The sequence below is a fragment of the Nomascus leucogenys genome, chromosome 5 (assembly GCF_006542625.1).
Source record: "Nomascus leucogenys isolate Asia chromosome 5, Asia_NLE_v1, whole genome shotgun sequence".
NCBI lineage: Eukaryota > Metazoa > Chordata > Mammalia > Primates > Hylobatidae > Nomascus > Nomascus leucogenys.
The window spans coordinates 139244985-139305932 of NC_044385.1; the positions used below are offsets into that span (position 1 = coordinate 139244985).

Here is a 60948-nt window from a genome sequence, read left to right on the forward strand (position 1 = left end):
TTTGCAGGCTGGTGACTTAGAGCAAGTGGCCCCAGAAGGCAGATGTCACTTTCCCCATAGAGCCCCACATCAGGTCAGCTGATTCATCTTTTGCCCGTCTTTATGTCCACCCAGCACTCATTCTCAGGTTTGTTTTTTTTTTTTAAGAGTTGATTTATTGCAGCAATTTTTGGTTTGTGAGATAATTGAGTGTAAATCAGAGGCCCTGAGGCTTCCCCTAGTGTTGACATCTAGCATGGGTGCCGCACCTGCCACACGTGGTGAACCAGCGCTGATGCTGATTAGTGACTGAGGGCTGTTCCCCTCGGGGCTCACTCTGGGTGCTGTGCCTGCTGCGGTTTGGACAGGCGTGTTAACGTCCTGCATCCAGCGCTAGAGCATCACACAGAGCAGCTTCACTGTCCTAGAAGCCCACGTGCCCCACCAGTCCATCCCTCCTTCCCCAGCCCCTGGCACCCACTGACCTGTCACAGTCTCCACGAGCTTACCTTTCCTGGGACACCCTGCAGCTGGAATCCCACCATGGGTGGGCTTTGCAGAGTGGCTGCTTTCACTCAGCGATGCGTGTCCATGGTCCCAGTCCTGTCCGTTCTGAACACACCCCTGCTGTTGTGCATTTAGGGGAATCTCGGCGACCTGGGCAAGCTGCTGATGCAGGGCTCGTTCAGCGTCTGGACCGACCACAAGAGGGGCCACACCAAGGTGAAGGAGCTGGCCAGGTTCAAACCCATGCAGCGGCACCTGTTCCTGCACGAGAAGGCGGTGCTCTTCTGCAAGAAGCGGGAGGAGAACGGGGAGGGGTATGAGAAAGCTCCCTCCTACAGCTACAAGCAGTCCTTAAACGTAAGTGAGCCCGGGTCCGCAGCAGCACGCTCCTGGCCACAGACTCCGAGGGGGGGAAATCTGTAACTGGGTCCCTGTTGCCACAAACCTGGGTCTGAGGTGGCCATGCTGACACCCAGCTCTCAGCCTTAAGTGTGGGGGTGGGGTATTCTGCCATTCTTAGCCCTCACCCCCAAAGCATTTCCATCATTTCATGCCTGCACCAACACCTTTTTAAAACAAGGCAGTGGGTTCACTGTGCATGCGAACCCCGTCTCCACTCTCTGCTCGCAGATGGCTGCCGTCGGCATTACGGAGAACGTGAAGGGAGACGCTAAGAAGTTTGAGATCTGGTACAACGCGCGCGAGGAGGTGTACATCGTCCAGGTGGGCCACCCACCCTGCCCCTGGCCTCTTACACATTGCCGTGAACGGTTTCTCATGGGAACCGGTGCTAGAATCTGCCATGAAGTTGCATCGAGGCCAGGAGCAGCCGCTGTGCACTTCAGGGCGCTGCCCTGGGCTGTCTTCACCCTGAGCTGGACCCAGGATGAAATGTGGGGAAAAGTACACATCAGAGGGGGTGCTGCGAGGAAATGGGCTCGCCCTCCCCAGGGGAGCCCGTGCATCCCTGGACGGCACAAGTGTGCGTCTGGCATGCAGGGCCGATTCTCACGGTGGGGAGGGTGCCGTGCCCTGGGTGCCGGGCACAGCTCTTCTTCAGTCAGTCTCGTGTATGGGGCACAGAGGGTCCGGCAACCCGGGGCCAGCCCACAGTGCTTCCCTCCTCTCCCCTCACACGCAGCCATCTGACCTTTGACTCCTAAGATTATCCTTGGATGTTCCCAGAGTGAAACTGAAGCGTGTTTCCTCGGGGGCCTGAGTACTCACCTCCTGGCGTTTCTTTTGGGGAAACAGGCGCCAACTCCTGAGATTAAAGCCGCATGGGTGAATGAAATTCGGAAAGTGCTGACCAGCCAGCTGCAGGCTTGTCGAGGTGAGGCTGTCTTCAAGCGATCGTTTTCCCGTAGCTTCCGCTTCAGGTGCATTTTTACATATGTTCAAAGCAACCACACAGTCCCCGCATGTGCAAGGTGCCTTGGCGTTGAAGTAAAGACGCTCGTTCATGTGGTTTGTCTGCTCCCTCCTCGCAGAAGCCAGCCAGCACCGGGCACTGGAGCAGTCGCAGAGCCTGCCCCTGCCGGCCCCGACCAGCACCAGGTGAGAATGGACACGCCGCCGCAGGCCTGCATTTCTGGAGCACTCCCAAGTGGGGCATTTGCACGCCAGGGTCCTCAGCCTCTGTCAGTGGGACCCGGTGGTTATTGGGGTTTTCCTTGAGGCCCCTGGTGTTGATGTGCTGATGGGTCAGTCCCAGATGGTGCACTTCACAGATGTGTGCCTCCGGCAATGCCCAGTCCCTCTCCAGCTCTTCCCGGGGTGGGCTGTTTCACAGCACGGCAGCGCACACACAGCCTGTCCAGATCACAGCCACGCCCCAGCCTTCCTGAGACAGTCGGTGCTTAGCTGGGAGCCGGCACTGATGGCCCAGCACACGCGTGGGCACATTTCAGACTCCGACCCTGACCGTGGCTTCGTCGTGTCTCTTCTGCCTTGTTTTTTCTTTATTTTATTAATTCACTTATTTTTTTCACTTTATCCTGTTTCTTATATAAGCTACCTTTAATCATTCATGGAACAGGATATGGCCTAAATAAATAATCCGTAGAACAGTAGTTTTAAAAAAGAAACACTCCTCTGCCCCAACCCCCCCCAAAAAAAACCTGTTACTTCAGAGCGAGTAGCATGGGCGTCTGCTCTCATCCAGCCTGTCCAGGTTTAACTTAGAAACATGTGCAGGAGATGCTGCTTTAGGATCAGGCCAGGAGCTCAGAGATATCTGAATGCCTTAGGTCCTCAGAGTGTTCTGAAAAACTAACCAGGCAACATACTATTTCCTTTTTGATTTGTCTGATGTCAACAGTCCCTCCAGAGGAAACTCAAGGAACATCAAGAAGCTGGAAGAAAGGAAAACAGACCCCCTGAGCCTGGAGGGATACGTCAGCTCAGCGCCACTGACAAAGCCCCCCGAAAAGGGCAGAGGTGGGTGTGTGCAGGGACCGGGCCTCACAGGGAGGCCTCACATGGAGCTGCTCACTGAGTGCTCACTGCGTCCGAGAAACGTGCGCTTCCTGCAGTGTGAAGAAGGTTTGCAGAGCGTGCAGGGCCCCGTGCTCCCCCCTTAACAGAGTCCTAGGACCCCACAGAAGAGCCCCTCCCTCTCGTTGCTCTGCACCCCTGCGTCAGCTAGGCCAGCCCCAGAAGGAGCCTTGGCCGAGACCCAGCGTGCAACCCGGAGCCGCCCTGGGCCCTCCCCACCACAGCCGGACCCGCCTCCGCGCCGGGTTGTGATGCCCTCTGCATGGTTTCTTTCTCTTCCTTCATAGATGACACGGTCACTAGCTCTGCCTCAGAAAGCTCTGTGCTTTCCAGAAAGCGCTTTACCCTGCAGGGCTTTGCTAACCTCAAAGGTCAGAAAGGTAAAAGGAGCGCCTGCCTGAAACCCACCCTCACCGTGGTGGCGTCTGTCATGCATCGTGTGTGACCATTCGTGCCTCCTTCATCACAAGGGCGGCCACGCAAAAGCGTTTCTTTCCACCCAATCACGTGTTCGCTGATGCTGTGTCTCACACACAGACCCCAGAGTTATCCTTTAGGGGTGGCTTTCCTTTGGGAAATGAAGGCGAGCTTTTCAAATGGAGGCTTGCTCAGAAATGGAGCTGTCCTTGCTTTCCAGGCCCCCTCCTTCCTCTCCCTGCCCCTCACCCCCGCCTTCTCAGGTGAGTTCCCTGCAGGGTGCTGACCTTTCCGGCTGCGTGTCTCTGCTCCGCCCGGTGGCAGAGGCCGCTCAGCCATCTTCTGGGGCATCCGCTAGTGAACAGGGCTGACGGGACCCTTGAGATGGAGACGTCTAATGCCCTGCTCATCTGCGAGAGCTCCACGATGGGAAATCCGTGGCGGGGGAATGGGCCCAGGAGGCCCTGGAAGCCGGCCCTGGCGTGCAGCCAGCTCTTCTGGAAAGCCCTGAAGGCCAGTGTGGACAAGGGCTCTTCCCAGAGAATTAGGAGTGTTTTCCAATTTATAAAATGCTTTTAAGTTGGCCTGAAACTTGAAACAAACAAACAACAGATTCTGATGCTGCAAACTCTGCTAGCGCAGAACTAAGAAAACGTCCCTAGAGACGGGCCCCGAAAGGACGCCTCTGAGTGCCGCAGCCCCCACTCGCACACCCTCCTGGCCCCTCCTTCACCGCGCGGCCCCTCGGCTCCCTGCGTTTTGCTCACAGAAGCTCCTTTTTCTTCAGTGGAAAGGGGCCACAATGTGGGTGTCCCCTCCCGGCACGAGCGCGGGTCAGCCTCCTCGCCGCCTCCCTCCGTCCTTCACGCTCTCTCTCCGGTTGTATTTCTGCCTCCTCCTCCTCTCTGCCGTTCCTCACGCTCTCTCTCCGGTTGTATTTCTGCCTCCTCCTCCTCTTGCAGCTTCTCCTACCAGTCCTGACAAAAAAGCCAAGCGGCATGAAGTAAAGAGCGACCCGACTCCCTTTGGTGTGCGAGGTAGAGTGGCACCCTTGGGCACAGCACCCACTCTGCGTCAGCAGGAAGCACGGCCCAGCTGGCTGTCTGGTGGCCATCAAGGCCACCTAAGGGGGACGCTCGCGTGGGTCTTTATGCTGCAGAGGCAGACACGCGGTTGTGTTCAATGTGTGATGCTCTGGCGACAGGTCCTCGAGGACAGCACGCCTCTCAGCCGACTCCTCACAGCAGGTCTATCCGGAGCCTGCAGAACTGCCCACCCCGTCGGTGGCTGCTGGCCACGGCTGCTGCGCTGGTCACCTGGCCGTGCTGGGTGGAGCTGGGTGGGGTCTCACTGCCCAGTGGCTGCTGTTGGCTATAGGGCATCCCGTTCCCTGCCCTTCCCTGTGGCACAGTTTGCCCCGACACTTCCTGCTGGGAACACAGAACATAGCAACTGGCAGGGCCGACCCAGACCCTCCTTTCCTGGGGCCGACGAGGCCGAGCTCCCTGTGGAACCTGGCCCTTCTCGTTTCCTGCCTCCCTTATATTCTGAGGGTGAAAACTGCCCCGCGAAGCCTAGAGACCTCCCCTGTCCTGTTGAGGACCCTCAAGTGCAGGGAGGGGGCTCATGTTTGCAATCTCGAGTTTTCAAAAATTTGCAAAGGTTCCTGGGGGTGTAAGCAGAAACAGCCTCCCCATCCCGCCCGCCTCCGCAGCCTCTTCACATGATGCTGCAAGCCTCATGGATCCAGGCAGAAGCTGTGGCCACCCTGGGCGTGAGTTCAGAGGCAGGGAGCTGGCCCGGCGTTACTGACCGTCCTGCCTGCAAGTGGGTGGGCGCCTGGCTTGCTGCTTCGAGGCCCCAGGGGCTTGGGACAAGGGAGTCATTTCCCTGTTGACAGTCTCCCGGGAGAGGCTACTCTTGTCTGTCAAACCCTCTCCGCTTGTGAGCTGGAGTCGGCAGAGCCGGTCCCTGGTGGAGAAGGTGGGCCGGGCGGGCCCTGTGGGCCAAACGCCGCTTCTGCTGCACTTTGGCCAAGCTCAGCCTCTGCTTCCGTCTTGTCATCCGTGAATGAAGACAGTGCAGCCTTGCAGGGTCTCGAGGAAGCCAGTGTGGTGTTGAAGCCGGGCCACTGCCTGTGGGTCATTTCCCCTGTGGTCGGTGGTAGTGTGCCCAGGTGGTCCTGGGTGGCCTGGGCGCTGCCCAGCGCCCGCTCCCCAAGCCCTGCAAGTGGTGACTCCATTGAGCAAAGGCCAATGAGCTATTTTACAGAAAACAGAGGGCACCTTCCTGGCCATCACCCGGCCTCCTGCCTTCACACAGAATCCCCCAGCTCCTGGTGCAGCGGTGCTGGCCTGGCCTGTGGCTGCCCGCTCCCAGGCGCTGCCGCTCCCATCACGGTCAGACCTCTGCGTTTCGCTGCTGGCCTCCCCCGCGCCCTATTCCAGCACGGCGCTCTTGACGGCCCGCAGAGAGGTTCTGGGGAGCACTGAGCAGCCACGGCCAGGGCAGCTCAAGAATCCTTTTGTGTCTCTGGTGGTGCCGGGGCAGAGCCGCTTGGGTTTCACCCCGCACAGGCCGGCCTCGCTGTGGAGAGGTTCGCGTGTAAGGTCCTACCCGCGCCACGCCGGCTCCTCTGCACACACAGCAGCCACCCTTTTTTTGTTCCTACGGTCCTCAATCAGATTTTTGGTTCTGTCTGGCCAGAGGCCCCGCGTGCGGTGCCTCAGAGCGACTGGGGGCCTGGACGGGGAGGGCATGCTGGCAGCCAGGCCCCACAGGCCAGTTCCTGCTGCTGTAGAGGAGGCACCTGGGCCCCCACCCTGTGCTGTGTCTCAGCCTCCCTTGCTGGGGGCAGCTGCAAGTGCACTCAGGAGGCCAAGCTGCAGGTCTGCAACCAGAAAATCACAGTCCTCAATTCTCACACAGATGTGCCTGGTGTGGTGCCTGGAAGGCTGAGCTGCCTCCAGCTGTGACCCCAAGAAGGCAAAGCACCCAGGTGGGGTGGAAGGAGCGGCCCCGTGCTCTGCTGGCTGACGGTGGTGACGAGGCCCAGCTCCCTTCTCTACACAGACAGCAGAGTTCCGCTTATCACAGGCTTTTCCTCGCCAGCGCAGACACTGTCAGCCATTGGAACTGGCCTGCAAGACAGCTTGCCGTGGTGGCTTTGCAGGCACAGGGCACACAGGCATTCGTGCACGCAGCTCCTCTGTCCTCCCCATGCCCTGCACCCTCCGTCGCAAGGAAACACTTGCTTCCAGTGGCACCAAATAGGATTTGGAACCAGTTTGTGCCCAAGCTCAAATCCCATTAGCATCTGCCTATTTCCCTGGTATGCATGTGTCCTGCCTTGATGCATTTGGCACCAGGTGGGATGCGCTGGGCCTGCTGCCCGGTTGCTGCCTTTGCATGTTTATTTCGCCCCGATGTCATCTCCCATCTCCCCTGCATGGGGAAGGCAGGTGCTGCCCTCTGGGAATCTGGGAGGAGGAACATTGGGTTGTGGAGGGGAGCATGTGTGGTCCCAAGTCTGGAAGAAGCTCCTTCCTCTTCTCCCACTTGGAGCTGCATGGCCAATGGGAGCCCATCTCCACCGTGGCGCCTGCATGGCCTCAGCCTTCTGGTTCGGTGCCACTGTGCCGGGAGCTACTCTCTTGCCAGTGGGGACCACAGCCCTCGGTATCCCATAGGTCAAGGGCGTCGGGCCCTCTCAGTGAGCCTCAGTCATTCCTTTTAGAAACCGCCTCCCGGCTCGGTCTGCTAGGTGTTGAACATGACCGTGGCACTCACTGAAAACACCTGCCTGGGGGGGGCGTCTGCGGCAGGAAGGCTGCTTCCCTCCTGGCTGAGGGGCACTGCCCTGCCTGATAAGGGCGTGGCTTCCCAGGGCCTGGGGATTGAGGTCTCCCACAGGGTGGCCCGGCAATTGGAAGCAGATGGTCTCAAACCCTGACACGTGCCAGGCATTCTGGAAGTCTGCAGGGGTGTCCTGCTCAGCTCTTTATGAACCCGGGAAGATGACAGGCTCTGTGGGGGCCCACGGCGCACATTTCAGGGGGGTCTGTGGGACAGCTGACCCCACCTCAGATGGAGGCAGACAGCGGCTCATCCCGGGGGGGTCCTTCACGGGTGTCTGTCTCTCTTAGGTTGGAGCAAAACGTCCCACTCACTGGAGGCACCTGAGGACGACGGGGGCTGGTCAAGTGCAGAGGAGCAGATTAACTCATCCGACGCAGAGGAGGACGGCGGGTTGGGCCCCAAGAAGCTGGTAACCGCAGCCTCCCTGTGGGCACTTGGGGTGGGGGCTGCCCTGCGGGGATTAGGGGTGCTTCTGGCAGGTCCACCCGAGCCTGGGTCTTAGGACACAGCCCCAGCTCCTCCTAACCCTGGAAGGTCCACCTGGGCCTGGGTTTTAGGACACAGCCCCAGCTCCTCCTAACTCTCTCTGGAAGGTCCACCTCGGCCTGGGTCTTGGGGCACAGCCCCAGCTCCTCCTAACTCCAGAAGGTCCACCCGGGCCTGGGTCTTAGAGGCAGCCCCAGCAGCTCCTAGCTCCTCTGTCTCAGCAGCACTTTGTGTTTCTGGTTTAATTTCCAGGTGCCCACCCAGCCTCCTGTAGAGCCCACTCATGGGTGCACCTTCCTCAGAGGAGACAGTCCCCACCCCCCCCACCCTTTATGTCATAGAATGCTGTCACTGAGCCCTCCTAACTATACACACAAGTCTCTCATTTTGTAAGAAAATGAAACTGCTAAGCATGGATTTGCATTTGAAACAACATTCATTGTTAATGTCAGAAGCAAGAAAAAGCTGCCATGTGTTAATCATTCCAGTGAGGGTTACACCAACAAGTATCTGCTGCACCTTCTGTGCTGTGCCTGGTCCACGCACCAAGGCTGGAGGTACAAAGGGGACAGGTCCCAGAGGCTCTGGAACGACAGAGAAGCCAGGCATGGAAGGGTAGGGAGAGCCCTCGGGGCCTCTGGCCTCTCCCACAGAGACAGCACGAAGGAAGGCCTGGGCGTGACAACAGATGTGGGGGACACAGAGGCAGAGGCCACATGGCAGGAAGGGAACAGGCTGGTGGACCAGGGTGCACAGGGCCTGGAGAGGGAGTTGGATCTCATTCTTTGTGGGGTGTGGGGAGTGATCCTGGCTACTCTGGGCACTACAGAGGCAAGAGCCAGTACAGGCCATCGCGTGAGGGCAGGCATTCCGGTCACCGTCCTGCTGCTCCAGGCCATCGCGTGAGGGCAGGCATTCCGGTCACCGTCCTCCTGCTCCAGGCCATCACGTGAGGGCAGGCATTCGGGTCACCGTCCTCCTGCTCCAGGCCCTGCAGCCGGCAGCTCCCCTCCGCAGCCTAACGCACGCAGCACCAGGAGGCTGTGAATCTCCCCACTCTGTAGGAAGAGCTGCCGCTTCCCGGGTCCCCATTCCCCAACGGAACGTGTTCCATGATATCTGTGCAGCATCCGCTGTGTGCCAGGCACAGTTCTAGGCCCTGGAGACAAAGCGGGAACAGCACAGACAGGAACCTCCACTCTTACAGCGAGGAGAGGAGTGAGGCCTGGGGACGTTGGGCAGGACAGCTGCAGGGAGAGGGAGGGCAGAGGAGGGGAGAGTCGGGGAGTACCAAGGAAGGCCTCAGCAAAGCAGCATGGAAATAAGACCCGAAAGCACGGAAGGGCTCTCCGGGAGCCGGGTATGCAGGCGCAGAGGCCCCGGGGCGGAGAGCTCTGTGTGGAGACCAGCGTGAGGGGCTGAGGCAGCTGGGCCCAAGGAGAGATTCACAGACGCCTTCCATCGCCTCTGACGTGGTCATGACCTGCGGCGTAGCCGCCTCCTGAGGCTGGAGCCCTTCCCCTGAGCCGGCCGTGGCCAGGAGCTCCCACCGGGGCAGGGCGCTAAGGCCCCGCACTCCGCCTGGCTGCTGTGGGGCTGCTGCCGGGGCAGGTGCTGACGCTGCCTGTGCCCCCGCCTGTCTCCCACCAGGTTCCGGGTAAATACACGGTCGTGGCGGACCACGAGAAGGGAGGCCCCGATGCGCTGCTCGTGAGGAGCGGGGACGTGGTGGAGCTGGTGCAGGAGGGCGACGAGGGCCTTTGGTAAGACCCCGCGCTCACGCCCGGACTGCCCCGCACGGGCCGCCGCTGACCCTCGCCCCTTGCAGGTACGTCAGGGACCCGACCACTGGCAAGGAGGGCTGGGTGCCGGCCAGCAGCCTGTCCGTCCAGCTCGGCCCGTCCGGCTCGGCCCAGTGCCTGAGCAGCTCAGGTAAGGCCCACGTGCCCCGAGCCCACCCGTGACGCTGCCAAGGGCCCGTGCGAGGAAGCTGCTCCGTGTGTGCCCAGGAGAGCAGACGCCGAAGCCTGTCCCCGCCTGATCTCCCCGCAGAGTCGAGCCCGGGGTCGGCCGTGCTGAGCAACTCGTCCAGCTGCAGCGAGGGCGGCCAGGCCCCCTTCTCCGACCTGCAGGGGTAGCGCCGCGCAGTCTCGGCGCAGGAGACCCGCGCGCTGTCTGGGGCTGCCACTGCGAGGGCTGGCGTGGCGTGGGGAGGGCGCAGTGCCCCCGGACGTCCCGAGGAAGGGGCACCTCAGCGCCCCGACCCAGAGCGCCTGGCCGTGCGGGCTGCAGAGGACCCCTCCAGGGCAGAGGCAGGTTCCACGGAAGACCCCGGCCCGCCGGGGCTTCCTCGGAGACTCCAGAGCCCACGGAGGAGGGGCCGCAGGGAACAGCCCCGGGCAGGAGGCGCCGGGCAGCGGCATCTCCTCCTGGCTCCACCGTGCTGCTTCTGCCTCTGGACGGTGCTTTCAGGGGACGCGCAGACCGTGGTGGAGCTGCTTCCGGAGAAGTGGATGATTCTCTGACCGACGGCCTGAGGAGAGCGGGGCTCGGGGACTCTTTATCTTTTACAAGTTATAGGATTTTTTTTAAGCAGGGATCAATCCCGTGGCCATTTTTTGTGGTACTTTGGCCTCAATTCTTTACCAGGAATCACTGTGTTTACATGAAATGACAATTTGATACTGTATTTGATAGAAAACTATTTTTTTGTTACCGGGGTTTACATAGAAGCACGTTGTTTATGCCACTAAATGACTTTGGGGGACTCTCCCATGGAAACGGATGGCACTGCCTGAAGCTCCCTGGTCACAGGTGGATGAAAACGTGTCCCTGGGTGACATCAGGTGGTGTCTCCACCACCAAAAGCAGTTAGAAGCCAAGGAGATTCCTTTATCTACCTAGGGTTCATTTTCAAAAGAAAATTTAAACTATAATTTAAACAACCTTCTTTTCTACAAAAAAAAAAAAATGAAGGGACTTGATTTTTTTAAAGAGCTTCAGTGAATTAGGATATTTTTATTGCTTTTAAAGAAAATACAAAGATGCAGTTTCTGCAGGGTGTGGTGTGGACCAGCGCTGCCGACCATAGCTCAGAGAGGCCTGCCCCTGCTTCACTGCACCACAGCCTCCTCGGAGGCCACACCTCCACTCCCCTCCCCACGCGACCCCTGCCTCCCACCCAGGTCCACCTGCCACCTGGTGACCACCTTGAGTGCAGAAGTGAAAGTGGGGAGAGTATTTTATTGAAGTCACAGCAGAACTGGAAAAAAACTCTTCTGTTTTACCCTTCTTGTGTTTCAGAAACATATTCTGTTCCTTTGAAGCCCTTTCAGTGTCTAGTCTGCAGATGTTTTTGTATGTGTGCACCTCTGACCATGTGTGTACATATGTGTCTTGCTGGAAAGGGCATATTCGCTGTCCCCATGCTGCTGGGCATGCCACCTCACAGCCTCATGGTTCCCAGCCCCAGCACAGTGGAGGCGGGCATGGCTGCATTCCCCTCACACTACCCTCCCAGCGGCTTGCAGCCGTCACTGGCCAGACCTCCAGGGTGCGGAATCAAATAGGAAGCATGCAGAGACTCGGCAGCTTTTCCTCTGATGTGTAAGTTATTTGGAACGCGTGCTGTGTCCTGCGATGTCCCTGATGTACTGTGCAGGCGCGGTGCCTCCATCTCGTCGCGCAGCTGCGCGCCCTTGTGTGACCCTCCCCATAAAGGCACTTTACAGCTTCATGTTTCATCCACTGTCACTTTTTTTTAACTGCTGATGTAAATGGAATTTTAAAAGCAGAGTTCTTTATTGTATGGATGACGTTTGAATAAATATCAGCAATTCCTGCCATCTGCCTTTGTCCGTCAAGACACAGAACGTCTCAGCGGTTGGGGTTTCCAGGGCTGCAGTGCACTGTGCTTGCACATGGCAAGTCATTGTTGAGACGGAAAAGAAGCCGGCAGTGAGCAGGGCCCAGCGTGCGGCTCAGGCACCGAGCAGCCCCTTTGCTTTCTTCTGTCAGACAGCGATGATGACAAAATAGCAACAAGGTTGTGCGTGTCAGAAACGCAAAGGCAGCAGAGAAAGCGTAGAGGAACCATTACAGAATCACAACGCAGCCAACACGCTCCAGACCAGAAAAGGGAGCATAAAGAAAGGGTATTGATCCAATAGAAGAAGGGAAGGGTGGAGAAAGGGGAAAGCATGGTTAACAGGAAACAACATGTGACGGAAGAGACAGCCCAGATGTGTCTGACTCACAGCAGATGTGATCATGTTACGCTGGCCTCCTGGGAGAGCATCGGATCGGACGTGACAAGTCACTGCTTAGAGACCATCAAGCAAAATTATATATAGATTGAAGATTTAAAATAAAAGAAGATAGAACAGACAAACACTAACCATAAGAAAGCTGGTGTCGCAGTATCGATGACCTGAAATGGAATTTAGGACAGTTCGTAGAGTAAAGCGGGCTGCGTGGCAATCAGGAACTCACAAGCCACTGACTGTAAAGCTCAAAACACAGCAAAGTTGGCAGTCGGCAGACAGCAGTGTTGACTGTCACGAAAAGTGATCCCTGTTTGTCCCTAAACATAGAGAAATCTGCATTATTTTCCAACACACATGGAGCACAAACAAAATATTTACAAAACAATGGGAAGATCATGGAAACAGTGTTTGGCAATTTAAAAGCTTGTTTCTAACTCATGGGATGCAGGGAGTCTGCTCTCTAGAACTGGACAGAGTGCACAGAGCCACAAGAGGGAACAGCCATGGCCAGCTCAGATTGGCGTCGACAGCTCAGTGGTGTCTGATTTTATACATGACAAAATAAACGAGTTAACCATTTAAGCCAAAAAATAAGACCAGCGTAACCCAAAGAAAGTATTTAAATACTTCTGTCAATTAGGACAATTCAGAAAAGAGAATAACAAAATCAAAAGCAAAACTCAAACTTTGTACCTGAAAAATCTAATAAAACTGACTAATTTATAGAAAACCTAAGAAACTCCATATCAAATAAAAAATTTTAAGTATGAGAGAACCATTATGAACAACTTTCTGCCAATATATCTGAAAACAGATAAATAGGATTTAATTGTTAGAATTGGTCAAGAAGAAATAAAATACTTGGGTTGATGAATAACAATTACAGAAATTGCATTGTAGTTAAAAAAAAAAAATTACCCCAAACAGATACCAGATCTAGGTGATTTTATAAGCATACAAAAATATTTATTAAAAAACTATTTAAAAGAATATAACAAGAGAAAGCAACTCAATAAAGTTATGAGTCAAATTTAACCTTGGCACCCAAACCTGACAAAGATTATGCAAGAAAAAAATCAGCTGGGCCAGGTGGCTCACACCTGTACTTCCAGTACTTTGGGAGGCTGAGGTGGGAGAATTGTCTGAGACCAGGAGTTTGAGACCAGCCTGGGCAACATTGCAAGACCCCATCTCTACATGAAATTTAAAAATTAGCTGAGCATGGTGGTGCACACCTGTAGTCCCAGCTACTTGGGAAGCTGAGACCTCACAAGTGAGCCCAGGAGTCCAAGGCTGCAGTGAGCTATGATGATCAATGCCACTGCACTCCAGCCTGGGCAACAGAGCAAGACCCTGTCTCTCAAAATCAACCAAACAAAAAGATAATGTAAGAAAAAATAAAATTATGAAGATGAATGCAAAAATTCCAAAGGAAATATAATTAAATAAAACCCAATTGTATGTTATAAATAAAGGTAATACGTTCTAAGCAAGTAAATTCATCCCAGGAATGGAAGGGGTAGTATGTTAATTGGCTATAATTTGCCATATTAACGAAGTGAAGGGTAAAATCACCAGCTTAACAAATGCAAAACAATAATTCAATTTTTATTCAACATGTACTTGTCATGTTAGGCCAATTAGGAGTAGAAGAAAATTTCTTTAACTAAATAAAGTATATCTAACAAAGTCTTTGCAGCGAATTTTTTTTTTTTTTTTAGACAGAGTCTCGCTCTTTCGCCCAGGCTGGAGTGCAGTGGCACAATCTCAGCTCACTGCAAGCTCCGCCTCCCGGGTTCACACCATTCCCCTGCCTCAGCCTCCCGAGGAGCTGGGACTACAGGTGTCCGCCACCACGCCCGGCTAATTGTTTGTATTTTTAGTAGAGACGAGGGTTTCACCGTGTTAGCCAAGATGGTCTTGATCTCCTGACCTCATGATCTGCCACCTCAGCCTCCCAAAGTGCTGGGATTACAGGCGTGAGCCACCGCACCCACCTGCAGCAAAAACTTTAAGTACTGAAATCCTTTAGAACCATCCCCATTGGCATCAGAACTGAACAGGGACCCCACTACTCTCCAATGCGATTTAGCAGCAGTACTAGTGATTACCACAACAAAGAAAAATGAAACAAGGCCGGCGCCATGGCTCACGCCTGTAATTCCAGCACTTGGGGAGGCCGAGGCGGCAGATCACGAGGTCAGGAGATCAAGACCATCCTGGCTAACATGGAAAAACTCCATCTCTACTAAAAATACAAAATTAGTCGGGCGCGGTGGTGCATGCTTGTAATCCCAGCTACTCAGGAGGCTGAGACGGGAGAATCGCCTGATCCCGGGAGGCAGAGGTTGCCGTGAGCCGAGATGTCACCATTGCACTCCAGCCTGGGCAACAAGAGCGAAACTCCATCTCAAAAACAATAAAAGAAAAAGGAAACAAGCCATGCTAATTGAAAAATAACTTTCCATATCTAGAAAATCCAGGTGAATTCATAAACTATTGAAACTAAGAAGTCCACAAGATCAGCCCACAAAAAGTTACTAACATTCCTAGCAATGACGATACTATTTTAACAGCAATCTAAATACTAATATAAATGTAACAAGTTTTGGACAAAATCATGAAACATGATAGAAGGTCATAAAAGAAGGCCTAAATGGGAGATTTTTATGGATGGGACAATTCAGTATCACCAAAATGTTAACTCTCCCCCAAGTTAATCTGTGTATTTAATCAAAATCCCAACAGAATTCTTTGTGGAATTAGGAAGTTGATTGTAATAAACATAGAAGATAAAGGTCTGAGTATAGCCGTGGCGATTTGGGGAGCAGAGGCAGGAGGGGGAGGGCTCGCCTCCCAGGCGTCTGGATAGATCATAAACCTGCCATCAGTCGTGACAAGTGGGAGAGAGGCTAAACCAGTCGAGCAGAATTCAGATTCCCAGGCAGGGATGTGTGCAGGGACGTGGCTTGTCCTGGGGCTGGTCAATCTTTGGCACGGAATGGCCTCTTCAGGAATGGGTGTTATTGGGACAGCTGCGTTTCCATGTGGATGATGGTGTAAAAGTATAGCCCCCCCAAATTTAAGATTAAAACATTAAGATTATTATGAGGAAACATAGAATATTCTTATTGCCTAGGGCAAGGATAGATTTCTTACAAAAGACAAGCTACACTTTAAGAGATGGACAAAAAGATAAGATGGACAATCTGAGCACATTCCATGGTGAATTTCTCTCCACGCTAAGACCCCGGACAAGGGTGAAAAGCAGGACCAAGGCCTAGAGAAGAAAAATTCTGCTCAAAATCATAACTGTTCAACCTTGCATACATTCTCTCTCTTAAACTGAAAGTTGTTTAGCATCTTACAGCACTGGTGTGATGCCCAGGAGGCCCGAGGGCTCAGCTGCCTCCAGCTGTGGCCCCAAGAAGGCAAAGCACCCAGGTGGGGTGGAGGGAGCAGTCCCCAGCTCTGATGGCTGACAGTGGTGCCCAGGACCAGCTCCCTTCTCTACACAGACAGCAGAGTTCCGCTTATCACAGGCTTTTCCTCGCCAGTGCAGACGCTGTCAGCCATTGGAATTGGCCTGCAAGACAGCTTGCTGTGGTGGCATCACGGGCACAGGGCACACAGGCATCCGTGCACGCAGCTCCTCTGTCCTCCCATGCCCCGCACCCTCCGTTGCAAGGAAATGCTTGCTTCTAGTGGCACCAAATAGGATTTGGAACCAGTTGGTGCCCAAGCTCAAATCCTGCTAGCGGGCTTCCTGTTTCCCTGGCATACATGCGTCCTGCCGAGATGCATTTGGCACCAGGTGGGATGTGCTCACAGGTTCCCAAAATGAGAACACATAGCAGTTTCCCTGGATGTTTGTTCAATACTATTCCTGGGACCTACCTGCAGATTCCAATTCCTTATGGGTGTGGAAGAGCCTGGAAATCGCGTGTGTGTAGGTGTGTGGCATGTGTATAGGGGTGTGTTTATGTGGTGTGACTTTGGGGTATGAGTGTGGCATGTGTACGGTGAGTGTGAGTGTGGTGTGTGTATGGCGTGAGTTTGGGTTGTGTGAGTGTGGTGCTCATGTATGAGTGTGGGCATGGAGATTCTTTGGTAGGGAAGGAGTCGGGGTCTCCCCCTGTCACCCAGGCTTGAGTGCAGTGGCGCAATCCCAGCTCATTGCAACCTCTGCCTCCCGGGTTCTCTGTCCCCCGAGTAGCTGGGACCACCAGCATGAACCACCAAGCCCGGCTAATTTTTTTATTTTTTGTCTAGCTTTGGTCTTGCTATGTTGCCCAGGTTGGTCTGGAACTCCTTTCCTCAATCGATCCTCAGTCCTCAGCCTCCCAAAGTGCTGGGATTACAGGCATGAGCCAGCAACCAAGAGATTCTGATGTCACAGACATCTGACTCACACACTCCCTGGACAGCTCACGTGTGCCCACCACCACAGTCAAGGATGGCTGCAGATGAACAAGGTGTTGACGTGGTTTCTGTAGCCCCTGAACAAGCAACTTGCCTTGAGATGACAACCAAAGTTTTCCTGTGTCCTCCACACTCAAGAGTGACTGTGAGGCGGAGGGGCCCAGCCCTTCCTGCAGGCTGGAATGAGTGGATGGGTGGATCAACAGAGGCTGCCACAGGAGAGAGGGAGGCCTGGCCTGGGAATGGAGCTGTGACCGTGCCCTTCCCCAGGGTGGGGGCTGAAGGACCTTCCCATCCTAGTGACAGGGCCACAGCACATCCAAGGGGGCCCCAGAGGAGGTCCCGGGAGTCCCGGGAGAGCCTGGTTAGTCTCCCTGAAGGGAGGAAGTGGGGTTTTGTGAGAGGGATGGTGCAGCAGCCCCCACACCTGCTGTTCCATGTGGCCAGGTCCAGCCCCAGGCAAGGTTCCAGGCACGCCCCTGGGACAGACGTGGGAGGGAGACCAGCAGGCAGGGCCCCCTCAGAGAGGTATGGAGCAGGTCCCCGGGGCCAGGTGGAGCCCCTCACACCTGTGTCCTCAAGGACCCACACCAGGACAATGGCCATAGGCGGGCACCTGCAGCCGCCCTGGCCAGCAGTGAGACAGGCAGAGAGCCCAGCCAGATAGCCTGGTTCCTGCCCCCTCCCGCCTGCCCACACAGAGAAGGCTGCACGCAGGTGAGGGTCCATCACCGGAATAGCTTCACCAGCCCCGAGGCCATGAGCCGCTGAATCTCTCAGGGGTTTTGGCGCTTGAGGTTCCCCAGGTCATTCTGCTGCCCAGAGAGGGTTGAGGACCTCTGACCTGGAACCCCAAAGAGGAAGGGTACCCCAAGACCAGCCAGCCATCTACTCTCAGGTGGGAAAGGGGTGGGGTTTAGATATGGCCCCTCCCCTCCACGTCTTGAAATTACCTTGGGCTGTGCTGGCCGAGAGCCGGGGGGACCAGATTTGAGCTGGACATGAGCTTTCTTCCAGGCTGAGCAGCTACTTTGTAAGAGATCTCCCCGGCATCGATATCATGGAGGGGCACAGAGGGGCTTCAGCTGCGCTGGGTGGAAGAGAAAACATGCCCTGTCGGCCCCTCAGCAAGTGCTCTGCTCCCTGGACTGAGACGCAGATTAGCAGCAAGCAGGGAGGCTTCGGGGATGCTGGGGGCTGCTTTGAAAGGCACCCCTGAGCTAAGACTTGGCTGGTGGGAAGGAATCACCTCCCTCCCTCCAGCCATAAGAAGAACTGGACATCAGCTTCCAAAGAAGTCATCAGCAATGCAACTGTTCACACTGAGGATACTCCCTGCTCGAGGGGTCAGCCAGGCCTGCTGGGCAACCTAGGAGGCTTGGATGACCGTCTACCCCAGTGTTTTTGGGATGGAAAGTCCCACATTCTAAGAACCCTCAGTCCCTGGGCAACCTGGGGTGGTTAGTCACCACAGCTTGTGGCTTGGGCCCATGACAGCATGTAGAAATGACGTGGACTGCCGCCAGCCAGGCACAGTGGCTCACGACTGTAATCCCAGCTCTTTGGGAGGCCGAGGCATGTGGATCACCTGAGGTCAGGAGTTCGAAACCAGCCTGGTCAACATGGTGAAACCCCATCTCTGCTAAAATAGGTATATATATATATATATATATATATATTAGCCAGGCATGGTGGTGTGCACCTGTGGTCCCAGCTACTCAGGAGGCTGAGGCACAAGAATCACTTGAACCCGGGAGGTGGAGGTTGCAGTGAGGTTGCACCAGTGCACTCTCCAGCCTGGCAACAGAACAAGACTCTGTCTCAAACAAACAAAACAAAACAAACAAAAAGACGTAAGACGTGGACCGCTGGAGAATGGGGGTGCTGCCTGCAGTCAAAACGGAGTGGGGTGCCCAGCTCAGGGCCAGAATGATCCTATTCCCGGCACTTCTCAGTGAGGCTCTGTGGCTCACCTAGGAAACCAGCCTCCCTTGCAGGCAACGGCCTAGCTGGCCTGGTCTCCTGGAGGCTCTCTTCAAATATTTACATCCACACCCAAGATATGCTCTTGAGATTTGACTCGCATTATTGCTATGGGACAAGTTTTCATCTGCAGTTTAAATCTGTTTCCCAGCTTACATTCCTATGTCCTAGGGGTTTGGAATTCTAGATCGTATTTGAAGTGTTGGTGCCACACACACACCTTAACACCTGCACACTGGCAACAAAACCATCCGCTTTGCAGCACAGCTGGGATCGCCTGACCTTTCTCCTGTCCTCCCCGCTTGAGCTCAGTGGCTGGGCAGCAGGGGATGCATGGCCACTGGCCAGCCAGTTGCAGCTCTTAGCTGGGGTGTTCAGAGGACGCCTCTGTCCTCCCCTCCCCCATCCCCCTGTCGCCCTTGGAGGCAGAGAACTTTGCCCGCCAGTCCCATGGGGAATGTCAACAGGCAGGGGCAGCACTGCAGAGATTTCATCATGGTCTTCCAGGCTCTCAGGCTCCTCTGCCTTCTGCTTGGGCTTCAGGGCTGTCTGGCTGCAGGTGCGTCCGGGGAGGTTTTCCCCATAAACTTGGTGGAAGGGCAGTGGGCAAATCCAGGAGCCAGCCTGGGCTTCCCAAACCCCACCCTTGCTCTGGACACCCCCATCTGCCAGGAGGGCTTTCTGGCAGCTCCTGTTCAATTTCTTTCCTTCTAGAAACCAGCATCCAGGCACAGGAGGGGAGGCCCTTCTTGGTGGCCCAGGCTTTGGCGGGATTATTTTTCAAAGAACTTTAGGAGTGGGTGGTGCTTTCCTGGCCCCCATGGGCCCCTGCCTGTGAGGTCAGACAAGCACAGGGAGTCTAGGGCCTCTCAGAGTTCGGGAAGTGCTCACAGGGTGCTCCCAGACTGGGGAGCACAAGTAGGGGAGGTGTGTGGGGGATGGCGCCTGGGGCGTGGGGGATGGGGTGTGGGAAATGGCATGTGGGGCGTGGGGGATGGGGTGTGGGAAACGGCATGTGGGGCGTGGGGGATGGGGTGTGGGAAACGGCATGTGGGGCGTGGGGGATGGGGTGTGGGAAACGGCATGTGGGGCGTGGGGGGATGGGGTGTGGGAAACGGCATGTGGGGCGTGGGGGATGGGGTGTGGGAAACGGCATGTGGGGCGTGGGGGATGGGGTGTGGAGGATGGGGGGTGGGGACAGTGTGTGGGGTGTGGGGGATGGGCCATGGGGGTGGGGCCTGGGAAACGGCATGTGGGGTATGAGGGATGGGGCATGGGGTGTAGGGGTGAGGTGTGGGAAAGTGTGTGGGGTATGGGGGATGGGACGTGGGAAACGGCATGTGGGGTGCAGGGGATAGGGCATGGAGGTGTGGGGGATGGGGTGTATGGGGTGTGGGGGATGGGGCATGGAAAGGTGTGTAGGGTGTAGGGATGGGGTGAGGAGATGGCGTGGAGGATGGGGCATGGGGATCGCAGGTGTGGCATGGGGATGGCGAGTGGGGGGTGGGCGTGGGGATGGTGACTGTGGGGTGGGGATGGCAAGTGGGGGTGGGGCCTGGGAATGGTGAGTGGGGTGTGGGGATGGCAAGTAGGGGTGTGGCGTGGGGATGGCGAGTGGGGCGTGGGAATGACGTGTGGGGATGGCAAGTGAGGGGTGGGGATGGCGTGTGGGGATGGCGAGTAGGGGGTGGGGATGGCCTGTGGGGATGGTGAGTGGGGCGTGGGGATGGCGAGTAGGGGGTGGGCTGTGAGGGACAGTGCCTGGGATGTGGGGCTGCAGCCCTAGCTCACAGCATGGCCTTATGACCCCGGCCACCTTCCTGCCCCAGGCGGGGTCGCTGAGGCCTCAGGAGGAGAAAACACGGGACATGCCGTGGAAGCCGGGGCCTCACAGAGGTGAGCAGGGACTGCCACTGGTTTTGTCCTGGGGCCCAGTGGGGGCCAACATCACCTCCTTCGCCTCCCATGGCAAAGAGCCCGCCCTCGGGGTGGCTACTGCAGTGCCCCCCAAGGAGGGTGTTCCTTGCTCAAGAGGAAGTGACCGCTCCAGCTTGGCCTTCCCTGGGACTGGGGTGCAGGCGATTTTATCTTCTTGGTTCCATTCTGTTCCTTCCAGATAATCGTGTGTTCTTCATCAGGTTTTCCTCAGTTCTTGAGAGGTTTTCTGATGCAAATCTGCTTTCATCCCAGGGCGGTCACCGGCTCTGCTCACACCAGCCTCCAAGGGTGTGGGTGTCCTAGAAGTGTGGGTGTCCCGGGGGCGTGGGTGTCCCGGGAGCGTGGGTGTCCCGGGGGGCGTGGGTGTCCCGGGAGCGTGGGTGTCCCGGGGGGTGTGGGTGTCCGGGGGGCGTGGGTGTCCCGGGAGCGTGGGTGTCCCGGGGGGCGTGGGTGTCCGGGGTTCGTGGGTGTCCCGGGAGCGTGGGTGTCGGGGACTGCAGGGACATGGGCCTCCCCTCCCGCTCCTGCTGCCCAGGGCACCTCCTGTGAGGACTCGGCGTCCATGAATTCCCACCTCCTGGAGCCCGATTCTTTGGTGTCCCCACCTGCATCCTCAGCCTCCTTCCAAACCAGACCGGTTCTCTAGGGACGTCGACGTGTGAAACTGATTTTAAAGAAAACAGGCGGTGGCCTTTCTCTCGGCCCCACGTGGCCCAGTAGCGCTCAGTTTCCGTCCCTTCTTCCGCGCTCAGTAACCAATTTAGGCCGCTCCTGCAGAACTCGGGCTCCTGCCCACCGGCCAACAGCGTCCACCTGAGGCCCCGTCCTCCTTTTTGTTCGTCCCTCCCGAACGCGCCTCCTGCGCCTTCTCCAGAGCCCCTCCCGCGCGTCCTCTCAGCCCCGCTCGCCTCCTCCCGGGGCCTCCCTCTCCCGCCCGCCCCACAGCCCGTCTCCCCTCGCGGGCTAAGGCAGGTTCAGGCAGCGCGGCCGCCCCGGGGGGGTCACTCCTCACTCCACCATCGCGTGGTGCCCACAGCTCACAGCGCTCCCGGGAAACGGCCCCCTCAGCTGTAGGGCGTCCTGAAGAACGGCCTGCTCGGAGCTGAGCGCACGGGGTTGCCTCGCCCTGGGCGTCTTGGGGTTGCCGTTTTCCCATGGGCAAAGCGGGGGTCCTATTTGCCTACAAGTAACCGTCGGGGTTACGGAGAGGCCAGGAGCTGCAGCGGGGGCTCTGCTCTCAGGACCGGCCCCAGGAGGATCCGCGCGAGGTCTGGAGCTCCGAGGGGTCGCAGGGGACAGAGGGGCCCCAAGCGGAGGCAGGGAAGGCGGCAGAAGCCCAGGACCGCCAAGAGCTGGCGAGGAAGCCTGGGGCTCGCTGTCGGGGGAGCCGGGCAGGGGCCGCGCCTCGGACTAGGACGGAGGCCTGGGGAAGGCAGATCTGGCCGCCGGAGACGCGGTGCGGGTGGAGACGAGGGATTTGGATTTCCGCGGGCGGCTGTGCAGGGCCAAGGCGGCGTTGGCGCGCGGTTCACGTGGGCCCCAGGGGGGTGCCCAGCACCCGGGCCGCGCCGCCTTCTCCTCGTCGGCATCAATCCCCAGCCTCACATTTACGCGGCGGCGCCCGCAGCCCCCTTCGGCCCAGCTTCCGCGCGTGCCCCTGAGCGCGCCCTCGGGATCAGCTCCTGGAAGCAGAGAGGCCGGGCCGGGAAGGATGAGCGAGAGGGGTGACTGCCCTGGGAGCACGGCAGGGAGGACGTCCAGCCACGCCTGCGAGCAGCGCCGCTCCCCTCCTCCAGGAGAGGCGGGAACCTGCGATGCCCCCGCTGCGTGGGGCGGGGCCGTGGGACGGTCTCCGAGGCACTGGGCAGGGCAAGCGGTGAGCATTTCACGGAACTCGCATTTCTCAGTCTTCATAACCCAGGAGGAAGCCCACGGCGTCCTGCATAGGCGCCGGCGCGCCAACACGTTCCTGGAGGAGCTGCGGCCGGGCTCCCTGGAGAGGGAGTGCAAGGAGGAGCAGTGCTCCTTTGAGGAGGCCCGGGAGATCTTCAAGGACCTGGAGAGGACGGTGAGCCCAGCCTCGGGGCGCCCCGCACCGCTGAGACTGCAGGCGGCGGTGGACCAGGCCGTGTGGGCCGCCTGCGTCTCTTTGGCTGTGGCTGTGAGCGGCGAACACGCAGTGGCGCCCGCACAGCGCTTCCTGCGGGGGTCGCTTTCCGCCTGGGGTGACTCCGCTTTCCTGGGCGATGCCCCTCCCTCCCCGTTTCCAGGGACGCACCCCCAGGCACACGCTCCCCTATGGGGCCACATCAGAAAATACGATTTGAAAAGCACACTTAGGGTGTCACCCTTAACTTCCCAAGGGAGTCCCCCCAATACCCTAAGGATCCGGGGCAGCCTGCGCATCACAGACGCGCGCGGCTCACAGAAGGGACATGGTGAGAAGCTGGCCTGGGGGAGCCGCACGCGGCCCACAGCATGCCACCAGCGGCGCCTCCTCAGGGCACATGTCGGGGAGAAACAACATTTAGGGACCTGGGACTTTCTCCACCTCACAGTCACGGGTCACCTCACACTGAAAGATCACCTCAAACAGGATACCTCACACAGGGCACGCTTCACACCACAGGCCACCTCACACTCACAGGACACCTCACACTCAGGGTGCACTTCAAACCCACAGGTCATTACACCTCACACAGGACACCTCACACAAGACACCTCACACGGGGCACACTTCACACTCACGGGTCACCTCACACTCGACACCTCACACAGATCACCTCACTCAGAGGACACCTCACACAGGGCACACTTCACACTCAGGACACCTCACACTCAGGGTGCACATCAAACTCACAGGTCATTTCACCTCACACAGATCACCTCACTCTCACAGGACACTTCGGACAGGGCACACTTCACACTCACAGGTCACCTCACACTGGTCACCTCACACAGGTTATGTCAAACTCACAGGTCCCCTCACACAGGACACCTCACACAGTGCACACTTCTCACAGGTCCCCTCACGCAGGTCACCTCACACTCACAGGGTGCACTTCACACTCATGGGTCCCCTTGCACAGGACACCTCATACTCATCACCTCACACACGTTATATCAAACTCTCAGGTCCCCTCACACAGGACACCTCACACAGTCACCTCTCACAGGACATTTCACACAGGGCACACTTCACACTCACAGGTCACCTCACACAGGGCACACGACTCTCACAGGTCACACCTCACACTCACAGATCAGCTCACATAGATCACCTCACTCTCACACGATATCCATCACACTCAGGTCACGTCACACTCATAGGATACCTCACCCACAGGTCACCTCACACAAATCACCTCGCTCACACAGATCACCTCACACACAGGGCACACTTCACTCTCACAGGTCACACCTCACACAGATCACCTCTTACAGGACACTTCACACAGGGCACACTTCATTCTCACAGGTCCCCTCACACAGGACACCTCACACTCACAGGGTGCACTTCATACTCATGGGTCCCCTCACACACAGGACGCCTCACACTCACAGATCACCTCACTCACACAGATCACCTCACACTCACAGGGCACACTTCATTCTCACAGGTCACCTCACACACGGGACATCTCACAGGTCACCTCACTCACACAGATCACTTCACATAGGGCACACTTCACTCACAGGTCACCACACCTCACCTCCCACTCACAGATCACCTCACTCTCACAGGACACCTCACACTCACAGGTCACCTCACACTCACAGGACACCTCACTCTTACAGGACACCTCACACTCACAGGTCACCTCATGCTTACAGGACACCTCACACTCACAGGTCACCTCACTCTTACAGGACACCTCACATTCACAGGTCACCTCACACTCACAGGTCACCTCACTCTTACAGGACACCTCACACTCACAGGTCACCTCACGCTCACAGGACACCTCACGCTCACAGATCATCTCACTCTTACAGGACACCTCACACTCACAGGTCACCTCACACTCACAGGTCACCTCACTCTTACAGGACACCTCACACTCACAGGTCACCTCACTCTTACAGGACACCTCACACTCACAGGTCACCTCACTCTTACAGGACACCTCACACTCACAGATCGCCTCACTCTTACAGGACACCTCACACTCACAGGTCACCTCACACTCACAGGTCACCTCACTCTTACAGGACACCTCACACTCACAGATCGTCTCACTCTTACAGGACACCTCACACTCACAGGTCACCTCACTCTTACAGGACACCTCACTCTTACAGGACACCTCACACTCACAGGTCACCTCACGCTCACAGGACACCTCACGCTCACAGGTCACGTCACTCTTACAGGACACCTCACACAGGGCACACTTCACTCTCACAGGTCACCATACCTCACACAGATCACCTCATACTGACAAACCACTTGATTCTCACAGGATACCTCACACTCAGGGCACACTTCACACTCACAGGCCACCTCACACAAGGCACCCTTCACACTCACAGGTCACCACACCTCACACAGATCATCTCATTCTCACAGGACACCTCACTCTCACAGGTCACCTCACACTCAGATTATCTCACACTCACAGGTCGCCACACTTCACACTGATAGGATCTCTCACACAGGATGCCTCACAGTCACAGAGAAACACATCTCATATGCACAAGACACCTCACACTCACAGGACACGTCATGCTCAAGGAAGCCTCACACTCACAGGAGGTCCAGCTGTCTGAGGCAAAGGCTAACATGACCCTTTCCAGGCAAATTGAGGATGGTCATGCCTAGCATTTTTATACACCTAGTTTTCAAAGCATTTCTCATCTGTTGTATTCTCTCAGCACCCTGTGCGTTGAAGTTCAGGTGGCCAACAGTTTCTTCAGCAATCACTTTTTTCTGTGGAGTGCTTTTGCTGTTTGTGGAATATTTTGCATCTGCTACTGCACCCTCTCCCCGTATGTGTGGCCACCCTGTCAGAGGTGGAGCTGTGGCTCAGAGCCTGTGTACCTCGTCCCAGGTCCACAGCTCAGCGACAGAAGAGTCAGGGTTGAACCTCGGGTGTTCTGACTTGGGAGCAGGAAATGTGTGGTCACCCATAGTTCCAGATGTCCCGGGGAGGGGCCAAGATGAGAAGAAACCTACCTCAGCTCCAGAGCAAAGTCTGGCCTCCTGAGCCCACCCCGCCAGGCCCAGGTCCAAGTCCCCCACCCCCAGTTCATGGTTTGTCCAGTGCTTCCCGTTGGGTGCTCTGGTGAAGGTGCATCTCACGAGGCTTTCTCTCTTGTTCCCTCAGAAGCTGTTCTGGATTTCTTACAGCGGTGAGTGGATGATCGCCACCAATCCTGCCTGCAACCCTTCTCCTCAGCATACTGACACCAGCCCACTCCACAGATGGGGACCAGTGTGCCTCAAGTCCATGCCAGAATGGGGGCTCCTGCAAGGACCAGCTCCAGTCCTATATCTGCTTCTGCCTCCCTGCCTTCGAGGGCCGGAACTGTGAGACGTGTAAGGCCCCGCTTTGGGTCCCATATTTGCAGAGGGCCCTGGGGAGCTGGTGGAGGTGGCCTGGCTGACCAGGCTGCAGGGTGCACAACCTGGTGGGGCGTGTGGACCGGGCATTCTGGGCTCAGCCCCAGTTGGAAGTTGGTCTAGGTGACCTTGAAGTCCCTTCCAGTCTGAGGTCTTTGACAGGAACCCAAGGTTCTAATTCTCAGACTTAGTGGCCCCTTGGGCTCCCGGCCCTGGGCAATTCTCAGCCCTCAAGATGGCCCAGCTGAGAGTCCCTTTGTCCCTGTCCCACTTCCACATCCCACGACACAGGACCGCTTGGTAAACTTCCCCTTCTCTACTTTCCATTACAGAGGTTTGAGGGTTTTTTTTTTTTTTTTTTACCATTCGAATATTAAATTATCACAAAGTTTGAGGCCCCCAACCTCCCTTGGGTTCAGTAATTCACTAGAAGGACTCATAGAACCCACTGAAGTGGATACACTCACAGTTACCATTTATTACAGCAAAGGATGCAGGCTTAAGTCTGCAGAGGGATCAGGCACAAGCTTCCCATTGTCCTCTCCCTGTGGGGTCATGTGGACAGTTCTTAATTCTCCCAGAATGACGTGTGACGAGACGTGGGGAAGTACTGCCAACTTGGGAAGCTCTACGAGCCCCGGTGTCCAGGGGCTCAATCACATAGACCCAGCTGACCACCCACATGGCTGACCTCAGTCTCAGCCCCTCCAGAGGCTAAGCCGATAGTGCGGCCCAAGGCCCCGCCATACATCACATTGTCAGCTAGACCATCCAGCACGGCTCAAGGCCCAGGTAAACACCAACATTCCCTCAGGCGAGACCTTCCAAGGGCTTAGCAGTCACTTCCGAGGAGCCAAGGCAAAGGCTACCCTTTCTCTGGCACAGCAGTTCATCCTTGACCACCCAAGACCACATTCTTACACTGAATGAGCTCTCCTGTGCAGCAGCCACTTTCTTCTCTAAGCAGAAGAGAGCCCAGCACAGTGGAGGAGGCTGAAGAGAGAGGCTTCCTGCTGGTCATCTGGGTCCAGAACACCTGGGGATCTCTGCTCAGCCCTGGTGCCCAGCAGCCCTGGTGCCCAGCAGCCCTGGTGCCCAGCAGCCCTGGTGTACATCCTGCAGGGCAGGCCTTCCCGCCGGAGTCCTGGACTTGCTCAGGGCCACTCCCCTTGCCCACGTCAACCAAAGTCGGGCTGCTGGTTCTGCTTCTTCTGTCTGAGCCCATGACCAGAGCTGGGACTAACTGTCCCCAAGTGGGCTCACGGTGGTACAAGGCCAGCTTGGAAAACTGTCTCAGCTCTCTGGTCCTCTCAACAGTTGGGTCTCTGACTGGAAGTCCCTTGGACACTTTTACCGTCCCCATGGGGACTTTCACTTTCCCCCAGGCTCCCCTCAGGCTCCCATCAGCTGCTCGGAAGAGTGGTCACCCTGGAGGCCACTGCCCACCAGCCAGGCATCCCCCAAATGCAACTGCAGCCAGCGCTGCCGCCCACTGGCAAGGCTGTTCAGACATGTGCCTCCTCTGATCGACGCCTTGTCCTTTGGGTCAGTCCACAGAGCAGGTGGTGCCAAGCTCAGGATCTGTCACCCACAGCTCAGTGCCACCTTCCAGGCAGAACACTGCTGCTGACCCAGAGCATGGCCACCCCTGGGGCTGGCTCTCGCTGACCCCCAGAAACCCCTCTCAGGGTGTCCCCTTCCTGTCCCCAGACAAGGACGACCAGCTGATCTGCGTGAACGAGAACGGCGGCTGTGAGCAGTACTGCAGTGACCACACGGGTGCCAAGCGCTCCTGTCGGTGCCACGAGGGGTACTCTCTGCTGGCAGACGGGGTGTCCTGCACACCCACAGGTGACCAGGCTTCATGTCCCAGTCCCAGATGACACCAGTCCCCGTCCCACTACAGATTATCTTACTGGACAAAAGACGGGTGGGGGTGGCTTCACATCTACTGAGCACAGATTAGGTGCTGACCAATTGTGAGTCGGGATCTGGGCACCAAGGGTGGCACAGGCCAGAGCGACAGTGACTAGGATGGGCACTCTGGGGGCAGTCCCTGAAAGGCCTCAGGCCCCCTGCCCATTCTAGGCAGACCAGGGGAGCCAAGCAAGGCACTATCTCACATCCAACTCCCACTCGCAGGACCTCCGCCAGGGTTCATGAATCTCCTTAGGCACAGCCAATGTCTGTACTGACTGCTGCCCACTCTGCATTCCAAAACTCGTAAAGGCTCCTGGGAAAATGGGATGTTTCTCCAAACCAGCCTGGAACGAATGGGCTGCACTTCCAAAAGCAGGGACACCCCACGCCCACTGTGTCTCAAAGAGGGGGACGTGCCCACCCTGGCCACACGCCTGGGACTCAGCCCGCCACCTCCTCGGGTTTTCTTTCTGGCCCAAGACCTTGATTGGAGCAGATCAAAACTAAGCATGGGATCGAAACAACACAGTTGTTTGTGACATTGATTCATCTTTAGGTAGAATTTCATTCACCTTTTACTAAAGTCAAGCAACACATCTTCCCCCTGAAAAGTGAGCAGAGGGCGGTTTTAAGACGTAAGCCCCCCGTTTCCTCCAAAACCAGCCCTGACCGTTGTCTCCTCAGCCAGCCACTTCCGCAAGGGACTCTCATGGCCCGGCCCCACCAGTCAGGCCCAGCCGAGGCCCTGCCTTCCACCACCCCTGGGCCCTGGGAGCTCCTGCCCCTGGGGGCCTCCCATAGCCTCGGCCTCAAGGCCTCTCAGAGGATGGGGATTTCTGAATCTTGCCTAGTGGCACGTTCATCCCTCACAAATCTCTGCATCTTTCTGACTTTTGTTTTACACAGTTGAATATCCATGTGGAAAAATACCTATTCTGGAAAAAAGGAATGCCAGCAAACCCCAAGGCCGAATTGTGGGGGGCAGGGTGTGCCCCAAAGGGGAGTGTCCATGGCAGGTAAGGCTTCCCCTCGCTTCAGGATTCCAAGCCCTGAGGGTCTTGGAGCCTTTTGAATGTGAACAACAGTTCTGGAAGGGAAAATGGGCAGGTCAGCCCCAAGCCCACCAGGCTCCAAGTCAGCCCACCTAGCACCTCCAGCTCACTGCACCCCCCATGCTTTTAGTGGGGCAAGGAAGGAGAAAAGAAAATGACACTCACTGAGGGTCTACCCTGTGCAGAGAACCCTGCGAGATGCCCCACCCGAGTTGTCACGTCGTCCTCACTGTTACTCTTTGAGGTGGGACCTTTGCCTGATCTTTGCAAAATCAGGAGCGTTGGATCAAAGCTATGTGAAGATCCTATGAGGTGAACAGTGAAATCTCACAGCGACATTTGTATTCTTTGGCCGTGCCCAAGAGCACGTCTCGGCTAGAGAGGGGCACAGCCTCCCAGAGCCAGGTCTGAGCAGCTTTGCCTGGGAGGGATCTGCAAAGACCCCAGGATTTCAGAAACAAATCGTGCAATGCCAGAGGTCCCTTTGCATGCCCGGGAGGGCGAGTCATCAGAGAAACAATGACAGCAATGTGACTTCCACACCTCCTGTCCCCCCGCCCAGGTCCTGTTGTTGGTGAACGGAGCTCAATTGTGTGGGGGGACCCTGATAAACACCATCTGGGTGGTCTCCGCGGCCCACTGTTTCGACAAAATCAAGTGCTGGAGGAACCTGATCGCGGTGCTGGGTAGGTACCACTGTCCCCTGTCTGACCGCAGCTCTCAAGTGTCTCAGGGGCCGTGGCTCTGGGCTTCGTGCTGTCACTTCCACAGACAGACAGATGTCTCCAAAAGGGGAGCGACCATGCTGGGCACGACTGCTGTGGCCACCGTGCTCTCAGCCACTTTCCCATGCCCAAATAAAACGGTAAAAGACTGGGGGTTATGCCCATCCTGCCTCAGTTGACCAAGAGCCCAGAAAAGGTTGCGATGCCCAGGGCCTCATGGGACCATCAGGTGGCAGGGGTTCTGCTCACTGGGTTTATGGGTGAGATGAGCACTCCCAGGAGGGCCACTGGGCCGGGAAAAACTGTGGAGAATTGGGGCACGCCCTGTCCCTCCAGCTGCCAGGGTGCAGCACCCCTTCCCCACCTCAACACCCAGGCCCCAGATTCACCCCAGTTCACACGTCCCCACACAAGCCACAGGCTGCCACCTGGGGCAGGCCAGCCCCACCTTGGGATTGGATGCAGGCCCCCTCGCCCCAAAAGGAGACTGCAGCCCCTGCAGACCTAGAAATGGCCACAGCCCATCCCCATGCACCAGGGGCGAGGCGGCAGGTGGTGGAATGGGCCTGAGGGGGGCTCCTTCCTTCCAGGCGAGCACGACCTCAGCAAGCACGATGGGGACGAGCAGAGGCGGCGGGTGGCGCAGGTCATCATCCCCAGCACGTATGTCCCAGGCACCACCAACCACGACATCGCGCTGCTCCGCCTGCACCGGCCTGTGGTCCTCACTGACCATGTGGTGCCCCTCTGCCTGCCCGAACGGACGTTCTCCGAGAGGACGCTGGCCTTCGTGCGCTTCTCATTGGTCAGCGGCTGGGGTCAGCTGCTGGACCGTGGCGCCACAGCCCTGGAGCTCATGGCCCTCAACGTGCCCCGGCTGATGACCCAGGACTGCCTGCAGCAGTCACGGAAGGTGGGAGACTCCCCGAATATCACGGAGTACATGTTCTGTGCCGGCTACTCGGATGGCAGCAAGGACTCCTGCAAAGGGGACAGTGGAGGCCCACACGCCACCCGCTACCGGGGCACATGGTACCTGACAGGCATCGTCAGCTGGGGCCAGGGCTGCGCGGCCGTGGGTCACTTTGGGGTGTACACCAGGGTCTCCCAGTACATCGAGTGGCTGCAAAAGCTCATACGCTCAGAGCCACGCCCAGGTGTTCTCCTGCGAGCCCCATTTCCCTAGCAGCAGCCCTGCCCCGTGGAGAGAAAGCCAACGCTGCGTAGAACTGTCCTGGCACCAAATCCCATCAACTCTTCTGCAGTTCATGGGGTAGAGGAGGGCATGGGAGGGAGGGAGAGGTGGGGAGGGAGACAGAAACAGAAACAGAGAGAGAAACAGAGACAGAGAGAGACTAAGGGAGAGATTCTGAGGACATGGAGAGAGACTCCAAGATTCAGAGAAACTAATAGACACACAGAGATGGAATAGAAAAGATGAGAGGCAGAGGCAGACAGGCGCTGGACAGGGGCAGGGGAGTGCCACGGTTGTCCTGGAGGCAGACATCCCAGCTGAGCCTCCATATCTCCCTTCAGCCAAGCCCACCTGCATGTGATCTGCTGGCCTCAGGCTGCTGCTCTGCCTTCATTGCTGGAGACAGTAGAGGCATGTACACACGTGGATGCACACACACATGCCAATGCACCCACACAGAGATATGCACACACAGATGGTCACACAGAGATACGCAAACACACCGATGCACACACACACAGAGATATGCACACACGCAGATGCATACACACAGATATGCACACACACGGATGCACGCACACACACCAGTGCACACACACGGATGCACACACACCGATGCTGACTCCGTGTGTGCTGTCCTCTGAAGGCGGTTGTTTAGCTCTCACTTTTCTCGTTCTTATCCATTATCATCTTCATTTCAGACAGTTCAGAAGCCTCACCATGCATGTTGGCGAATGCCCCAAACTCTCCCCCAAAATGTATTTCTCCCTACGCTGGGTGCCGGGCTGCACAGACCGTTCCCCACCTGCTTCCCAACTTCACAATAAATGGCTGTGTCTCCTCCACACGCCTGTAGTGCCTGCCACCCACTGGGTTGCCCATGATTCATTTTCGGAGCCCCCGGTGCTCATCCTCTGAGATGCTCTTTTCTTTCACAATTTTCAGCATCACTGAAATGAACCCTCACATGGAAGCTATTTTTTAAAAACAAAAGCTCTCTGATAGATGTTTGAGGCTCTAGCTCCCAGGATCCTGTGGAATTGGATGTTCTATCCCTGCCACAGCCCTTGTCAATGATATTTCGCAGAGACCCTGGGAGCACCTGCTCGAGAATCAGGGACACGCACATCACTAAATGCAGGTTCCAAGGCCCTGGCTGCAGTGGGAGGACCTGACAAGCTGCACTCTTGCTGAGTCCCCAGGGTGGTGGGGGAAGAATGAGAAACACATGAACAGAGAAATGGGGAGGTGACAGACACTGCCCCCACTCAGACTCCAGCAAGCACGGCTCAGACAGCGGACTCGATGCCGTCCGTCCCTGCAGGGCCGTCTGGGCACCAGTGGCGCTCACAGCAGCAAGGCAGGCACCAGCAACCCACCGTGGGGGCAGTCAGGCAGCATCTACTTCAGAGCAGACAGGGTCCGTGAACTACAGCCGTGGGCTGCTTCCAAGCCAGCCTGCTCTTGTAAATAAAGTTTTATGGGAACACACCCATGTTAGTGTCCATGGAGTGGCCGTGGCAGAGACGTCCAGCCAGACAGATCAGCTGACCCGCCAAGCCCAGCATGGTTAGTGTCAGGACCTCTGGCGAAGACGCTTGCTGACCCTGGCCAGACCCCGGTTCCTAATGCCTCCCCATACGGGACAGGAGCCAGTGGCGGGCCCTGATCCAGGTCAGAGCTGGCTCTGCTTTCTCTTTTGTCCGAGTGACCGTGCCTCAGTTTCCTCATCTGTAAAACAGGAGCCCACCGTGATGCTTGTGGTGGGATGAGATCAGCGTGGGTGGAACAAGGCCCTGGAAGGGCCCATGCCATCATCATCGACGGCAAAGCCACTCTGCAGACAGATGCTTCAGTGAATTGGCAGAAAATTCTGCAACCAGAATGCCCGGGGCTCCTGAGGCCCTAAGCCCAGCCGGGCTCTGGAAGCCGCTCTGACTTCTTGGGAGTGGAAGTTGGCAGGACTCCTCCTGGGAAGAAGCAGAGGGTGGGGATGAGAGGACAGTTCAGGAGCCCACCCAGACCCACAGGAGGAAACCGGGGGAGTCATGCGGGGTCCTGGTGGAGCGCCAGCCTCCCTTCCTGCCAATGGGAAATGCAGGCGCCCTCATGGTGCTGCCAGAGGAGGGGGCCCGGGACTCCCCAGAGGCTTCGCTGAAGGGCCTGGGCGCCCCTGAAGGCTACACGGTTCATATGGGACGTGCCACCTGCCACGGCTCAGCTCCAGCTTTCTGTGAGTGGCGAGATAGAATACAGGGAGGCCACTGGCCATGGGCCTGGGACAGGGTGGGATGAGGCGGAAGGCTTGGGCCCCCAAAGCCAGCATCGCCACCCAGTGTTGATGACAAAGATTGCGTGTCTGCCACGAGCATCCTGCTGTTGGTGCACACGCCGCATTGGTCTCTCCACACAAACACGCCTAGAGGCGATGCCGGAGTGTGGAGACCAGGAGAGGCAGGAGTCAGACATCTGGTGCCACCAGGAAGGCCCCTCTCAGAGGACCGGGCTGTGCGTGGCGCCCGCCATAGGAGGCCAGCCTGGCATTGGCATCTTGGTGCCCACCATGGGAGGCCAGCCCGGCGTTGGCATCCGTCATCATCAGTTTGTGCAGTCGGGTGGGGCTCAGTGAGTGCCTCCTGTGTGCCAGGCGCAGTGACGCACAATGTGTGCAAACCAGGCTCATGTGCAGGTGGCTGTGAGATGGGGCGACCCATCAAGGCAGACGCACCGTGAGGCAGTGGCCAGTGCTGTAGGTTTTAGGGGCATTGCTCCCTGGCCACTATGGCATAGCAGGCAGTGATCGCCACACTGGCCAAGTTTTAGGCCATTTATTCCGGAGACCCCAGAGGCAAAAATCCTGGCTGCACCTCCCAGTGACTCCCACAGCCATTGAGCAGAGACACTCAGGGACCTTGTGATGGGAGGTTTCTGTGCTGGAGAATGAGCCCAGAAGCCCTCTCAGCCTCGGAACAGTGTGGCCAGTGGTGGGCAGGTCGGGAGGGGTTTCCGACAGAGACTGTGCCTCCAGATGGTCAGGGGAGGGTCACTCTCCACAGAAGTACATTTTGGAGCCATGTGGGCACAGAAGGTTTGGGGGTGGGTGGGGCAGGTGCCAGCCTGGCCTATGGGAGACCATGGCGCAGATGCCAAGCCCCCCCATGACATGAGACCACCTGACACCACCCAGAGAGTGGCCGTGAGCAGAATGGCCCGCCCAGAAGCAAGCAGGGCCGTGGGGCAGAAGTCCTGGGCTCAGATCCCACACTCACTGCCAGCGGCCTCGGCTCAGGCTTCTGAGCTCTCTAAACTTAGTTTCCTGTTCTGGAAAAATGATGGGGAAAATGATATTTTTATGTGATTGTGAGGACTGAGAGTTAAATGTAAACATCTGGAAACTACAAAACTAGCATGAAATGATGTTTTTATTCTTAGAACAGAAAGTCCCCACTCCCACGGCCCTGGTGACTGATGAGGATGAAGTTCCACGGGGCCTCTCTGGCCGCCCAGCTCTGTCTGGGGAAGGTGGGGCCACAGCGGCTGTGTTCCCAGCGTAGTCACTCCCCTCCCTCGCCAGCGGGTCTCGGCTCCAATCAGGAGGCCTAAGCCAAGTGATAAGCAGCCAGACAACAGCCATCCCAGCCGGGGCGTGGACTTTGCTCCAGCAGCCTGTCCCAGTGAGGACAGGGACACGGTACTCAGCCACGCCACTCGGCCACGCCATGGGGCACCTACTGCACCTCGTCCTGCTCAGTGCCTCCCTGGCTGGCCTCCTGCTGCCCGGGGAAAGTCGTAAGTGCCCCTTGCCCTTCAGACCCAAAAGCAGCCCTGGGGAGCGGGGTGGGGCGGCAGTTGGGGAAACCCTCTCATCTCCACAGCCTGGACGGCGGGTCCTTGGCCGCTGTCAGAGGCTGGCCTCAGATGGCTGGGCTTGGCCTTTCCAGCCAAGGGCATCCTCAAGGCCAGCTGTGGCTCCCTGAGGCCGAGAATCAGATGGGCAGATCAGAGGTCACAGAGACAAAAACACAAGGACAGAGTCAGAGAGAGAAAGGGAGAGGGAGGGAGAAACGGAGACACAGTGAGATGGGGGGCCAAGAGGCAAAGACAGAGGTAGGGAGACAGAGACAGAGGCAGGGGTGGGGGCAGGCAGAGACAGGACAGTTGGCCGTCTGCCACCACAAGGAGGCACAGGACGAGGGGCACAGCAGAGGAGCTCCCAAGGAGGAGGAGGCTGAGCCGAGCCAGTGCCACCACCCTCAGACTGGCTCCGCCTGGGAAGGGGCTGCCTAATGCACACCTGGACAGTGGGGGCAGCAGAGCTGTCCAGGACCCCCAGGCCTGCCCAAAAGCAGAGGCCCAGAAAGGACAGAAACCAGGCAAGGCTGGGGGCATCGGAGGAAGAGGAGGCCCCTCTGGTGGGGACAGGAGAGACAGGGACCCTAGACTTGTTTGCATCCTGGACAAAGTGGACAAGCAGAGCCACCAAGGGGACCCAGGCCTGGGCAGGGAGTGTGTGAGGGAGAGACGGAGCAGGGGGAGACCCTCGTGGGGTGGAAAGGGGAGACCCCTGGGAAGGCTGAGTGGATCCTCAGTGCATCACTGACCTAAACGGCCCCTCTGCCTGGTGACTTGGAGCTCCAGTCACATCACACGGAGGTCTTCTCCATCCCACCCTCAGCCCCCTGCCCTCCCCAGCCTCTGTCCCCTGAGCCACATCTTCCTATCTCCCACATGGAACGGGACTCCCCTCTTCATGGGGTACTGTGTGGCTCCATCTCGCCCAGCCTTCTTCCTGCCCCTCAGGCCACACTGCCCCGTGCAGGAGCCCACTGTGATGCTTGTGGTGGGATGAGATCAGTGTGGGTAGAACAAGGCCCTGGAAGGACCCATGCCATCGTCATCGACAGCAAAGCCACTCTGCAAACAGACAGATGCTTCAGTGAATTGGTAGAAAATTCTGCAGCCAGAATGCTCTGGGCTCCTGAGGCCTGAAGCCCAGCCCGGGGCTTCTGAGGCCCTAAGGCCAACCCGAGGCTCTGGAAGCTGCTCTGGCTTATTGGGAATGGAAGTTGGCAGGACTCCTCTTCCTGGGAAGAAGCGGAGGGTGGGGATGAGAGGACAGGCCAGGAGCCCACCCAGACCCACAGGAGGAAACTAGGGGAGTTATGTGGGGTCCTGGTGGAGCGCCAGCTTCCCTTCCTGCCAATGGGAAATGCAGGCGCCCACCTCGCGGACCTCTGGGTCCACAGGGTCATGACACCCTTAGCTGTGTGATGCGGGCCTGGCCCATGATCATGGCCTGTGGTGTCCCCAGGGCGGACATGGCCAGCCCCGGAGAGCCAGGGCCAGGCCGTCTCCCTCCCCTACTCTGCCTCAGAGGCCTCGGCAGCTGCACTGTGGGGTGGGTGGGGCTGAACACAGGTCCCAGAAGGTCCCACTCAGGACCCTGCTGTGCACACTTTCGATTTTAATAAAATCGGAATGCGCACAGCATCTGCAGTCTAGCCTTTAAATGAGCACAGCTGTCCTGGCAGTCATGGACGTTCTTCTGGGGCGGAGGGACCTCAGCACTGCTTTGCTGGTACTGCTATAAGAAAGGACCATGGACCAAGTAGCTTAAAGCAACTGAAACGTTTCTCCCACAGCTCTGGAGGCTGGAAGTTCAAAATCAAGGCGTCAGCGGGGCTGGTTCCTCCAGAGGCTGGGGGAGAGTCTGCTCCAGGCCTGTCTCCTGGCCTTGGAGCCCGTGGCTTGTGGGAGCATTGCTCCCATCGCTGCCTCCATCATTGCGTGGGGTTCTCACCATGGCTGTTTTTCTGTCATCTTTTCTCACAGAAGGACACCAGTCATTGGATTTAGGGCTCACCCTACCCCCATAAAATGTCTTCCTAACTAAATACATCACAAAAGTTCTATTTCCAATTAAGGTCAGGTGCTGAGGTTCTGGGAAAGACATGAATTTGGAGGGACATTATTCAGCCCTGTCCTGCCACCTGTGAGTGTTTTCTGCAATCCAACTTTTTATTTTAATAAAATCAGAATATGCAGAGCACCTGCAGTGCCAGCCTTTAAACTACCGCTGTTGTACTGGCAATCATGAAAGCTACGTGGCTTCAGTTTCAATCTTTACATTCAACAAGTTTAAATCCATTCTTCATGAGTTTGGACCTTACTGACTGAAAATTTTGCTTGCTGGTGAAACTTGCTCAAATGCAGTTGCTGACTGTGGAATTCACTGATGTTGCCAAAACAGCAAACACAACCGTGTGCTCGAGGATTGCAATGCTCCCGACGGCTTTTGAAGAAACAAAACCACACAACAAACGTCTACCAATCTGGATGCTCCATATCAGAGTTCTGGAGTGTTCCATTAATCTCTTGAGACAAGTGTCTAAAAACCTTGTTTTAATTTCGTTTTGCCAATCCCATTTTACTGACATCAGAAAGTGTGGCCACGTGGCCGAGGCCCAGCCTGCTCAGTCTGACTGAAGCGTTGATGCGACTCAGCCATAACAGGTAGCAGAAGCGCCCAGATTCAGTCCAGAGGGCCGAGGCAGGAGCGCAGTCTTTCCTTCATTCCCTCAACACATGTTGGTTAAGTTCTGGCCGTGCTAGGCACAGGGATACAGCTCTGACCAAACACGCCAAGTCTTTTTCCAGCGGAGGGAAGGATGAGCCCGTCAGCATGTAATGTCAGAGAGGGGTTGGGCGCTGGAAGACAAGTAGCACAGTGTAAGGGGATGAAAGAGACACGAGTGGGGGCAATGTCAGAGGGTGTGGTCAGGGAGGGTCTCTCGGGGGGCGCTGGGGCTGAGCCACTTTGGTATCTGTGGAAAGAATGTTCCAGACAGGGAGGTGACTGGTGCAGAAGTCCTGGGGTGTGAGTGTTGGGCTCAGCCAGGGTCAGCACAGCGCCCAGTGTGGCAGAGAGAGATGAATGAGGGCAGAGTTGAAGGTGGTGCAGCCTGGGGGGCCTGGCCATGGGAAGACTGTGGGCTCTGTTCTAAGACCACTAGAGGCAGATTCTGGGTGGTCCTTGACTTCCTTGCATCACCCTTTCCACCCCGTGCCTGCCACCTGTACCCTGTCCCTCACACAGTCCAGCTCAACCTTATAGGCAGTGTCCTACCCCCATGAGCTGGGGAGACCTGAGCAGGCTTCAGGGAGATGGGAAAAGGCGGGAACTGGACAAGGGCTGCAAAGCAAAGGTGAATTCTTAGTGGTCAGTCAGCCTGGGGATGCTCGGGGTAGATGCCAAGGGGAACAGAGCTGTGGCCGGTATCACAGAACAGCGAGTTCCTCTAAGAGGTCAGAGGAGGTGCAAGGGATTGGCCAGAGACAGTGAGGGCGTCAGGCCCCGGTTGAGTGGGGACCAATCCTTGTGGCAAGTCTGTGAACCGTCACTGTGGCTCTAGGGCAGCAGAGAAAAAAGCAGGTGTATGTCAATCTGGCCACAAGGAAGGAGACCAAGGGGAAGAGAGAAGGGACCAAGAGAGGTGTTCACATGGAGGTGCGTTAGAACACCGAGGGCAAGGCAGAACGCGGTCTTCAGACCCCAACTGGAGCCCAGGAGGTCCGCGAGTCCCAGTCTGGGAAACACGAAGCCAGGCTTGGATAACTTGTCTGAGGCTGTGGTCATCCCAACATGAGAGCCAGGGGCCCCAAGGGAGATGGGCATTCCCCACCCCTCAGCTTCCTCAGTGCCTTTTGTGGAGTGGAGGTGACATGAGGCTGCAGGTTGCAGGGAGCCATGTGTGCAGACTTGCAGGAGCCACGTGTGGGCTGCATTTCAGAGCAAGTGTGTGGGAGTGGAGCAGAGCAATGGGGCAAGGTCAACAAATAATAAATCTAAGCCTAGCGTTGGTGGGATAATGTCAGTGTCACTAAAATAAATGGGGAATTTGGAAGGTAAAGTAACTGGAGGTAGGAATGAACCCAAGATTTACTGAGCACCTTCTGTATACCAAACTCAACACTAGGAGTTTATACAATCTTTAAAACAACTCTAAGAGCAGATATTATAATTCCCTTCTGCCAATAATAAATAATAAGTGACTAAGATGTTTTTGAAACTCAAGATTGCTTGATTCTGCAGTCTTGTTTTAAATTTTGGACATGGAGAGTTTGGAGTTCTGAGATGAGGGAAGGCATCTCTCATAGAGAGCTGAAAACATGGAGCTCAGGACAAAAGTCAGTGCTAGAGAGATCAATTGGAAGAGTCATCTTTATTGTAGTGAGACATTGAATTTTTCAGTGGAAAAAAAGCACAGAAAAAGACTACAGAGGGCCAGGAAAAGAAACTGAGGCTATCAAAATGAAAACAGGAGGAGGAGTGGGTGAGAGACAGAGGAGACACAGGCAGAGAGATGGGGACAGCACAGCCCATAGACACACACTCTACAAGGGACACAGACTCTCGGATCCAGGGCATTTTAACCAGCAGATCAAGACTCATTTGCCAATCATGAAATCAACTCAGTATTTTTTTTTTAAAAAAGAGTAGAATCAAATAGAAAACTTTGTACTAAGTACTGTATTTTAGGAAATACTAGAAAATACTATTTCTTGAAAGTTGGCGTGTATGTGTGTCCTGGCACTTCATAAATTGTACTTTTATAGTTTGTAATTGAAACAGCATCACCAATCCCCACATAACAAAGAGCAGAGACCTTAAAGACGAGTGGGGCCAGGCTGAAGGGGCACAGCTTGAGCCAAAGCACAGAGCAGAGTGGGCTGAAAGCACCCTAGGGAGGGAAAATTCAAGGAAGGAGGCTTGGGTGGCCAGGCTGAGCCGGCGTGAGCATGTGAGGAGGCTGGTGAGCTGATTGGATGGGATGTGTCTACTTCTCCAGAGAAGGGTGCACGGGTCTAGAGCAGGTGCCTCATGCTGTACCTCATAGCGAACAGGGGGGGGAAGGGGAGAAATGGGCATTTCCCTCCACAGCCCCCAAAGTGCCTGAGGAAAATGTTGATAAAGAAGCCAAACTCTGTAAAATATTTGAAGAGATTTATTCTGAGCCAGATGTGAGGACCATGACCCATGACACAGCCTTGGGAGGTCCTGAGAACATGTGTCCAAGATGGTTGGGTCACAGCTTGATTTTATGTATTTTAGGGGGACAGAAGTTACATGCAGACACCAATCAATAAGCATAAGTTGTACACTGGTTCATTCCAGAAAAGGGGAAGGTGGGGGCTTCCAGGTCATAGGTGGCTTCAAAGATATTCTGATTGGCAATCAGTTGAAAGAGTTATTATCTAAAGACCTGGAATAAATAGAAAGGAGTATCTGGGTTAAGATAAGAGGTTGTGGAGACCAAGGTTCTTGTTATGTAGATGAAGACTCACAGGTGGCCACCCTTAGAGGCAATAGATGGCAACTGTTTCCTCTTTGGACCTTTAAAAGGCACTCATGGCCAGGTGCCATGGCTCATCCTGTAATCCCAGCACTTTGGGAGGCTGAGGCGGGTGGATCACTTAAGGTCAGGAGTTCAAGACCAGCCTGGCCAACATGGTGAAACTCCATCTCTACTAAAAATACAAAAATTAGCCGAGTGTAGTGGTGCTCGCCTGTAGTTTCAGATACTCGGGAGGCTGAGACAGGAGAATCTCCACCTGAGGCAGGACAATGGCTTGAACCTGGGAGGCAAAGGTTGCAGTGAGCTGAGATTGTGCCACTGCACTCCAGCCTGGATGACAGAGCAAAACACCATCTTAAAGAGAAAAAAAAAAAAAAAAAAGGTGCTAGACTCTCAGCTCAGAAAAAGACCTGGAAAGGTAAGGGGGTTCTCTACAGAACGTGGATTTCCCTGAGACAGCTTTGCAGGGCCATTTCAAAATATGTCGAAGAAATACAATTTGGAGTAAAATCATTTATTTTTGGACCTGCTATATGTTATGTGATCTTATACTAGAGAAGTCAGGTTGGAAACTGGTATCTTATTGCTACAAAGAATCTGTTTGGTCAGCCTTAAGGTCTCTTAATGTGAATGCTGGTCAGCTGTGCCTGAATTCCAAAGGATGAAATAAGGAGGAGTGTGGCACCTGCTTCCCCTCATGGCCTCAACTAGTCTTTCGGGTTCCTATGGAATTCCCTTGGCAGAGGGGAGGGGTCCACTCAGTGGGTTGGGGGCTTAGAATTTTATTTTTGGTTTACAAGAGTGATCCGCCTTTTGTGATGTGGATATGGCAATGGACATCGCAGTCAGGGAGCATGGGTGAGGGGGAGCCTGGGTGAAGAGGAGCCTGGGTGAGGGCGACCAGAGCTTGTAACTCTGTCCTCCCTGCCTTCCAGTGTTCATCCGCAGGGAGCAGGCCAACAACATCCTGGCGAGGGTCACGAGGGCCAATTCCTTTCTTGAAGAGATGAAGAAAGGAAACCTCGAAAGAGAGTGCATGGAAGAGACCTGTTCATACGAAGAGGCCCGCGAGGTCTTTGAGGACAGCGACAAGACGGTAAGGGCTGGGGCTAGCCCTGCTGTGGGGAAGGAGCTCGGGCCACAGCACCCTCGCTGGCCCCACTGCTCCGTCCATCCAGGGGGCGGCCTGGAGGAAGGGGCAGCGTGCGCGAAGGCTTTCCGGGGCGGGGCCCAGCAAATCGAGGCCTCGGAGGAGTCCTGCCCACAGGGACATCAGTGCCGCCCCCGCGCTGACTCCTTCCCGGCGAGGACTCAGCGGGGAGGGATGTGCCCAAGTCCCTTGAGGGTCAGAGGGCTTCTGCCAGAGTTAAGTTCTATTTAAAAATTAAATGTTAACCTAAAAACCAATAGTCATGGTCTCGGCCAGCGCCTCGCCGAGTTGCAGTGAGCTGAGATCGTGCCCTCCCGCGCCCGCAGCCCGCGTCCTGCCTTGGCCTCCGTAGTCGCTGAGAGCCACAGCCTAGAGCAGCCAGCGCGCAGGCGCACAACTGACGCCAGGCCACGAACCCAGCACTGCGCCTGCGCAGCAAAAGGACACGCACTGAGGCGGGGCTGCGAACCCAGCACAGTGCCTGCTCAGCGGGAAGACCGGCATCGACACCGGGCGACGAACCCAGCACCGCGCCTGCGCAGTAGGAGGAGCGCGCTGACACCAGGCCGCGATTGCGCAGCCGCAGAAGCCCCGCGCGGAAGACGCTACCCCCCTCTCCCCCGAAGAGGCGGGGCTGCGGGCTAACCTGGAAATGGTCGAAGGGTCTCGACTTCCTCACCCCAGGCCTCAGGAAAGGTTCCTGCAGGACAGGGCTCTGAAGTGGAAGTGGGCGGCGGTGATCCTGAACTGACAAGAATGAGCTGAAGAGAAGAAAGTAGCCAAGAAGGGGGTCAAGCCCCCAGTGAGCAACAGCTAGGCCAGCTGTGGCTGGTGCCATCAGCCACACCACTGACTGTGGACCCAAATGGAAACTTTGAGGCCCCTTACAGGTTCCCCAGCGCAGACCACCGCCAAAGGTTACTGGGGAAGATCCCTACAGCTTCCATGTGGACATCACTCACTTACTTCATCCTGGAGTGCAGCCACCTGCAGCCTGGGACCACCTGACTGATGTCACCCTGAAGATCCATGCCAAAAGAGCTGGGGAAGTTAACCTTCTAATGACCCCTGCAGACCAGGGTGAAGTTACAAGTTATGGCCAGGTCAAGGAATTGTAAGTCAATAAATAAACTGCCTCAGGGAGATGTACTCGGAGTCCAGGAAAATCTGGGAAACACCAAGAAGGGTGAGCTCAGCATCAGCCCCTGCAAAATTGCACTGCTGTCTCCTGGCTCACATGTTGCCCCATCCTTACTTTAGCCTCAAAGGCAAGGAGACCCAATATTATTTGAGTACTTGGACTTGATCCTGAGTGACTTTCTGAGAAAGCAGTGTTTCATCTGCCCTAAGATCACCACATATATGACAAGGTTTTTGGATGAGTTGAGATTTGTAGACATTGAAACCCTCATGATGAACGTCATCCCGGGGTAGCAGGGGCTAAGCCTTTCATCACTTTCTACAACAGGCTGGGCATTAACTTGTATTTGAGAATTGCTCCAGGACTCTACCTTCAGATGCTGGTTAGTAGCATTGACTGGATTTATGAAATTAGATGCCGGTTAAGGAATAAGAGAATGTATTTGATTTGCCACCCTACATGGTCTGTGCGGACTGTCATGATCTCATTGAAATCTAAGAAAAGATCATGTCAGGGATGAAGTACATCACAGGTGGTTACAAGGTCACCCACCATCCAGATGGCTCAGAAAGCCAAACCTATGGGTTGACTTCTCCTCACCCTTCTGGAGAATCAGTGTGGTAGAAGAGCTTGAAAAAGTGCTGGGTGTGATGCTGCCAGAAACTAACCTCTTTGGAACTGAAGAAACTCAAAAAATTCTTGGTGATATCTATGTAACAAAAGCTTTTGAAAGTCTTCTACCTCAGAACATATCCAGGCTCCTTGATAAACTTGTCAAGGAGTTCCTGAAAGTGACTTACATGAGTCCCACATTTATCTGTTATCACCTGCAGATAATGAGCTCTTTAACCAAATGAATCTCTGTGAGAGGGTCTCACTCTGCACTTTGAGCTATTTGTCATGAAGATAGCTGAATGTTTCCATGCAGCAACAGCAGCACCTGTTGACAAACAAGGCAAGGGCAGCGAAGATGATGAGGCCACATTCATAGATGAAAGCTTCCGTACAACCCTGGAATATGGGCTTCCGCCCACAGCTGGTTGGAGCGTGACAATCAAATGTGTTACCATGTTTCTCACAGACTCCCACAACATCAAGGAAATATTTCTGCCTCCTGGCATGAAACTTGAAGACAAGAAAGAGATTGTAGCAGCCACTAATACAATGGAAAGCACAACATTGACACTTCTATCTAGAAAATTTTAGTTGTCTAAGTTGTGACTCAGATATCTTTGCATTTCTGCAAAAGATCAAGGTCTACTCTAATTCTTAATTAAATTAAGAATTCCTTTTTATTCCTTGTTAGCAAATAAATGACTTGTCTCTAACAGAAAAAATTTAGAATTTTCGGAAATATTTTCAAATACTTCTTACATATACATATATTTTTTTCCACTGGTAGAATTTTTCTTTAATAAAAGTAAATGATGCTGATCCAAGTTTATGTTTCACTCAGCATCATTTCTCAAACACTCTTCTTTACTTCTATATAGCTACCCTATAGCTAAGCTATATTTTATTGTATGATGCATTTACTCTTCTCAGAGTTTGGCCATATAAGTTATTTCTAAATATTGCTATTAGGAAAACACATATGCATGCATTTCTTCTAGATTATCATCTAAGAATGGTTTCTCCAGAGAGAGATGACTGAATTAAAGGTTATCAACAAGTTCCAATTCCAGATAAGCTGAAGAAAGCACATTCCACACTGCCTCTCCCACGGAGCGTAGCTCCAAAACATGGATAGAATATGCATGTAGCAGCCATTTGAGGACCCCAAAAAGTAAATCGCAGTGTATTACGGAATAAGATTAGAATTAGATGTATGATATGATACAACTGGCTGTGAGTTTATCATTTTTTCCTCCAGTCTTCCGGACATCGCTTGACCTGAATCTAATGGACATTTATAGGATTCTCAACAATAGCAAAGTATAGGATTCTCAACAATAGCAAAGTACACTTTCTTTCCACATATGGAAAATTCCTCAAGGTAGACTATATCCTGTGTCTTAAAGCATACCTCAATAAAAAGATTGAACTCACATAAAGTATGTTTTCTGACCATAATGGAATTAAACTAAAAATTACTAACAGAAAAATAACTGAAAACTTCCCTAAGTACTTGGAAATTAAGTCACACATGTATAAATAATCTGTGAGTCAAAGAGAAAATTTTAAGGGAAGTAAGAAAGTATTTTGAGCTGAACAAAAATGAATATGTAACAAAATCTGTGGGATGCAGCTAAAAAAGCAGTGTTTCAAGGGAAATTTATAGCATTAAATGCTCATATGGGAAAAGAAAGACGGTCTCAAATTGTTTATGTAAGCTTCCACTTTAATAAACTAGAAAAATAGAAAAAAAATAAACGAAAAGGAAATTGAAAAAGCAGAAATCAAAGAAATTTAAAACAAAATAATAGACAAAATTAATAAGCTGATGAAACTCAAACAAGATTGACAGGAAAAAAAAAACAAGAAAAAGAAGCTATGTTGGAAATGGAAGAGAGGGGAACATCACTACAGAAACTGCAGATGTTAAATGTATAATAAGAAAATACTTTGAACAACTCTGCACATATAAATTTGCATGAGATTTGAACTTGGATGAAATGAGCCTATTCTTCAATACCACAAGCCACCAAAACATACACAAGATGAAAGAGATACCTGCCAATTCAATTCTTAATTTAAAACCTTCTGAAAAAGTAATGTTCAGGTACAGATGGTTTCACTGGTAGACTTTTACCAAACATTTCAAAAAGAACACCAATTCTATACAATTCTTCTAGAATATAGAAGAGGGAACACTTCTCAGTTTGTTTTAGGCCAGCATTACCCTGATGTCAAAAACAGACAAATACTGAAAACAAAAACCACCCTACGTAACAATATCTCTCATGAATCTAGACATAAAAATCCTCAACAAAATATTAGCAAACGGTGCAGCAATATATTTTTAAAAGAATAATAATACACCATGACCAAGTGTACATGACTGGCTCAATATTTAAAAATAATTATGTAATCCACCATATAAACAAAAGAGAACATCCACAAAATCATGTCAATTGATGCAACAAACAAATTTGGCAAAATTTAACATCCATTTATGATTTTATAAAAAACCTATCAGCAGAATATGAATAGGAGGAAATTTTATCAACATAATAAAGTTCATCTACAAAGAGTCTACAGTTGATATTATACTTAAAGGTGAAAACTGAAGGTTTTCTCCCTGAGACTGGAACAACACAAGAATGTCCATTCCCAACACTCCTAATTCGACATTATACTGGAAGTCCTAGCTCTAAGGAAGGCTTTCAATAAGTCAAGAAAAAATAAAGTTATCACTATTTGAAGATGACATGATCATGCATATAGAAAATCCTAAAGAATGTGAAGGGGAAAAAAGCTTGTTTTAGTCCGTTCTCACGCTGCTGTGAAGAACTGCCCGAGACTGGGTAATTTATAAAGGAAAAAAGGTTTAATTGACTCACAGTTCTACATGGCTAAGGAGACCTCAGTAAACTTACAATCATGGCAGAAAAGGAAGCAAACGCGTTCTTCACATGGCTGTAGGAGGGAGAAGAATGAGAGCCAAGCAAAAGGGGAATCCTCTTTAAAAAAAAATCAGATCTCATGAGAACATACTCTCATGAGAACAGCATGGGGGAACCCCCCTCATGATTCAGTTACCTCCCACTGGGTCCCTCTCACTACACATGGGGATTATGGGAACTACAATTCAAGATGAGATTTGGGTGGGGACAAAGCCAAACCATATCAGTGCTCCTAAAATTTGCAAATGACTGTAAAAAGGTCACAGAATGCAAGGTCAGCACACATGTTAATCATATTTTTATGTAGTAGCAATGTACAGTTAGTTGTAAGCCAAAATTTTTTAAATGCCATTTACAATTGCTTCAAAGAAAATTATATACCTATATGTAAAGCTAATAATACATATACAGGATCTTTATCCCAAAATCTACAAAATTCCAATGAAAGTATTTAAACAGACCTAAATAAATAAGAGACACATACAGTGTTCATGGATTGAAAGACTCAACATATTAAGATACCAATTATCGGCCGGGCGTGGTGGCTCACGCCTGTAATCCCAGCACTTTGGGAGACCGAGGTGGGTGGATCACCTAAGGTCAGGAGTTCAAGACCAGCCTGGCCAACATGGTGAAACCCCATCTCTACTAAAAAAACACAAAAATTAGCTGGGCGTGGTGGTGTGTGCCTGTAATCCCAGCTACTTGGGAGGCTGAGGCAGGAGAATCACTTGAACCTGGGAGGCGAAGGTTGCAGTGAGCTGAGATCAAGCCATTGCACTCCAGCCTGGGCAACAAGAGCGAAACTCTGTCTCAAAAAAAAAGAAAGAAAGAATTGTCTTTTTCAACAAATTATATTAGTCTCAGTCTGTTTGTGCTTCTATAACAAAATAGATCAGACTGGGTAAATTATAAACAGAATAAGGTTACTGCTCACAGTTATGGAGGCTGGGAAGTCCTCCAAGATCAAGAAAACAGCAGACATGGGGCCTGATGGGGGCCTGGTCTCTGCTTCCAAGATGGTGCCTCATGGCTGCATCCTCACCTGACAGAAGGCAGAAGGGCAGAAGGGACACTGTGTGAAGCCTCTTTTATAAGGACATTAATCCTATTCACAAAGGCAGAGCCTTCATGGCCTAATCACCTCCTAAAGATCTCACCCTTAATACTATTACGTTGTCGATTAAATTTTAACATATGTATGGGGGGGCATGTTAAGACCATAGCAGTGTTGGAACAATTATATATTTATATGCAAAAAAATGAACCCGACCTAAACTTCACAATTATACAAAAATTAACACAATATAGATAATAGATCCAAACATAAAATACAAAACTATAAAACTTTTAGGAGAAAATACAACAAAATTTATGACATGGAGCTAGGCAAAAATTCTTAGACATGACACCAAAAGAATGATTAATAAAAGAAAAACGTCATAAATTGGACTTTATCAAAATTAAAAACTTTTGCACTTCAAAATGTTAAGAGGATGAAAACAGAAGCTACAAACTAAGAGAAAATATTTGCAAATCACATATCCAACAAAGGAATCATATTCAGAATATATAAAGAAATCTTACAGCTCAGAAGAAGAAAATAAACACCCAGTTAAACGATAAACAGAAGACCTTAACAGCCACCTCGCCAAAGAGGATACATGGATAGAAAACAAACATGTGAGAAGATACTCAACATTATTAGCTATTACAGAATGCAAATAAAAACCACAATAAGAACGACTACATACTTATAGAATAAAAAACACAGACACATAACAGCGCTGGTTAAGATACGGAGAAAGCAGAACTTTGATACACTGCTTGTGGGGATGCAAAATGGCACGGCCACTTTGAAAAGGAATTTGACAGTTTCTTATAAAGTTGTATAAGGTTACCACATGATTCAGCAATCCCATTTCTGGGCATTTACCCTAGAGGAATGAAAACTTGTTTCCACATAAAATCCTGTACATAAATGTCTATAGCAACTCTAGTCTTTTTTTTTTTTTTTTAGTTTTTATTTTTTGAGACAGAGTCTTCCTCTTGCCCAGGCTGGAGTGCAATGGCACAATCTTGGCTCACTACAACCTCCTCCTCTCAGGTTCAAGTGATTCTCCTGCCTCAGCCTCCCAAGTAGCTGGGATTACAGGTGTGTGCCACCATGCCATGCTAATTCTTGTACTTTTAGTAGAGATGGGGTTTCACCATGTTGGCCAGGATGGTCTCGAACTCCTGACCTCAAGTGATCCACCCGCCTCAGCCTCCCAAAGTGCTGGGATTATAGGCGTGAGGCACCACGCCTGGCCAGCAACTCTATTCTTAATTGCCAAAAGCTGGAAGTAAGATAAATGTCTTTTGCTGGGTATAGCCATACAATATAATAGTTGTCAGCAACAAGAAGTAAGAAACTATTGATAAAACAATAACTTGCATGAATTTCAAAGGCTTTGTATTGAATGAAAAGCTAGTTTCACAAGGTCCTGTAATATACGCTTTCATTTACATGACATGCTCAATAAGTTGTTATCATTGTGATAAAGAGTAGATTAGTGGTGGGACGGGGTTTGCCAAGGGTTGGCAGGTGGGGGAGATGGCATGGGGAATCTGGGGGGAAGGAGGGACCTGTACTGCATCCTGATTATGCTGGTGGCTACAGAAGTCTCTCCATGTGTTGAAATTCATAGAAGTGTACACCAAAACATTGGTTTTGCTGTGTGAGAATTTTAAAAGTAAAAAAGTAAAAAGATAGTATATTTGCTTCCTAGGGCAACTGTAACAAAGCACTACAGACGCCTTAAAATAACAGGGATTTATTGTCGCAGCTTTGGAGACAAGCCTGAAATTAAGGTGTTGGCAGTGTTGGTTCCTTCTGGAGGGTCTGAGAGAGTCTCTGTCCCAGGCTCTCTGCTCGCTTCCAGGAGCACCCAGCAATCACGGGCATCCTTGGGCTGCAGACGCGTCGCTCCTGTCTCTGCTTTCATCTTTGCATGGCCTTCTCTCTGTGCCTCTGTGTGACTTTTTCTGTCTCTTATAAGGACGTTCTCCTTTATTTAGGGCCCACACTGACCCAGCATGATCTCATCTACAGCCTTGGCTTAGTTAACATCTGCAAAGATCCGATTTCCAATTAAGGTTATATTCTGAGGCTGCAGGTGGACCAGAATTAGCAGGGAGGACACTATTCAACCAACTGTAGAGAGTTAAAAAAACAGTAAGATGGACATTTTTTAGTGCAATCTAGGCTCTTGATGACCTGTTTTAAGCTAATCAGCAATGAATATTTTTCAACTAACGTCGTGACTATTGACAAGCATGTGACCCTTGCCTGAATGTTTAGCTCAGGCATAGCAACTAAAAACCAGCCACTGACCAGCTTGGGAGTAGCAAACAGAGCATGCCGTTTTTGGTGCAACCCATTTCTAGGTAATTAACTTGAAAATAGTTTCAATATTCAGCAAAGATGGTTCATTTAAGATGACTGAAGCCACATCTTCGCAGATGCAGAAGATCTGAATAGCTTTCCTCTTTAGATTGAATAGTTCTAGAACAAATCATTCCTCAAAGTGACTTCCATTGGGGAAAATACCCCATTCAGCTTGAGTCACTTAATTATGGTTGTTATTGGTATAAAATGTCTCTGTTTTCCCTAATATATTTTTAAATCTCTTTTTTCCTTTTAGAATGAATTCTGGAATAAATACAAAGGTCAGTATTTTTTCTGTTTTAACCTTAAGTGAGAGGGGTTCATTAGGATATTCGAATTTTGAAAATATTTCCTGAATTTCCTTTCTGCTTTTGTTCTAATTTTACTCATTTAAGACTTTTTCCCTCAGGGTGTTTCCATAACAGGTATTGTAAAAGAGTTTTTAGAGTAATTTTATACTAATCCTAGTTTTGTTATTTAGAGATATATATTTAAATCAGTTCATTCTCATTTGAGGATACCAAATTCCATGATAACTTTTCTTAAATACAAGTGTATTCGGTAAAAGCAAAAAACAGAGTCTGAAAGATTAGAGTCCTGACTAAGGTAACCACCTTGATTTAATGCTTAATGGCATCTGAAACGGCATCAGTCATGGCTACCTGGTAACAGTACTCACATTTCTCAAAATGACAACTGGGCCTATCTCTAGATTAGATTATGTAAATCCTCCAAGAAGTGGGAAGCCCCCGTTAGTGTTTGCCTTCTCATTTTGCCCCAGGATCATTCGGAAAGAGGAACCCTAAGCTCCTCTCCCATCAAGGCCCAGCCCAGAAATGAGCATCAGGCTCTCACCTTTCCTCCATCCTTCCAGCTGGTCCCTGTGGTCACCTCTGACTGTAAACACACAGCAAAACACCGGCAAAAATCGAAAAGCTGGGCCGGTGATCCACCTAGGTAAAGGCATCACGTACACACGGCCACAAAAGGGGGTGGATCAAATAAAGTCCAAAGAGGAGGAGTTGTTTACAGAGAAACAGGAAGCCTTTTCCAGTTATCTGAACAGCAGTGCCAAGGTTAGCACAGCAAAACTGTTTCCATGATGCCGGAAACGGCTTGCAGACTCCAGTTTCGAAATCCTCTCTTTGCAGATGGTGACCAGTGTGAGACCAGTCCTTGCCAGAATGAGGGCAAATGTAAAGACGGCCTCGGGGAATACACCTGCACCTGTTTAGAAGGATTCGAAGGCAAAAACTGTGAATTATGTAGGTTCCTCTGCTTGGTATACCTTCAGATCAGACGCCCCTGAAGAGTGGCAGGTGGGGCGGGGGAAGAAGTGAAAACGCCTAATGGAACAATCTTAAGTCATTTCTGGTTTACAAAGTCTGGGCTCTGTTATACTGGCCACTATAGCAATAGAAAAAAAAAGCCCCAATATGTCCCCCAGACGCCTCGGTTTGGGGGCATGATGAGAGAGACAGTCTCTTCTCTGCTTCTCCGAGGGAGACTGTAGAACATTGATGAAGCGTGTGATCCATTCATGTGTAAACAAGAGTGGACTCTGTTTTCCTTGGGGCCAAGTGCATTTGCCTTGTTATTCCTGCTCCTTGTGACCCTGTGCAGTGATTCTAAATCACCTCTTATTTATGTGTATGGATGCAGGTGTCAATATTTGTGAATATTTGTGATTGCCCAATTATAAAAATTTGATACATTTAATTAGTTCTACATGGAAAAATCACTAAGTGCTTTCTCTAATGTGGTGATTAATTTTTAAATAAAAAGTTAGGCTACTATTAGATCAATTTTCCCTAAGGAAAAAGATTTGCATTTCTTTTAAAGTACTTAATTGATCATCTTAAACCATGTTCTTAGATTGGATTACTTTTGAATTTTCCCTGATGAGAATATCAATTATGCATCATTCCATTACAAGTCCGGAGTTGCCTCCCTGGAACACCATTTGGTAACTTATGAGGCATAACCCTGCTCAGGCTCCCAGGGCTGTTATGAACGTTTTCTAAAATTCCAGGCACGTTGATCTTTGCACTGTGATTACTTTTTCATCAAAACCCACACAGAGGGATGTGGAGTCACCGTAATGTGAGTGCTGCTGGGGCAGGGGGTGCCGGCCATCCCAGAGGTGTGAGGGGCAGGTCCCTGGAGCCTGGCATCTGCCAAGGAAGCCAGGCTCCACCGGGCACTGCACCACGAGCTCCCTGTGACCCACGAGGTTGCCCTTCGGGGCAAGTGTACCTGTTGCCTGGCTCTGGCCCTTTGCTCAACCCAATGGCCGCTTTGTGGCTGACAGGCAAGTGGATGTAGCTGGCACCCTTGGGCCAGCCCAGCCTCCATTTCCCCAGCTGTCCCCAGAGCCAACATGCCTCTCCTTTGCAGTCACACGGAAGCTCTGCAGCCTGGACAACGGGGACTGTGACCAGTTCTGCCACGAGGAGCAGAACTCAGTGGTGTGCTCCTGCGCCCGCGGGTACACCCTGGCTGACAACGGCAAGGCCTGCATTCCCACAGGTAGGAGGCATGTTGGGCCACGGCCACCAGCTGCCGCTGGGCCGGGCCAGGGAGGACAAGCCCATGCCAGGGGGCGGGGACACAGGCATGTTCTGGGCGGACCTGGCAGGTAACAGCGGCACCAAGAGGACAGGACTGACTCCTGGGCTCCAGGCCCAGGTGGTTCAAACATGAAAATGAGGTTTGGAAACAGACCCATCATTTCTGAAAGCCAGATGTGCTGTTTAACCTCGGCTTCCCCATCTGACAAATGGGACCAACACTATTGCCTGACTGCTTGGGTGATCCCTGGAGCACTTTGCATGATGCCTGGCCCACCACGGGCCCTCAGTCTGTGTTCGGACTGTGGCGGGATCCAGTGCAAAGGCTCAAAGCACCAGGGCAGGTGAAGGGCAGAGCTGGCCCGAGAAACTGGAGCTAAGGTGCGGGGCTCGGATGGGAGTCAGAGGACGCTCAGGCTCTGAACTCCTTTTACCAGGACCAGTGTTCATTGAACTTAGTTTTTCTTTTCCTTGATGAATGTGGACAACAGGCGGCCAGAGGGCAGTGGGCACAGGACAGGCTGGGGACTGGGCAGGGTGGGGACGAGCCTCCCTGTCCTGACCCCGTGGGCATTGCCTACGCTGGGCTTGCCTGGCTGCCGGCACTTCCACACGGCCAGCACAGGTGGGGCCCTCGAAGGCAAGATCTAGGCGTCACAGCTGCACCTTGCACAGCGACCCCACTCCCACTCATAGCTGGCCCGACCCATAGCATCGGCCTCACCCAGGGGCACATTCGACGGGCAGAGTCCCAGGCCCGCCTTTTCAAGAGCCTGGTGACCCAGCTCACCTTCCGGCTTCAGGTGCAGCTCAGCCCCCAGATCGTGTCCTGCCCCCGGCTGCCATGACTGTCCCCTCCAGACACAGGTTACTCCTGAGTGTTCTGTCACTCTTCCTTTCATATCCTTCTTACTGAAAACAATTTTTCAGTAAGAACTTCCAAAGATGAGTGATCAAGAAAAGACCGGGTTCCATATGCATCCTTCAAGAACTGCTTCAATTATGTGCCTGAAATATCTCAGCAAGTGAAAGACACCGTGGCTGACCTTGCCACTGGCAATGACATTCAACCTTAGGTTGGTTAAAAAATATTTTAACTGAAGTCATTTCTTGACATACATGCGAATATTTTTTAATTCTAGAAATAATCACAAATCCACTTAAAACCAAGTGTGGGCCAGGCGCAGTAGCCCACGCCTGTAATCCCAGCACTTTGGGAGGCCAAGGTGGGTGGATCGTGAGGTCAGGAGATCGAGACCATCCTGGCTAACACAGTGAAACCCCATCTCTACTAAAGATACAAAAAAAAAAAATTAGCCAGGCGTGGTGGTGCACGCCTGTGGTCCCAGCTGCTCAGGAGGCTGAGGCAGGAGAATGGTGTGAACCCGGGAGGCAGAGCTTGCACTGAGCACTGAGCCGAGATTGCGCCACTGCACTCCAGCCTGGGCAACAGAGACTCCGTCTCAAAAAAAAAAAAAAAAAAAAAAGCAAGTGTGATGTGTGAAAATAAAATTACGTAAACTACTTCGTAGTGCAAAAAGTGCAGGCTGGGTGAGGTGGCTCACGCCTGTAATCCCAGCACTTTGGGAGGCCAAGGTGGGTGGATCACCTGAGGTCAGGAGTTCAAGACCAGCCTGGCCAACATGGTGAAACCCTGTCTCTACAAAAAACACAAAAAATTAGCCAGATGTGGTGGCGCACGCCTGTAATCCCAGCTACTCGGGAGGCTGAGGCAGGAAAATTGCTTGAACCCAGGAGGCAGAGGATGCAATGAGCCAAGATCTCGCCATTGCACTCCAGCCTGGGAGACAAAAGAGAAATCCGTCTAAAAAAAAAAAAAAAAAAAGTTCAGTTCCAAATAATGGATGAACTGAGAACTTGGAAGGGTGGTGACTGCACACATGGACAGAGCTGAGGCACGGCGGGGTGAAGACCCCTGTGGCTGGCAAATTCGCCAGAGCCTTCTCAGACCGTGCAGGAGCACAGCAAGTAAACAGCTAAGCTGTGCACATCTGACCCCAGACCCGCGTGGCCACAGAGAAGCCCCTTGCCATCCATTTCCCCCCCTCCTCTCCTCTCCTGCTCCCCCACACCCCTGCCTTCCTCCACCCTGTTTCAGCCATTCGCTTGGCCTTGGTGCCCTAATTGGCCGTTATACAAAAGGAAGCTTCCTAACATCTCAGCGTGGCCTCTCTGGGAGCTGTGCTATTCCAGACGCTCTCCTGTGCCTCCAGTTGTTTGCGTGCACTATTCCTTCTGCCTGAAAACTTGTTTTTCTTCAATGTTTCATTAGGAAAACTTTTCCAACACACAGCACACTGGAAAGAATTTCGCAGGGAGCTGCACACGCCCAGCACCTGGGTTCTCCTGTTGGTGTCCTCCGGCCAGATGCGTTCATCCCATTTCACCTGGCCCGTTTGTCTCTGTCCATCTGTCAAGCTTTCTTGACTTCTTGGTGCATTTTCAGGAAAATCGCAGGCAAACACTCCCCTCGCTGCCTGGGTTGCTGCCTGGGGTCCAGTGTTCACAGGCAGTCACTTGAGGGGAGGCCAACGCTCAGACAGCTGCGCTCACCTGCAGACCCGACCCCTGCTGAGGACGTGGGGCCTCACCCCACAAGCCTGCTGCCCCTCCGGGTGCCCCTGCGCTCTGCCTCCCGGCTCTCTGACTCTTCTCCCACAGGGTGAGCCGTGCAGGGCCTGGGGAGCCTCTCTCTGTGCTGAAGGCCCCGGCCGTCCTCTTTCTTTCAGGGCCCTACCCCTGTGGGAAACAGACCCTGGAACGCAGGAAGAGGTCAGTGGCCCAGGCCACCAACAGCAGCGGGGAAGGCCCTGACAGCATCACATGGAAGCCGTATGACGCAGCCGACCTGGACCCCACCGAGAACCCCTTCGACCTGCTTGACTTCAACCAGACGCAGCCCGAGACGGGTGACAACAACCTCGTCAGGATCGTGGGAGGCCGGGAATGCAAGGACGGGGAATGTCCCTGGCAGGTAACAGTAGGACGGCCCCTTGGGCCTGCTGGACAGACCACCTGTCCCGCTGTGCACCTCGGGGAGGCCAGCCCGACACTTGGGATAGCAATCCGGGAAGGAAGTGCTCCGAACTAGGACAGAGGGGCTCCACCACCCAAGCCTGCCTGCCTGTCCCCTCCCTCCGGGCAGCCAAGGAGGCTGTGAGCTCCACAGGGAAGTGGCCGGGGCTGAGGGAGAGGCTGGGCCCGGGCAATGCCCCCCTCACCCCTATCCCACTGGGCATCTCCATGGCTGCCCGTGGCGTGCCCAGGACGATGCTGTCCTGTGAAACAGAAGAGAGGGAGAAGGCGCAGCCACACGCTCAAGTGTCCTCAAACCTCCCCTACACCAGGAGACAGGGCTAAAGCCAGGGAGCCGCCCACGCTGCAGGGGCGTCAGCAGGCAGGAGGACGGCGCCGGGGTGGGCAAGGCCTCCATTTGCTCTTCTGTTTGACGGGAGGCAGAAAGAGTCGGTGTCCTCGCTTCATTTCTAATTTTGGAATTTTTTTTACCCAAACACCTAAATCCTATGGAGGCAGACAGTACCTTAGAGAAAAACACATCTACTTATTTTCAAAGGTAAAAAAGAAAATCACTCTTTGAGGTTTTTTTGTTAAGAGACAGTACCTTGCTCTGTTGCCCAGGCTGGAGTGCAGTGTCGCCATCTCGGTTCACTGCAACCTCCACCTCCTGGGTTCAAGCGATTCTCATGCCTCAGACTCCCAAGTAGCTGGAATTATGGGCGCCCGCTACCACGCCTGGCTAATTTTTTTTTTTTTTTTTTTGAGACGGAGTCTCTCTCTGTCGCCCAGGCTGGAGTGCAGTGGCGCGATCTCGGCTCACTGCAACCTCCACCTCCCAGGTTCATGTCACTCTCCTGCTTCAGCCTCCCGAGTAGCTGGGACTACAGGTGCCTGCCACCATGCCCAGCTAATTGTTTTTGTATTTTTAGTAGAGACAGGGTTTCACTGTATTAGCCAGGATGGTCTCCATCTCCTGACCTGGTGATCTGCCCGCCTCAGCCTCCCAAAGTGCTGGGATTACAGGCGTGAGCCACCGCGCCTGGCCGCGCCTGGCTAATTTTTTTATTTTTAATAGAGACAGGAGTTTCACCGTGTTGGCCAGGCTGGTCTCAAACTCCAGGCCTCATGTGATCCGCCCTCCTCAGCCACCCAAAGTGCTGGAATTACAGGTGTGAGCCACTATACCAGGTCCTAATCTTTGATTGTTGATTTGGACTAATGCTGTCAGATTAAACAAATAAAAGCACAATACTTTCAATTAAATTTCAATTTCACATAAACTAGAAATACTTTTAGTGTATGTTCCAAGTATTGCATGAAGCATACATATGCTAAAAATTATTTGCTGTTTATCTGATTCAAGTCAAACTGGGTGTATTAGTCAGTTTTCACACTGCTAATAAAGACATACCCAAGACTGGGTAATTTATAAAGAAAAAGAGGTTGAATGAACTCACAGTTCCACGTGGCTGGGGAGGCCTCACAATCGTGGTGGAAGGCACAAGGCACGTCTTACGTGGCAGTAGCAAGACAGAGAATGAGAGAACAAGCAAAAGGGGTTTCCCCTTAGAAAACCGTCAGCTCTCGTGAGACTTACTCACTTCCACCAGAACAGCATGGGGAAACCGCCCCCATGATTCAGTGTCTCCCACCAGGTCCCTCCCACAACACATGGGAAATATGAGAGCTACACTTCGAGATGAGATTTTGGGGGGGGACACGGCCAAACCCTGTCGCTGGGCATCCTGTATTTTCTCTGGCAATCCTCACTTGGACTTGAATTTTCAGCGCCCAAAACCAGAATGTCCTCTCCTACAAGCAAGAATCTCAGAGCCACCAGCGCCCCCATGAATTCCCCCAGGCCTTCCTCCACCCCAGACTGTGTGGCGGGTGAGCCTCTGTCTAATTATAAAGAGCCAAGCGAGAGAGGGATGCACTGAGGCGGTTCTGCAACGCATGTTTGTTGAGGGCCTTCTGCGTGTCAGGCACTGAGCTGGGCGCTGTGTACGTGGGATATGAAACCATGAAGCCTCTCTGTGACCAACACACAGAACTCTCAACCTAGTTAGGGAGCTGAGACCCAAGTCCTCCCGATCCCAGGCACTGTGTGGTTGGGCAAGAACCTCGATGCAGGAGACCCCACCGAGGATGAGCAGGAAAAGCCTCTTGTGGGGCTGAGGAGCTGGACTTGGAGCCCCAGGCGGGGTTTTGGAGAGGGTCTCGGGCTGGGGGGCCAGGACGGGGCTCCCTGGAGGGCTCACCGGAGGGGCCCTTGCCCAGTCTGTTGAGGTTTGCAATTCTTGTTTCCTGGTTCGAGTCTTGGCAAGCGGCCTCATCTGCATCTTCAGGAAGAACGGTTGGTGCTCATGTCTTAGAAAGCCTGACTTTCCCTCATGTAAGCTGGATGATGAGTTGACAAATTATGCAAAAAAGAGGCAAAAACATGACCCCTTTTCTAGCCATGAAGGTTTTACGAAATCTTTTAAGACTCAGTATTGTCAGTAGTTTCATTGGTCTACACATGCGCCCCGCCACTATCACAGGACGGGAAACTCCCCGGAGAAAAGAAAACCAAAATATGCCCGGGCTCCAAACGTGCAAGTCCAGCTCCCTAGGGACAGCGTGTGGCACCCGTCAGTGCTCGCTCCCCTGGGACCATCCGAGTTCCAAGTCCTGGCAGGGAGGAGACCCTTCACATGAGCTGCCACAGGGACCCCCAGGAAGTCACCTGGGATGGAGGCATCCGTGCACCGTGGGGGACAGGCTCACACTGCTGAACCGTCGGGACACCAGGCAGGCGCACCAGTCGAGGCAGATGTTTCTGCACAGACTGGTGTCTCCTGGTTCCAGGTAGAAATGCTGCCACAGAGACGGGAAAGCCTGCTCCCACAGGGAGCATCTTTTCCAAAGCACGGACAGATGTGTTGTGTGCATGAGACTTTAGAGAGCGCTGTGATGGATTTGGTAGAAAGAAGAGATGACTCCCTATATCAGTGAGTGTGTGGCACAGGTGGAGAAAAGAGGCAGACAAGGAACTGTCCTTGGGTGGACGGCAGGAGACCAGAGAGGACAGCTTGGCATGGGGAGGGCCGGGCAGTGCCACCTGAAGAGCTGGTTTCTCAGTCAGGCAACACCTGTCCACCTGGCCGGCCACACTGAGCCTGTCATGTCTGTCACAGGCCCTGCTCATCAATGAGGAAAACGAGGGGTTCTGTGGTGGAACCATTCTGAGCGAGTTCTACATCCTCACGGCAGCCCACTGTCTCTACCAAGCCAAGAGATTCAAGGTGAGGGTAGGTAAGTGACCAACAGCCCCCAGGGCCGTGGTGGGGGGGACAGTCATTGTCTGCTTTTCAGAGACCACTAGAGCTGATGGAATTTGTTGGGAACACTGGTTGAAATCCTGAAATCCTATTTGTGGGGGTTAGGGGCATTTCACAGAGGAAGAAGATAAGGAAGCAGAGGAAGGGGAAGAGCGGGGAGGAGGACGGGGAGGGGGAGGGGAACCAGCCCAGCCCTTCTCCCACTGGGTGTCCAGGTCTCAGGTCTCCGTGTCCAGCTAATGTTCTGTGTCTCAGTGTCTTATTGGGAGCCTTCCAGACCTCCCTCGCTCTTTAACATACTCTGAACACCAAGCACCTCTGTCTCTTCTATTTTTATTTGTGGGATTGTGTCATTAACATCTGTCTTTATCTACTAGACCCTAGAGCTGCTCAGTGCAAACCCAACGCAAGCTACAAATGCAGGCAATATATGTAAACTGATATTTTTCTAACATTAAATGTTCTATTATACATTTTAAAATATAAAAAAACAGGCTGGGTGTGGTGGCTCATGCCTGTAATCCCAGCACTTCGGGAGGCTGAGGCGGGCAGATCACCTGAGGTCAACAGTTCGAGATCAGCCTGGCCAGCATGGAGAAACTCCATCTCCACTAAAAAATACAAAAATGAGCCGGGCATGGTGGCACAGGCCTGTAATCCCAGCTACTTGGGAAGCTGAGGCAGGAGAACTACTTGAACCCGGGAGGCGGAGGTTGCAGTGAGCCGAGATTGTGCCATTGCACTCCAGCCCGGGCGACAGAGCAAAACTCTGTCTCAAAAAAAAAATATATATATATATACACACACACACACACACAAATTTTCATAATATATCTTATTTAACTCAACATGTTGAAAATATTACTTTTTCCATGTGTAATCATGTTAAAGGTGTCATAACACGTTCCGCACATTTTTTTTCATGCTAAGTCTCTATTTTACATTCATGGCACAACTATTTTACACTCTCGGCCGGCGGCCACACCGCACAGCCTGGGTCTGGGATGCCAAAAGCCTTCGGCCCTGGGACGCCTTGTTGGTGCCCACGACTGGCACGGAGGATGCACCTGCCCAAGGACACAGGAGTGGCGGCCGTCTAAAGAACCAAATGTGTGAGACATGACCAGTGGTTCCCTGGGTAGCAAGGCTGACAGGCATTTTTATTTGCTGCTTTGCACTTCCCTCTATTTTTCAAATTTTCAAAAGTGACCACATGCCATTTTTAATTAAAAAAAAAACAAACATAACTTCCTTAAAAAGCAACGGATGTGCGAAAGCATGTCCCCGGCTGAGCTGAGTGCAGTCCCCCCGTCTGTCCCAGGGGACCGGAACACAGAGCAGGAGGAGGGCGGCGAGGCGGTGCACGAGGTGGAAGTAGTCATCAAGCACAACCGGTTCACAAAGGAGACCTATGACTTCGACATCGCCGTGCTCCGGCTCAAGACCCCCATCACCTTCCGCATGAACGTGGCGCCCGCCTGCCTCCCCGAGCGCGACTGGGCCGAGTCCACGCTGATGACGCAGAAGACGGGGATTGTGAGCGGCTTCGGGCGCACCCACGAGAAGGGCCGGCAGTCCACCAGGCTCAAGATGCTGGAGGTGCCCTATGTGGATCGCAACAGCTGCAAGCTGTCCAGCAGCTTCATCATCACCCAGAACATGTTCTGTGCCGGCTACCACGCCAGGCAGGAGGACGCCTGCCAGGGGGACAGCGGGGGCCCCCACGTCACCCGCTTCAAGGACACCTACTTCGTGACAGGCATCGTCAGCTGGGGAGAGGGCTGTGCCCGGAAGGGGAAGTATGGGATCTACACCAAGGTCACCGCCTTCCTCAAGTGGATCGACAGGTCCATGAAAACCAGGGGCTTGCCCAAGGCCGAGAGCCATGCCCCGGAGGTCATAACGCCCTCTCCATTAAAGTGAGATCCTGCTCAAGGCCTGGTTTGTCTCTCGATTGCCGCCTTGCCCTGGCTTCTCCCGCCCTGTGGAGGTGGGTAGGTGAAGTGTCTGTCTGGAACACCAGCTCCCGCCCTTCCCAGCTAGGCTGGGGATTCCTCCAGGGAATATTCTAGTCTGTGGGGGCAGGGTGGAGGCTCCAGGGATGATACTGTGCCGTGACTGCCATGGGCATTCCTTTCCTCAGATATCTTCCTGTGTCTGGGTCACGCCCAGAGGCAGATGGGAGCCTGTGCAGGCCCCGTGGGGTCGGGAGGGGCCCACACGTTGGTGCGGCCTCCCCAAGGCCCCCCACTTGGGCTGGTCTCTCTTGTTCCCCTTGGGAATTGGACTCCCCGGTGACTGCCTATGACCCACAGACTCCCTAGTAGGGAAACGTCCAGAAAGCTTCTCGTTGGGGCAGACGTTCTACATTAACTTAAACAACCAGGTGCCCTTCAACCGCACGGTGCCAGGCCCCACCCCAGCTCTGGCTTGTGTGGTGGGGGCCACAGGCATCCCCCGGGCAGATGACCTGCTCACCAGGCGGTGACCTGACCTGGCACAGTGGGACCCCACCCTGGCCACCCTTAGAACCCCCTGGGGGCTTTAGCATGCCTGCATCCAGGCCA

General features: G+C 53.5%; 3 protein-coding genes across 5 annotated transcripts in view; all 3 read left to right on the top strand.

Moving 5' to 3' along the window:
* MCF2L (MCF.2 cell line derived transforming sequence like) overlaps positions 1–12778 on the top strand; it is a 100675-nt gene extending 87897 nt beyond the window's left edge. Inside the window, exons 21-30 of the mRNA XM_030812471.1 lie at positions 622–843; positions 1117–1209; positions 1741–1819; positions 1977–2043; positions 2807–2925; positions 4362–4436; positions 7545–7666; positions 9394–9506; positions 9572–9675; positions 9796–12778. Of these exons, the coding sequence (XP_030668331.1) occupies positions 622–843; positions 1117–1209; positions 1741–1819; positions 1977–2043; positions 2807–2925; positions 4362–4436; positions 7545–7666; positions 9394–9506; positions 9572–9675; positions 9796–9881 (1080 nt within the window). The 3' untranslated portion in view covers positions 9882–12778. The remainder of the gene's footprint in view (positions 1–621; positions 844–1116; positions 1210–1740; positions 1820–1976; positions 2044–2806; positions 2926–4361; positions 4437–7544; positions 7667–9393; positions 9507–9571; positions 9676–9795) is intronic.
* Positions 12779–18908: 6130 nt separating this feature from the next.
* On the top strand, positions 18909–30924 carry F7 (coagulation factor VII). Its single transcript, XM_030813719.1, is given in 10 exon segments — positions 18909–18972; positions 20243–20271; positions 20273–20309; positions 22259–22419; positions 25679–25703; positions 25777–25890; positions 27625–27765; positions 28741–28850; positions 29449–29572; positions 30202–30924. Coding segments are annotated over 10 exon segments (1401 nt in total). The 3' UTR covers positions 30798–30924.
* A 3537-nt stretch (positions 30925–34461) lies between these two features.
* Positions 34462–60316, top strand: F10 (coagulation factor X). 3 transcript variants are annotated; one of them, XM_003279758.2, is made up of 8 exons: positions 34462–34595; positions 41098–41258; positions 49706–49730; positions 50601–50714; positions 51847–51978; positions 54770–55014; positions 58238–58355; positions 59703–60316. In XM_003279758.2, exons 1-8 carry the CDS (start codon positions 34526–34528, stop codon positions 60302–60304), a joined length of 1467 nt encoding a protein of 488 aa, XP_003279806.1. In that variant the 5' UTR covers positions 34462–34525; the 3' UTR covers positions 60305–60316. The 3 variants fall into 3 exon arrangements, with proteins under 3 accessions (XP_003279806.1, XP_012362427.1, XP_030669580.1); XM_030813720.1 differs by having other exon boundaries at positions 34515–34595; positions 58238–58345; XM_012506973.2 differs by lacking the exon at positions 51847–51978.
* Positions 60317–60948: the final 632 nt, after the last annotated feature.

Bases quoted from the DNA above. Each gene is read 5' to 3' on its own strand.
- F10 (XM_003279758.2), top strand. From the start codon at position 34,526: ATGGGGCACCTACTGCACCTCGTCCTGCTCAGTGCCTCCCTGGCTGGC. The intron at 34,596-41,097 runs GTAAGTGCCCCT...CCTGCCTTCCAG, and splicing joins CCTGCTGCCCGGGGAAAGTC to TGTTCATCCGCAGGGAGCAG. The intron at 49,731-50,600 runs GTCAGTATTTTT...CTCTCTTTGCAG, and splicing joins ATTCTGGAATAAATACAAAG to ATGGTGACCAGTGTGAGACC.